This window comes from Neomonachus schauinslandi, chromosome 15 (assembly GCF_002201575.2).
Source record: "Neomonachus schauinslandi chromosome 15, ASM220157v2, whole genome shotgun sequence".
Classification (NCBI taxonomy): domain Eukaryota; kingdom Metazoa; phylum Chordata; class Mammalia; order Carnivora; family Phocidae; genus Neomonachus; species Neomonachus schauinslandi.
Window position 1 is genome coordinate 13,415,254 of NC_058417.1, and position 70,199 is coordinate 13,485,452.

At 51.6% G+C, this 70,199-nt stretch overlaps 2 protein-coding genes across 3 annotated transcripts in view; both read right to left on the reverse strand.

The window, feature by feature from the left end:
* The window catches only part of P2RX1 (purinergic receptor P2X 1), a 14,385-nt gene extending 13,424 nt beyond the window's left edge, over positions 1 to 961 (reverse strand). The window contains exon 1 of the mRNA XM_021704329.1: positions 745 to 961. Coding sequence (XP_021560004.1) covers positions 745 to 881 — 137 coding nt within the window. The 5' untranslated portion in view covers positions 882 to 961. The remainder of the gene's footprint in view (positions 1 to 744) is intronic.
* A 6,155-nt stretch (positions 962 to 7,116) lies between these two features.
* On the reverse strand, positions 7,117 to 42,207 carry ATP2A3 (ATPase sarcoplasmic/endoplasmic reticulum Ca2+ transporting 3). 2 transcript variants are annotated; one of them, XM_021704585.1, is made up of 22 exons: positions 41,960 to 42,207; positions 30,988 to 31,005; positions 30,636 to 30,718; positions 29,058 to 29,162; positions 28,732 to 28,870; positions 28,365 to 28,445; positions 28,188 to 28,273; positions 26,188 to 26,652; positions 24,511 to 24,599; positions 24,258 to 24,360; positions 22,822 to 22,953; positions 22,307 to 22,432; positions 20,908 to 21,126; positions 20,456 to 20,791; positions 18,165 to 18,385; positions 17,056 to 17,258; positions 16,396 to 16,481; positions 12,185 to 12,318; positions 11,600 to 11,717; positions 10,990 to 11,107; positions 10,580 to 10,652; positions 7,117 to 8,131 (listed from the first exon to the last, which is right to left on the reverse strand). In XM_021704585.1, the coding sequence occupies exons 1-22, from the start codon at positions 42,075 to 42,077 to the stop codon at positions 8,068 to 8,070; spliced, it is 3,117 nt and encodes a 1,038-aa protein (XP_021560260.1). In that variant the 5' UTR covers positions 42,078 to 42,207; the 3' UTR covers positions 7,117 to 8,067. The 2 variants fall into 2 exon arrangements, with proteins under 2 accessions (XP_021560260.1, XP_044777849.1); XM_044921914.1 differs by having other exon boundaries at positions 10,580 to 10,667.
* Positions 42,208 to 70,199: the final 27,992 nt, after the last annotated feature.

Genomic DNA, 70,199 nt, shown 5'->3' on the forward strand with positions numbered 1-70,199 from the left:
GTGCACACACACCACATACGCACATGTGTGCTCACACAAGCATATATGTAAGCCACTGCCAGGCCCGTCTTGGCTCCCAGGACGGCAAGACTTCAGGGGAGTACCACCTTACTTCTGCCTCTGCAGTCCTGGGACAGTGGGACAGGTCTCAAGATGCCTAGAAAGGAGCAGTCATCCCTGGGACCTGAACTGACCTCCATGCCACCTGACATGCCATCATTAAGGTCCCAGGTGTTCTGAATTTGAAAGTTTCTTTGCTCTGGGGGTTTCAAATATCTCAGGATGCCTCTAATTTAGGCAGGGCAGGTGGGAACAGGGCCTGTCCCTCTTTGGCTTGTAAAATGGGGCGTGGCCTCTGTCTCTTAGTAGTGGCCTGGCTTGGCTAGGAGGTCGGAAGTAGAAGGACTTTGGTTGTGGTTTGCTGGGGCCCTGGCCTCCATCCAGCACCACTCACCACTTAAGAGACCATTAACAGTGAGTCAGTTCCTTAGAACCCAACATCTTTTCCTCTTGTTCACCTTATAACCCAGGGCAGGACTTCCCCTCTACCTCAATGTCCCCATCTTGACAGTGAGTTAGCAGACTTCCATTCCTTCTGAATAGCACTACAGTTTGTTAGGGAGGGTGACAACCGATGGAGAGAAAGGGGGCTCCTTGGGGTCATGGGGGCATCCCAAAGCCTGGAGGAAAGGCCCAGGTTGGAAGCTGGTGCAAGAGGTTGGCAGGTAGGGGGCCCAGACTCACCCAATGACGTAGACAAGAACCACAAGCTGGATCAGGCGGAAGACGACGCCCACCTTCTTGTTGCGCACGAGCACCATTCGGGGAGTGTCATACTCAAAGAAGAAAGCAGCCAGTTCATCCTGGAGCCGCTGTGCCATGGTGGGCCAGGCTGGGGCCTGAGAACCGAGCCCCTTGCACAGACTTTGCTCTTGAGGGGAGCCAGGTGTCAATGCCCACGTCTACAGTGAAGTTTCTAGGGGCTTCCTGGCCCCTTAGGAAGGGCAGGGCAGGGCAGGGCAGCTGGGGCCAGAGGTCAGGAGTCAGGGGTCAGTTGAAGGCACTTGGGTTGAAAAATAGAGTCCTTGGGTAGTCAGAGCAGCTCTTGGCCCCTGGCAGGCAATGGACTGTGGGCCAGCCGCGCCTGTGGACAAATAAATTCCCAAAGATAGATGGGGGCGGGGCTGGTGGGGCCACCCAGGCCCAGCCCCACAGCTCCTTCTGACTCCGCCTGGGCCCTGCTGAGCCTCCGGAAACAGGAGCTGTTGGCAGGAAACCACAGGCCACCCGTCATAAGGCAAAGATAAAGATTTCAGCTCCCCCATGAACCTAGCGGAACAGAACAGGGCCAGGGCTTGGGTGGAGTGGCCTCAGGCTGAAGCCTTCCCCAAACCAGGGACCCATTCCCATATCCAAACATCCTCCCCACTCTACCTGTGCCCCCAGGTGTGGAGCTCAGTCCCTGCGGGGGTTGTGGCCAGGAGAGCAGAAGAGGAAGCAGGGCCATTTCTGGAAGTGTCAGCTATCTGATACTTCCAGAGCCTGCAGCAGGACCCCCACTTCTGTCCTTATAGACCAGCTTCCATCCACCTGTCCCTCTGAGTCCAAGCCTGGCCTGTGCCCAGTCAACCTTAGCACCAGGCTGGCATCTCTATAGTTCACCTCTCCTCTCCCATCGTTTGTCCTGTCCCAGCCACACCTCCACCTCCCAAAAACAAGCAGAGGGAGGCAAGTGCCCGGAAGATTCAAGGGCCCCATCTGTTGCACACCGCCCCTGGGCTCCTGAGACAAAGCTGGGAAAGCCCGACATCAGACAGCCTCAGTTGATATCCTTGGCTCTGCTACTAGCTGCCTGTGAGGGCTTGGGTAATTTGCCTCACCAGCCTGAGCGTGCATCCTCATCTGTGAAATGGGGATGATAATGGGATTTCCCTCATAGGTAGAGGCCCCAGGGGGATGGGTCCCAACAACACTGAGGACAAAAACCTGAGGCCACTATTGATCTTAAGGTACAGACCCTCTGCAGCCCCTGTCTTCAACCACAACCCAGGGCATGAATGCAAGGGCCCCAGGGGAATGGGGGTGGGGCAGAGGTCTCATGTTTGCTTTTGGGGCCCTAGAGCTGGAGGCCTCCCCTGACCCAATGCCTTGTTTTGCAGATGAAGAAATGAACTCAGAGAGGAGAAATGAATTGCCCAAGCTCACCCTGGGCTATACTGGAGGCCTCAGCTTGAAGCAGGAAGGCCTCCCTGGCTGGCCCTCAACCCAGGCCAGGTGTCCTTGGGGCTTCCCTCTGGAGATGGGAGATGGAGGCTGGGTTTCCCCCCGGGGCGTGGGGAACGCCCCTGCAGTCCAAGGTGCCTCACTCTGAAGGCTGATAGGAGTCTTCTTCCTGGCAGGCCTTTAGCTGGGCAATTGCTCTAGGCAGGGAGCCAGGCTTCAGGGCTGGAAATCCCAGCTGCCTGTCCGAGTAAAGGTGCTTTCTGGGCAGCAAGGGCCCCCACAGAGGGCAGGCCCATGGCCCCTTCCAGCACCCTAGGCCAGTTCCCCCCTCTCAAACAGATCATTCTCACCAATCTCAGCCTCAACTGTCTGTCCAACACCACCTTCCAGAGGGGCAGGTCAGAACCATGTCCTGGGCTTTTCTAAGGAAAAAATCCAGAGATGCTGGGAGCCAGACCTGTGGGTATCATGTCCCCTTGGCCTGGTCTTGATCCCAGACCAAAGGGCCTATTCCCTTCCCAGGTGATCCCATGGTTCTTGGAATAGCAGGTCCCAGGACATGAATTGCTTGCAATCGAGAGTGGGGGTGGATGCTGACACTCTACAGGAGCCATCTTTGTGCCCCACTCCACCCATGATCCCTGGACATTCAGGAGAGTAGCAGGCACCAGGTGAAGTGGGGAGAGAGGAGGAAGGAGAGGGAAAGAAGTCAGGCAGTCTCTAAGCTGCACCTGCCCTTTTCCTACCATCACCATGACCTCCACTACCTCCTCCTTCACTCCCTCTCCCCATCTCCAAGGAGCCAGCCTTGCTGACAGACAGAGGGACTAATGGACAGATGGCGTCCTTTGCCTGGCTAAATTTAGCAGCCAGTGGAGTGCAGAGGGGGCCTATGCCCATCCTGAAGGCCAGCCCAGGTCCTCAAGGGGTTCGGCACAAGGCTCCGATGGGTCTCCTTAGCTACTCAGACACCCTTGCTTGGAGCACACGCCTGTGCTCCTGTTACAGCCTCAGTTCTGACCCTGACACTTAGAAAACAGACTGTCATGGGGGACTATCTCATTTGGGGTTGTCATATCCAAAGCATGCCCAAAATAAAAAGAAATAAAGGCAATTACATTTATCTTCCCAATTACAAATCTTTTTTGCTAATAATTTTGCCAGAGTAAGACAGACAGTTGATAGGACTAATGCCTCTTTCACTGGTTCTAAAATGCATCTTTCCATCTAGGTCTATGCTTTCCCGCCTTGCCCCAACTATAGCATCCCCAGGAACAGACACCTGTGATTGCTCTAGGCATTGTGGAGGGGGGACAGAGATGGGCAGGGCAGGGGTCAGAGTTTACAGGGGACACAGTACTTTCACATTCAGCAGATTTTTTTTTTTTTAATTTTTTTATTGTTACGTTACAGCAGATTTTTTTTAAAACAGCCCCATGAGGTAGGTACTGGAACCCCCATTTTACAGATAGGGAAACTGAGGCTCTAGAAATTGAGTGCCTTGCCCAAGTAGCTCCCATGTCTAGTGGCTGGAGAGGAGGATCCCCAAAGTCTGAGAGACTGGCCCAGAGCCCACCCCAAGACTCCAGCACTTGAGAGCTGCCAGACCTGCCTTATAAGCCCAAAGGCCGAGTGGCCAGCTCCGGTATTGGGCCAGACCTTGTAGGGAGACAAGGCAGTGCTGCCAAGCCCTCAGCCCCAGGACAACCTCCTCTGCCTGGCTAAATTTAGCAGTTCTATGGAGTGTGGAGGGGGCCTGTGTCCATCCTGGAGGCCAGCCCAGGCCCTCAAGGGGGTTGGCACAGACTCCAAGAGGTCTCCTTAGCCATTCAGTGTCCCAAGGTTGCAGGGATGACACCTCTGCTTGCAGAGTTCAGTCCAGTCCCCCACCCTGGGTCTGTCAGTGTCCCAGGGCTCACTCCATGCCACTCAGCCCCTTAGATCCTGGCTAGAATCTGGGCCAGCCTAACAGAGATTGTCAAAGGGAGGTTGTGGGGGCAGGCATCCATAGGGAAGCCACATCAGGGGTCCTCAGGGTTGGTTTCTCCCCTTGCCCAGACCTTGCACTGCTCCTCTGGCCTCTTCTAACCACCCACCCCAATGATGAGCTCTTTCTCCCTAGCATCCGAGGTATCACAACCCCCTGGTTCTCCTCCATCCTTTTGGGACATTTCCTCTTGGTCCCCATCCTCTTCCTGCCCCTGGAATGTGGGACTCCTTGGGGCTGACCTAGGTCCCTGCCCCTCAAACTCTGAGTACCCCTTGGGAGGCTAGTCTCCTTGCCTCCTGATGCTGCTGAAACCTCTACACCCACATGGTAGCCACATGCCCACCCACCTCCTCTGGCTCCTACCTTTCTTTTCTTCTAAATCAAACTGTATTGAGGTATAACTGACATACCATTTTAGGCACACAGTTTGATGAGTTTTGACAAATGCATGCACCCCCCCCCATCATCTGTCACCCTAGAATGTCCCCAACCTGCTCTTTTGCTGGCAACCCTCCCCAACCCTAGCCCCAGGCAATCACTGATCTGTTTTGCCTTTTCTAGAACTTCATGGAGTTGGAATTGCACAATACGAGCTTCTTTTACTCAGCACAAGGGTTTAAGCTTCATCCATGTTGTTGCATATATGAGTAGTCTGCTCCTTTTTATGGCTGGGGAGCATTCTGTTGTATGGACAAACCACAGCCTGTTGTCCGTCCCCTGTTGATGGTTATTTGGGTTGCTTCCAGTTTGAGGCTATGATGAGTAAAGCTGCCATGGACTGTTGGCTTCAGTTCTTTGTGTGGGCATTAGGTCTTCATTTCCTGAGTTTGCCCTTCCATTTCTCCCCGTCTCTCCTACCCCTCTGTGGGGTACAGTGTGGGAGGCCTGGGGAGCACAACCTGGGCCAATGGAGGGGGCAGGGTGAGGCCTTGGGCATTTTGGCAGTGGCCATCCCTGAGCCAGGGAGAAGTGTGCCAGGGCTTGCCCTGGAATTCCCTCTGGGGTGAGTGGCTGTGAGGTAGGAAACCTCTGTTTCCCTTGGCTGCTCCATCTTGACCTGTCAGGCTCCATGCTGTGGGCTGGCAGGGCTGGACTTATGCAGGCCGGGCCATGAGCTCCAGCAGCTGATGGAGCCCTCCATGCCCGTCTGATGGGAGTGCTGAAGCTGGCCTGTCTCCTCGTCAAGCCCTCCATGCCCGTCTTAGCTCCATGTTCTGTCTGTCTGCCATGATGAAGCCAGCTAGACAGTCAGGCTTTCCAAGAGCTTTGGGGTCTTCATCTGTAAAATGGAGCCCTAACCCCTGCCTGGCCCATCTCAAGGAGCCGGTTGGGCACCCAGGGAGCTGAGGCGAACAGAATGGTTTTGGGATCTGAGAGGTCTAACTGATGGACCATGCAGAAGGAAGAATCCTTCTGCCCGTCCTTGGCTCCCACTGTGAACTATGCACCAAATCTTGCCCTTCCCCGAAATAAAACCCGGGAGCTCCTAAGGGTGGGTTGTGTCTCTTCCAGTCATGGCTGGCTTCATGGATGTGTGACCCATGCAGCTGCACAGAACCCCATGCCCAGAAAGGCCCTGCATTTCGTTTTCATACTCTGCTGTCGCTGCTTTGAAACTCCTAATTCTTGGGCGCCTGGGTGGCTCAGTTGGTTAAGCAACTGCCTTCGGCTCAGGTCATGATCCTGGAGTCCCTGGATCGAGTCCCGCATCGGGCTCCCTGCTCGGCAGGGAGTCTGCTTCTCCCTCTGACCCTCCTCCCTCTCATGCTCTCTGTATCTCATTCTCTCTGTCTCAAATAAATAAATAAAATCTTTAAAAAAAAAAAAAAAAAGAAACTCCCAATTCTTAAACAAGGGCTCCACATTTTCATTTTGTACTGAGCCCCACAAATTACATAGTCAGTCCTGTCCCTGGCCCTGTGGGCAGGGCCTGATTTCCCTTCCCAGGGCAGCTGGGCAGAGGATTAGAGACAGAAACTTCTTGAGTGAATCTTCTCTCCAGAGGAAGAAAATGAGGGAGATGGGGACACACAGCTATTCCCTCCACAGAGCCCCTGCTCCGAGAGCAGAGCCACCTGGGTGAGTCAGAAGTTAGTATCAGGCAGCCTCTCAAAGGTCCCTGGACAATGTGAGCTGAGAGAAGCCTTGGGGAGGAGCCCCAGAGCTGGGCTTAGAAGGGCAAGAAGTCGATGGCATCCTGGGGTTCAAGGAGGGGAAGGAAAGAGCGAGAAACCTCAGGGAGAGATGCAGGACCCATGGAATAGTCAGGGCTGGAGGCCCATGGTATTCAGGCTCCAGGCCTCGCCCTGCCTCAGGCCAAGTCATGAACCCCTGCCAGCCTGTTTCCTCAGTGATGACATTGGAATCTTAACATGTGCAAAGGGCTTTGAACACGTACACAAACTATCAAGTGCGGTCCCTGTGAGCAGAGTCATGCATTTGCCATTTGGGAGAGGGTCAGGAAATCAGTGTCTCTCCTGGGTCCTGTCTCAGAGGAAGACAGCAACCCCTGGGGGAACCGCAGACCTTGGCTCAAGGTTCCTGACGTGAGTGGGTGTGGGTGGTGGGAGCCCAGGTGGACACCACATGGGCAGATGGTGGAACCGCTCTCTAGGAAATCAGACAGACCGTCCTCTGTTGCCCCAGGCACTCAACCTTTATTTCTCTACCAACTGCATGTCAACAGATGGGTATAGGGCCCCGCCACCCTCCCCCACCTCCAGGTCTGCCAATCCTCCGGCAGGAAAGAAGCGGAGAATCTCTGTGGGCTGGCGCCCGGGGGAGCCCTGCCCAACTCTGCTTGGGTAAGAGGCCACAGTACCTGGAGCCCTAATTTTTGCCAAAGGGGCAAAAGCGGAGTTAAAAGAACATTTATGTCCATCAAATACTCCTTTCCCATCATCCGACATGATCCAACACACATTCCTCCAGCAAGGAGGGAGGGAGAGGAAGTGCCCTTGGGTAACTAGCCATTCTTATTGACATCCTTTCGGCTCATGGGTATGTGGGGTTGGGGGCAAAGAGTGAGGCCAAGAGTCTAGGGGACTCAGAATCACCGAGCTGCACAGACTGTGGGATGGTGCACACAGGGTTGGGCTGAAAGGGCACAGTGATCGGGTACACAAGGATGTCTGGGGTCTTAGGCCCCAGGGACATGAAGGGCAAATCTGGCCTGAGCTTGGCAGACTGGGCAGCACCGAGAGAGACTTGGCATGTCTCATTTGCTTAGGACAGGGAAATCTGAGTCTGGGGGTACCCAGAGCAAGGCAGGCAAGCCAGCTGTCTCCTGGGAAGGGGATCCTTGCCCAGCCCCCTTCCCCTACTACCATGTCCCTCTCTCTGACCCTTCAACCCCCTGTACCTACAAACAGTAAGAGGCTCAAGCCCTCATGATTCCTCTGTTTTATGGAAACAAAGTGGAGGGGGTTACCTGCCCTTGCTGTGCACAGCTGGGCCCAGATGTTCCCCCCACTTCACCCCCTGTCTGACCAGGCCCCAGACCAGTCACTAAGCAAGAGTTCCTCCATGAATGTAGAGGCACCAGTCACCAAGTAAATGCCCAGCCTCCAAGCAAGGGGGGTGCCTGCTCCAGAATGTGCTCATGGATTTGGGGGGGTAGAGGGCTCTGCATGTCTGGATGTGCTGCCAGCTCCCTGGCTTCTGGGCAGATCCCTCCCAGGCTGCAGCTCCTGGGGTAGAGCTTCATAGCTGAACTTCCCAGGAGAGTCCCCGAGACATGAATTAGAGAGCCCCCATGTGTACAGAAGCAGGGACAGAGACTCTTGGCAGGGCCCAGTGACCAAGCGATGAGTGTGATGGCGGTGTGGAGAGTCGGGGTGAAGGCCTGGGCATCATCAGTCTGAGGTACACACTGGAGACTCCACCCTGTTCCCGGCATTCACTTCTGGTCCTTCTCTTCTGGAAGAAAAACCCAAGAGTACGTCAAGAGGTGTATGTGTGACAGTGTACATCCACACTGGTTCCTTCTAGCTCCTTCCATCCTCCGTTTCTCCTGGGACAGCTGCATTCTGCCACAGCATTCATCAGGGGATCCCCAGTTCCACTGTGTCTCCTGATGCAGCCCCACATATCCAGCTGCTGCCAGACACAGTTCTCAGATGCCCCCTGGGCCTCTTTCACTCCCCATGTTCTATCAACAACACCAGCCCAGCCCAGGGCATATTTTGCTCTTGATTTTCAGTTTGGGAAACAACTACCCAGTATGATGAGATCCAGAAACTGGTGGCATCAACTCTTCCTGTCATCCCCTTGGGTGGCTCTCCATTGCCTTCAGCATAAAGGCAAGCCCACCTCGTATCCCGGACTCTCCCAGATCTGTCCCCACTCAGTTTCTCCAAGCCTCCTCTCCCCTCGGTCTGGCCCGCTGGCCTCTCTGCCTGACAGCTGCTCAGCCATACCTGGGTACAGCCAGGAGATGGGGCAAGAGGACCCCCACCCCCACCCCCTCGCCTACCCCCTGGGGCTGACCGGGCATCTGCAATTCTCCCCAGGACACATTCCCTCATAAATCACAGGGAAGCTACGAGCATCAAGCCTCAGCAAAACTTCCCTAAAAGGCCACCAGGCTGGCTTGGGAATGTAGCAGGGTCCCCTCTCTCACCCCCGCCCCATCCGGCTTTAGGAGGCCCGAGGGACTACAGCCACACAGGGCAGAGCTGTTTGGCTTGCAGCGGGCACACACCACTCCACCTCTCCCATGTGGCCACAGATGCCCAGCCCAAGTCTTTCCTGTGGGCCCCACAGCCACTCCCTACAGCAGGGCACCACCCTTTCAAGCCAAGCCTCACCAGGACCATAGTCAACATCTCAGGTTCCTGGTGGAGGTGGAGGTGTTGCCCAGAACCAGCTCACCCTGGGCTGGACTCAGTGTCTCCCCTCAGACCAGCTCAACACAGCTCATCAGCCTCTCCGCCTTGCCCCTCCCATCTGTCCTCCATGGTTACCCCAGTCCCTTCCATGCTTCCACCCTTCTCTGGCTCCCACTGCCATGAGGATAATGTCCAGGGTCCTTAACTTGGCATTCGAGGCCCTTTCCGCACTCTAGCCGTACCTCTCTCCCCTGCACTCTGAGCCCCAGCCCCACGAGACAGCAAACCATGCTAGCCTAGCTCTCTCTCCACCAAGTTCCATCCTTCCCTTTCAAACCTCTGCTCAGACCTTGCCTCTTCTAGAATTCACCTCCAACCCTGGCCCAGCAGGGATTGCTCCCTCCCTAGCCCTTCCAACCTGTCCCATCCTGTTAGGGGCACCATCCAGCAGCCAGGACTGAACAGTGCCCGAGACACAGGCTTTTCCCCGTTGGCTAAGAAATTTTCTAAGTTTTCTCAAGAAAATTTGCCGAGCCCCTTGGCTGTTGTGGCTGCTAGGGAAGGCTCTCAAGGAAGACAGAGAAGCTGCCCGCGCTGCCAACGAGGCCTGACCTCGCAGGTGCGTTAGTGTGATCAAGGTTGGCCAGTGGATTTCCTCGTAGACCACCCCTGTGCTTCAGCCAGAAATGGGGAGGCCCTGGGCTCCCGAGGATGGAATTTTAGATCTATTTCACCTTCTTCAGCTCCCTAGGAGTAAGCACAGTGGGTGGGTCGGAAGGAACCATACAGGGGGCAGAAGGCCTTGTCTTGCTCCCTGCTACCTCACCCACACGCTCCAACAAGGCCTTGCTGTGGCCGAGCACCTAGCCCCGCCCTCAGGTGAGCCCCTCTGTGTGTGTCCAGTATGGACAGACCCGTGGTGGGCCAGCTTCTTCAGGGGGAGGAGGCCAACTTGTTTTGGCCTCTTTAATAAGACAAAATGTTTGCAGTGCCCAGGAGGACTGGCCAGCGTGGGAGATAGGAGCCAATTGATTGCCTTGGCCCCTACGGAATGACAAGCACGTGATCTATTTATAGCCCCCCCAACTCCAGGCTCCCTCCCCTGAGGCTGGGACACATTCCTGCCAGAGATGGCCCTCAAGGACCCAGCTGCTCCCGTGCAGGCTTTGGCCATTGCTGGGCCTAATCCAGACCCTCCACAGCAGCCCAGCCATGGGGCTACTGCCTTGGCTCACACTCCCGGGAACAGGGAGTTTTTTGCCCCCACTTCTTCCCTCTCTAAGCAGCTCTGACAGGGAGAAGAGGCAGCCTCCCTCGCCCTCGGGAGGTTTAGAATCCCCCACACTCTGAGGCTCCTCCAGCAGCAGAGGCCGGCAGATGGATGCTATGCCCCAGCCCACTCCTCTACACGCTGCCCTCAACCCTGCCTCTGCCATTGTCCCTCCTTTCCTGGATTAAGGCAGACCCAGAGCTGTGAGCTCAGAAACTGAGAATCCCCTCTTCCACCCTCCTACTAGGTGACACCAAAGAGGCCAACCCAGTGTGGTCTAGGGTCCCGGAGGTGGTCAGTAGCTGCCCACTCCACGCCCGGGAGACTGTCCTGCGCACGCCTGCATAAAGACAGGCTGGGTTCAGAGAAGTCCGAGGCCAAGGCCCAAAGGAGGGTACAGTGGGCCTGGCCATGCAGGGTTGGTGGCGAGTGAGGAGAGGGAGGGAACATGGCTCTGAGCAGTGCTCTTGGCCCTGCAGCATAAGGCCCTGCAGGTACCACAGGCCACAGCCACCAGAACAGAGCCCCTTCTCGTCCTCCACTTGGAGATCCAAGAATACTGCTTTTTCTGTACAGACAGGGAGGCTGCAGCCTGGGAAGAGAGGCAGGCAGGGAGGTGGGCAGGGACCAAGGCTAGAGGCAAGCAGGGTGGGGAGGGTCTGGAGCTCCCCACTCACCATCCATGTGGTTCCGGGACAGGTACTTGAGGGCTTCATCAAGCAGGATGACAGGCAGAGATATCTGGAGCACCACCACCCACTGGCGCCCGCTCAGTGGGGTCACCTGGAAAATAAGCTGGGGAGCGGGGAGCTGTGGTTAAAGCTGTGCCCCCACCATCTAGCTGCTTCATACACCTGGGCTACCACGGACTCTTCGTGAGCAAGGTCCCACCTCCAGATCTTTGTCTACCCTGGTTCCTCTGCCAGAAGAGCCCGCCCTCCCCTGCCCTCCCCTGCCCTCCCACAATGACCAAATCATCTTGGTCCCGTTTGAGAAATGGGAGGGATTCTGTACTGGGGAGGAACATAGTCTCCTCCTTGCCCTGGCCTTGGGAGATTCCCCACAGCAAGAGGCCTTATCTGCACCTCTTCAGTCCCCTAAGTCTGAGGGTTCCCAAAGCACAAGCTGTTTGTACCAAGCACTTTCAGATCTCCCCACTCCCAGGCTGCCAGGCAGTTTCCACAGCAAAAGGGCCCAGAGAGGCCCAGTGCCCAACCCAGGGCCAGACCGTTGCAGGAGGGTTTGGACCCCGTCACAGAAGAGGACTGGGGCAGGGCAGAAACTCACGGGCAGGGGTGGTACCAACAGTATGAGGAAGTGCAGGGCCATGGACATGGCCACAGCGGCCAGCAGCCAAGGGTTCAGCCAGGGTGGCATCCGCAGCAGCGACTGGTTCTCCGACACGCTGCCAAGGGCACAGAGTACTCAGCACAGGCCCTGCTGTGGGCACCTCCACCCGTGTGGCCTGGGCCTCAGCATTTCCCTAATTGGGCCGACAGGCTGGAGCGCTCTGGGAGGCCAGTGGAGCCAGGAGGGGCGTGTCACAGTTACTTGCTCAGCCCTAGTGGCCTGTCCTAGGGCTTGGACGCCCCTTCTCTGTCCCTCAGACCCACTCTTGGCCCCTCTATTTATTCAGGCCCCAGTCGTGGCCCTCTTTGTTCCCTAGATCTCAATTCTGGCCCCACTTCCTCTCAAAACCCACTTTGGGACCCCTCTGACACTTAGGCCCTAATCCCAAACCCCCTGGTCCTCAGACCACAATCCTGGGTATCTCTGACCCCAAATCTGGGCCCTGACTGACTCTCAGCTGCCACACTTAGGCCTCCTCCCCCATCTCTCAACCCCAGCTCCAGGACCCTCTGCCCAGCCCACCTGTTGAGGGCATTGCACATTTCAATGGTCACCAGCACAGACAAGGCCATGGTTGTGGGAAAGCGTGACTCGAAGACCTCACAGTCGATGTCAGCAAAGAGTGGGTTGTCCTTGGAGCACTTCAGGAAGTTCCTCTGAGGGTACCAAGGTTGGGTGGGGTAGGGTGGGAGAGAACAGTGGTCAGGGGAGGGGCCGGTGTGTGGGAAGAGGGAAGCCTCACTCCGTCCTCAGCCCACATCTGAGGACATAACACAACCGCTGGGCAAAGTGCTGCCATGCGGTGGGCCCAAGGAGGGGCACCCACCCAGGATGGGGTCAGAGGGGCGACGCTGTGCTGGAGGAAAAGGCAGGCCATCCTGGGGCAGAGCTATGGAGGGACAGAGCGAGAGCAGCTAGCATTGGGGTGGGGAGGACAGAAGAGCGCCCTGGGGTCAGAGGGAGGATGCGGGCTTTACCCTGAGTGTGCATGGGTGCCCTGAATATCGGAGCTGCCAGAGTGGGGGCGGTGATTTACTGAGACCACAGAATAAGTAAATGCTGATGAAAACCGATCAGCCAAATTGTTTGAACAGAATTCGCCTTCGGTGGGCAAAGGCTGCATGTACCCTAATCACTGCTATTAAATAAGATTCCAGGGGCGCCTGGGTGGCTCAGTCGTTAAGCGTCTGCTTTTGGCTCAGGTCATGATCCCAGGGTCCTGGGATCGAGCCCCGCATCGGGCTCCCTGCTCCGCGGGAAGCCTGCTTCTTCTCCCACTCTCCCTGCTTGTGTTCCCTCTCTCGCTGTGTCTCTCTCTCTGTCAAATAAATAAATAAAATCTTTAAAAATAAATAAATAAATAAGATTCCATTCATATCTCCCTCCATTTCTGCCACTGAAACTGAGCTCTACCAGCTCGCGTTTTGCTTACAACATGGATTAATGAATTGCTAGGTGTGGGCTTACTACATGGCTTCCTCATAATTAAGGAAAAGATCTCAGGGCTCTCTATAGGGGATGCGGCTGTTGGCCCTGTAGTCCCAGGGGAGAGTTTGCTTCCTGTTCACAGACTTTGCTTACAGATTCTGCTGAGATAAGAGGCTGAGCTGAGGACATGCATGAGAACTTCTACCCTGTTCTCTTCCACAACACTGGGATGAGTGTGAACGTTCATCACAGTTAGACAGCTTCCTTCTCCAATAACATAAATTTGTTCTCTGGAATATCATCTGACCACAGAGATCTTTTAAGCTCAAGTTGTTTAAAAGCCGGATCCACATGATGTAAAAATAACCCTCAAAGAAAAATCTATAAAATGACAGGCTGAGCTGAGCTCCTGTCCCGTAAATAGATCCGTTTTCCCACACTGCATAAATACGGGCAAGGTGACTGTCAGCCAGAAGGGGCCGCTAGCACTTTCCTCTTCTCTCTCAGGCAGGATGAAAAATTCTGAAAGACTATGGCTTGGCTAGATTTCTTATTTCAACAAAGAGGTGAAGATTCTTATCTCATTTAAATCAACAGTGGGATTTTCTCCAAAGATCAAGCACCAGTATTTGGGACAAGTGCATGTTTTTATTTGGCAACGTCCTAAAATTTTATTCCACCCGGAGAACAAGAGAACCAAGTGCCTCTTCCTGTTGTACCACTATGGTCAGGCCCCGCTTTTCCAGATCTTAATGACCTATGCATCCATGTGCATACAAATGTAGTGTACACACCTCCTACTCAAGCATGTGCAAGCCTAGAGCCTTATGCATGTGCAGAGGGGAAAATAGACAAACAGGGTCACATCCCGATGTTTCAATAGATAAATGCCCTGCCCAATTCAGACCTTCTGGGTTTTACCAGTGTGCATCTGCCACACGCGTGCATTATGCCCCAGGTCGTGAGTCATAGTGTGGCCTCGTGAATCGTTTCTTAGAAGGTACTCAGGGCTGGAACTTCTGTCTCATAGGTTCATTGTGAGCCTTGTTGGGGTGGGGGCTTGTTTTCTCTGGGTGATGCCACTGCTCTGCCTACTCCTTCCCTTTGCCTCCCTGGCTATTTCCTCTTTACCTTATCCTGCAAGGCCTCCTCTGTGTTTCACTAATTTAATTAATACTTACACAACTCTTACTATGTGCCAGATGTTGGTCTAAGCGCTTTACAAGAATTGACTCCAAGTTAATCCTCCTGACTGCCTTATGAGGGCTGAGGCAGGGACAATTATTACCCATTTTATAGATGAGGACACTAATAGAGAGGCTAAGTAGCCTGTCCAAAGTTACACAGCCAGCGTGTGGCCAGAACTAGGGTGTGGACCCAGGTAGCCTGGGTCCAGGCTCCATGCTCTGTGCTCTTAACCACTCTGCTGCCTTTTGACAGCTTCCTTCAGGAACCAAGGGCGGTTCTAGGCAGCTCTGCTGAAATTCCAACAACCAAAGCTGAAAGCTCTACCTTAGGTCTAACCCTAGACCACCTCCAAGTCCCACAGCCACCTGTATTTTTTCTGCTGAAGCTTCTCACCTTAAAATGTGACTGCCCACTTCCGTGTTCTTCCCAGGTCTTCGCAGAGCCTTTGCCTGCTTGGTGACTGGCACACAGTCGATGCTTAATAGTCATTTTTTGACCAGATGGATAAATGAGAAATGGAATGACCTGAAGACAGCTGGGAAGGGGGCACCAATGGGACTGGGGACTAACCAGTAGTGGGCATGGGGTACGTGTCTACCATGACCCGCACGGGTCTGGCATGGGTGACCAGGTCAGCTGTAGAACTGAGATGGGGATGAAGGAAAGGGATGATTTGGGGAGAGGTGATAGATTTTATTTTGGTAAGTGCAGTGGGCCTGTGGGACATCCCAGAGGAGATATCCGGCTGGATATATGGGACTGGGCTCAGAAGAAAGATCGGGCTGGGGGTGGGGTATCCTGGGAGATTTGAGATCTGTAGATAAAGGAGGGTAACAGAGACAGTGCTGAAGAAGGCAGAGGCAGGATGGTTAGCACGCCCTTGTGCTGCACCTTGCTGCTCCCATAGGAGCTAACTGAGCAGAGGTGCCTGAGGCTGGCCTGAACTTTCTGCCAAGGGCTGGGGGGCACCAGCCTTTGGGATGAGAGCCTGGGCCTGTGCTCTGCACTGCTGTCAGAAAGGAGAGCCCACGTGCTGGAGGGCTGGTGGGTACCAGGAAAGTGTCCCTGAGCTGACTGTACCTAGATGTGAATACTGTGATAAGGCCCGAAATCACAGAGCCTCCCAGGGAGGACAGCCAGTGACAGGGCAAAGGGTCAGGTCCCTCCTTCGAGCTCTTCTATCCACAAGAAGGTAACGAAGGCAGGTACACTCAGAGGAAGAAGATCCTAAATCCCTGCAGCTCTCAGCTTTAAATGAAAAATCCACAACTGGCTTTGCTAGATTCGCTGCAAAGGTTCTTTGAAGCAAAAGAGATACCCAGACAGGGGCGCCTGGGTGGCACAGTCAGTTAAGCATCCAACTCAGTTTTGGCTCAGGTTGTGATCTCAGCGTTGTGAGATCGAGCCCCACATCGGCCTCTGTGCTCAGTGTGGAGTCTGTTTGGATTCTCTCTCCCTTTCCCTCTGCCTCTCTGCCCCACGCTTATTCTCTCTCTCTCTCTAATAAATAAATCTTTAAAAATAATAATAAAAAAAAAGGAAATGCCCAGACAGAAGGACAGACTGACAGATAGCAGCTGAGGGGTCTCTTTGCTTGCTTCTAGAGCTATGCTGAGCCAAGCTAGCCCTGTGGTGGGCACCTGCTAGGCAGGTGACTTCAAGAGGTCAGTGGATCCCTTTCTAGAGAAGCATGTTGTTATGGAGGTGGAGGGGGAGCCTGGCAGATTCCTTCCCTCCACTGTCAATCTCCTTACTTGGACCCCCTGCCTGAAGTTCTACTTTTTAGGGGTTCATATCTCTGAGCCCTCAATTTTTGGGGGGTTCCATGATAAAGGTAAGATACTTCTGCACAGTTATGCCCCTAAATTGCAAGCCTAAATGATTGGGAGAAGGAGTAACCACTTCTCTGGCTCAGGAGCTGGGCTGCTATCTCTAGGTTTTCAGTGGCTTCTGAGCTTGCCTCCTTTGATGGTGGATGTCTGTGTACGTGTATGGGGGTAAGGAGGGACAGCTGTAGGTCAACCATGGGGTTCCAGGCCCCTTTCCCCTGGAACTCCAACAACTACTTGGGCTGTGAGTTCCACCTCAGAAATAACCCCAACAGGCTCCTTGCTTACCAGTTGGTAGAAGGTGACGCGAGGTCCCTCGGGATCATAAAGGAACCACCAAGTGGCAGCAGCCACCGTGGCCAGGCCCACGTACACTGCAAGGAGGAGAGGAGGAGACAGGCTATAGTGGGTAGCTGTGGTTTTCTGGCATCCACTTCTCCTTCCTAACAATCCCCTGAATTTCTGTCAAAGAACCACCCTCTCCCTCTCTGAGCCATGTGGTTTGCAAGCACCTGTCCTTAGTAACAGTGGTGGGCCCTGACCGGCAATCAGCACCCGCCACACCCCTGGCCACGGTGATTGGTAGGAGATAAGCAGGTGACCCAGTCTGGGCCAAGAACAGGTCTGAGACTTTTGTCATATTACTGAGGGATCACTCTCTGTTCTGTTGAATTTGGGGTTGTGATGGAGTAAACATGAGGCTACAGCTGCAGCAGCCATCCCCCCTCCAGGGGATGCCTGAGAATGGAGCTGAGGCAGAGCCAAAATATGCCGGTGATCCTGAGGCCTGGATCCAGCCATACCTGAAGCATGCGCTAGTCTTTTCCATGAGACGAGCCCAGTTTCTTTTGGCATGAGCCAGGCCCAGGCATACTGTCTGTAGTTTGCAAGCCTAAGTCAGAGAAGCTCTCAAGAAGCCCCTGAAACCCCACTGAGGGCCCCACTCACCTCCAATAGCCAGATATCGAAAAAAGAGCCAGCCGCTGATGAGGGCCTCATGAGGGTTCCTCGGCAGCTTCTCCATGATGTCCAGGTCTGGTGGGTTAAAGCCCAGGGCTGTGGCAGGTAGCCCATCTGTCACCAGGTTCACCCAGAGCAGCTGCACAGGGATCAGGGCTTCCGGGAGGCCCAGAATTGCCGTGAGGAAGATGCTGGAACCAGAGTCACAGGCTCTAGTCCCCAGCAACTGGAGGGTCCTACTCCTACTCCCAAGGCTGGGAAGCTCACCTACTGTCTGCATAGGAGCCCCATCTCACTTTGCCAGTTCTTACGTGTGTGCGTGGCTCTGCCCCACACTGGGTCACTCCTGCCCTCAATCTCAGCTCTGGAACCTGGACAAATCTGGCCTTTAGGCCTCTCCTGTTTAGGCCACAACTCCTCTAGGGCATGTGCACACGTGGACAACACACACCTGAGTACATACACATTTTTTTTTTTTGACAGACAGGAGCAAACCTTAGCACAGGCCACACAATCACACAAACATAAGCACCTACAACGCTTGTCCCCACATGCAGAGACGGCGGGATTCACATGTGTCCAGGCAAACTTGTGCTCACCATTCCCCACAGGCCTCTCTCACATGTGAGCCTGAGTGTGTACAAATTATATACTGGCACAAACCCTCTGTGCTCATACTTATGCCCAAAGATGCACAAGAGAACACATGCACATGTGTACACATACCTTTCATTTGAGTTCACACACCATGCTCACACACAACTGTGTGCACACATTCACATACACACGTGAGCACAATTACTGCCCCAAAGTGGGGCTAGTTCTCCCATCTTGCCAACTCTAAACGTGGGAGTTATGGCTGAGGGATGATAGGGTACTTTTTAGGCCCCTCGTTGGGGGCTGGGGTTCACCGAGGCCTCTGGAGGAATGATGAGGTGCTCCTGCCCCTGCCCTCCTTGAGGTGAGACCCTAGAAGGCCCCAGCCAGGGCAGGACATGTGCCCCTCCACCCTTATAGCCCCATCCCAGGAACAGGCATCTCCCTTAGTGACCTAGAGCTGGTCAAGAGGGCTGGGAAGAGGAAATACAGGGCCTCACCAGACCACCTCGCCCACGTTGGAGGAGATGAGGTAGCGGATGAACTGCTTCATGTTGTTGTAGATGGCACGTCCCTCCTCCACCGCGGCCACGATCGAGGCAAAGTTGTCATCTGACAGCACCATCTCCGCTGCTGACTTGGCCACAGCTGTGCCAGAGCCCATGGCAATGCCAATCTCTGCTTTCTTCAGAGCCGGAGCATCATTCACCCCGTCTCCGGTCTGGGGGCAAAGTTAGGTAGGATCATGCCTAAGAAACTTCACCTCTCCTTCCTTGACTCCCCTCAACTAAGTCTATCCCCAAGCTCAAGGGACATCCCCAAGGAAGCAGACAGCTGAATAGAGCAAATGGTGAGGTTGAAAAGGAACTTAGAGACTGGGCTGGGGATGAGGCGGTTGCAGACCAGGACAATTTTGAAGAGAAGATCAATTTGAAGGTCCTCATCTTCTTGATGAGGTGGACTTGGGGAAGAGGGTGGGTCACTGAGGATGGTGGAGATGAAATTCAGGTTGGCTGTGGTGTAGAAGATGAAACTGAGATTAGGGGCAAAATTAAGGTTAAGTCAGGGATGAGGTCAAGGTTGTGGCCCAGGAAAAGAACCAGGTAGGTGTTATAGCTAAAGGTTGGAGCCAAGGTGAAGGTCTGGGTCAACACTGGACTCAGGTAAAGGTCAAGTCAAAGTCAGAGGCCAAATCAAGGTTATGGTCCACATCAGGAGTGATGTCACAGTCAAGGTTGGAGATGCAGTCAAGGTCAAGATTAGAGACCATATAAAGTTGAGGACTACATAAAGTATTGGTTTTTAGGGGTCAAGGTCAATGTCAAGGATCAGGTCAGGGTGCAGGTCAAGACTGCAGCCCCTACACGTTCTGCATGGAGCACTGGGTGTTATGCACAAACAATGAATCATGGAACACTACATCTAAAACTAATGATGTAATGTATGGGGATTAACATAACAATAAAAAAATTTTAAAAAAAAAGACTGCAGCCCCTAACAAGGTTGAGCTCAAAGTAAAAATCAGATTAAGATGGTCAAGTTCAAGGTCAGGAACCAAGTGAACATGAGAGTCAAAAATAAAGTTAAGAACCAGATTACAACTGTAGTCAAGATTGGTGACCAGCTCAGTATCAAGGTCAAGGCTGGGTCACAGGTTAGCATTAAAGTCAAGGTAAAGGACTGGGGGTGGAGGTCAACAGAGGCCAGGTCAGGGGTGAGATTGGGGTCAAGAATCAGATCAGTGTTGAGAATAGGTCTGTAATCAAGAATGAGACAAAAAAAAAAAAAACTGGGCCCAAACAAAAGGTCTATCCAAAGGTGATAACGGATAAATAAACTGTGGTTATATTCACATGGTGGAAGGCTACTTAATGATATAAAAAACAATCATCTACTGATACCCAAACAACGTGGATAAATTTCAAAAGAAAGAAGCCAGACACAAGAGTACACACTGTGTGATCCCATTCATATGAAAATCTAGGACAGGCAATCGATGGTGGAAAAATGGCCTGTTGTGAGAGAGGGGCCTGATGGGGAAGGTACGTGAGGGAACTTCATGCGTCCATAGTGATGTTCCTTATCTTGATAAGGGTTCAGATGACACGCAAAGGTGTGTCTGCACTTATCAAAACACATCAAATGAATGATATGCTTAAGACTTGTGCATTTCGGGCGCCTGGGTGGCTCAGTCGTTAAGCGTCTGCCTTCGGCTCAGGTCATGATCCCAGAGTCCTGGGATCAAGCCCCGCATCAGGCTCCCTGCTCGGCCGGGAGCCTGCTTCTCCCCTCCCACTTCCCCTGCTTGTGTTCCTGCTCTCGCTCTCTCTCTCTCTCTCTGTCAAATAAAACAATAAAATTAAAAAAAAAAAAAAGACTTGTGCATTTCATTGCATGTAAGTTTTGCCTCAAAAAGGAAAAAAATAGAACCACAAAGAACTGCTGCTCTCTAGAGTATGCATTCTAAATTATGTGAGGGTGAAGTGTACTGATGTCTGCAACTTACTTTGAAATTTATTTAAGAAAAGATGGATGAAGGATGGATAGATGGATAGGTATTTGCAAAGCAAACAGAATATTACTTGTAGAATCTAGATCATAGATATTACAGGTGTTTACTATGAAACTATTTTAATTTCTTTTTGCGTTTGAGATTTTTTGTAATAAACCGTTGGAAAAAACAAGAATGAAGCAGAAGCAGAGGTGGTATGGGTTGCTCTTTCCAAGCTCTATGGCCAGTGTCCCCCTCACTCCTCCCCACCTCAGCTCGGCTCCCATCTTGTGGCCTCACCATGGCGGTGATCTCATTAAAGGACTGTAGGTTCTCTACGATTTGGGACTTGTGCGCAGGTTCCACACGGGCAAAACAGCAAGCCGTGCGGCAGGCGTGGCGCTGCTCCTCGGGGCTGAGGTCATCGAACTCACGGCCTGTGTAGGCCTTCCCCACCACGTCCTCTGTGTCCCTGAAGATGCCAAGCCGGCGGCAGATGGCCACAGCTGTGCCTTTGTTGTCCCCTGTGATCATGACCACACGGATGCCGGCCTGGTGGCAGCGTGCGATGCAAGCAGCCACCTCAGGCCTTGGAGGGTCCAGCATGCCCACGCAGCCCACAAAAGTCAGGTCCATCTGTAGGGAGGGGGCAGATGCAAGTGGAGCCTGGGCCCATGCTCAACCTCCTACCTGCCCAGCCTTTGCAGGGAGATGCACAGCCCCCAGCCTTGGGGCTCTGCCCTGGCGCCCACCTCGTACTGCACAAACTTGCTGCAGTCGTCCAGCTGCATGTCCTCCTTCCTGGGGGGTGCATCCCGAGTGGCCAGCGCCAGGCAGCGCAACATGTCTGAGCCTGAGCCCCAATCCCGAATCTTGGCCAGGATCTGCTCCCTGCAGGTGGCAGTCAGGGGTACTGTGTGGCCCCCCACTCGGACTGAGCTGCAGCGCTCGATCACACTCTCAGGAGCCCCCTGTATCGTGGGTGAGGGGAGAGGCAACTCTGTCAGTCAGGACCCCTTCCTTCCCCTCTTGCCCAACTGAGGAAGTTGAGGCCCAGAAATGGGAAAAGGCCATCCAAGGGGACACAAAGCAAGATATGGACCAGATTCCATTCTTTGAAAGTTCAGAGTGAGAACCAAGGGGGCCTCACTGTGAGAAAACCCAAAAGGAATGGGGGGGGTTGTGGCTGCCCATTGGGTGGCACCCTCCCCACCTACCAACCCAAAGCTGGGAAGGTCTGCTGCAGCATTTGGGGAGGGGGGAGAGGACGGGCAGCCCTCCTACAGGTCCTGCCTCCCTGCCAATCTGGTGCGGCTGGGATCGCAATTCTGTAGGGGGCTCAGCAATGGGAGGCAAGCTGAGCCCTGCCTGGGGACCAGAAATAGAACCATGCTGAGGGTGTGGCTCTGGGAAGGTGTTCTTGGGGGTGACAGGTTCCTCACTAGCCTTGGGGTCTCACCTTGGGTCTTGCCCCTATTCTCACCTTGGGAATAGCTTCTGAACCCTCCATCAACGCCTTCTCCCTCTCCCCAAAGGGCACTCCAAATGCTAAGTTTTCAAGGTGGCCCGAGATCCCAATACAGAAGCCTTTTCATTTCAAAAGGGGTTAAAACCTCCATTCCAGTGTGAAGTTAGGACTGCTATTCCTACTTCAGGTTGAAAAGCAGTGACAGGCAGTGTGATGGGCAGAAGTCTGGATGGGAGACTTCCTTCCCTAGGACTCAGTTTCCAGAACGTGAAGCACCAAAGATGGGCACCAACCACTGCAACACCCCCATCAGAGGTGAAAGGCCTTTGAGATCTTCCAGCTTGACCTTGCCATTCAGATGGGGAGACTGAGGCCCATGGAGGAGCATAGGTGACCCCAAGGTCATGTGACAAGGCAGTGCCTCTCAGCCCAGAGTTGGGACCATGGTGAGCGGCAAGCCTTGGTGCCTGGCCCTGGCTTTATCTCCACTAAGGCTGGATCCTGCTCCCAGTTCCCCATGGAAGGCTGACCACCCTCATTCTAGATTCACTGCTTCGACAATGGGCCTCACACCTCCCTCAGTCTCCCACAGTGGCAGTCACTAGCTCTTCAGAGGACTGAAGATCAGATCTCCCAGGGACTCCACATGTGCAGAAGCCCCAGGCCAATTAGGCAGGCCCCACCTTCACAAACATCTTGCTGCCCTGGGCTGCCAGGCCAGGGCTAGTAGGCGTGCAGTACACTGACATGGACTTCCGGTCTCGGGAGAACTCCAGAGTAAACTCCTTGCGCATCAGCTGCTTGATGACCTATGGGGCTCAGAAGGGTCAGGATGTGAGGGGCGGAGCCAGAAACTCTCACTGCTTTCTTTCCAGCAGCTTGATCCCACGAAGAGCCTCTTGCTCCCTGTGGGATGATGTCTATCCGCCTCTGATCCTGACATTTGAAGCCCCCATCTCCCTCCCTCCCTCCCTCCCAAAAGGTTGTCACTTCCTGACCATGCTGTGCACTTCCCAACTCTGGGTCCTTGCCCACACTCAGTCTTCTCCTCTCTTTTCTCTCTAGCCAAGTCTTACCAGGGTCTGAGGTCCCTCCTCCTCCCAGAGGCCTCCCAAGACCTTGTCCTCCTCCCTTTCTTCTCTAGATGCCCAGACGCCCCAGCTATGAGGCCTGTGGCCAGAGCCCTCACTGTGCTCACCGCATTGCAGGCACTGGCTCGCTCCACCCGGGATAGGGCCTGTAGGTTGGTGTCAAACACATTCATTTTCTCCACCAAGCAAGTCAGAGCCGTCTCCGTGGCCTCTCCTACCTTCTCATACACGCCCTTAGCCTGGTGGGGCCCAGAGTACAGGGGGTGAAGAGCAGGGCAGCCTCCAGTGGACCCCCATCCTTACCTCCCACATCCTTACCTTACCTCCTGGCCCCTGGAGCTCTCGTTACCAGAGTTACCTTTAACCTCCTTTGCAGCAGACCAGTGGGGCCCTTCCCAGTCCAGCTGACATGGGGTCTGGATAGTGTCTGGCACTGAGGCTTCCCTTCCCTTCTGACACCCCCTCCGCCCCATCCCCACCCCCACCTCCGCCCCCAGGCATCAGTGAACGTGTATCCTCCCTGCTATCCACCTCACTCTCTGCAGGTTCCTTCTCAGCCTCCTTCCCCAGATTCCCCAGATTCCTCTTTCTAAACTCTGCTGTCCAGACCCTGCTCCTTCCCTCCCACCTTCTCTCCCTGAGGCCTCATATACCCCCTGCTTCCCCCACCTGTCATGTGCTTGACTTCCAGTGCCCAGCCTGGCAGTGACATTTCCCCTGAGCTCCAAGCCCACATATCTAATTGCTGCCTGTTGGACTTGGTTCCTTAGTGACCCTCAGGCCACCTCCCCTTATCCCTATATTTGCCACTCCAGTGGACAGTCCCAGCCAGGACAACAACCAGGAGGTACCCTCCGTCTCTTTCACCTAACCAGTCACCAAGTCCCACCCTAAATCTCCAACCCACGCTTTCTTCCCTTTCCCTGGAGCCCCAGCCAGCAACTCTCTGACCTGGGGGAACACACAGGGGCTCCCTGAATCCACTCTTGTCCTCTCTGTTCCATCCTCCACACAGAAGCCTAGGCGATCTTTTGTAAATGCAAATCTGACCATATATATCATTCCTCTGCTCAAAACCCCTTGGTGGCTGTCTACCGCCTTCAGCTCATTATGGGACCCGACTTGATCTGGTCAAGTCCTTCCCTCAGGCAGGAGTATCTTCATGCACTTTCCATTCCACTGCTCCAGCAGCAGGTAAGGGCATTCAATGCCTGCATCCCACCAGCTTGTTATGACCTGTGGGCCTTTTCTGGGCTGTGCCTTCTACCGTAAACACCCTCCCTAGTCCTACTGCCCAAATCTCTTCCTCGACACCGTGGCACTACAGTCCCTTACATTACCGTCTTCCACAGCCCGAGAGCCCTGGGGCACAGTCTCAAAGCCAGTGTGAGAAAGCAGTGGCGGTGGGGGTCTGCAGAGGTGGCAGTGTTCCCGGGGTGTGGCACTCCAAAGAGGCAGGGACTGCCAATCCTGGGAGTTTTGAGACTCTGGGAGAAGGGTCACCTGGATACTAGAGAGGTCACGGAAGAGCGCTGGGTCTCACCTCGTTGTAGTCCAGCGCAGAGTCGTTGCAGAGGGCACAGATCGTCGCCAGCTCCACCAACCCATCGAACTGCCCACAGTGCACAGGCTGCTCCGCCCGCCTCCTGTGGGGCGGGGCCTTGGTACCAGGGCATTTGGCCGCGTCCCTGGGAGGTGCATGGCCTCCTGATCCCGCCCACAGAGCTCAGAGCTGTCCGGTGTGGCCCAGCTCACCGGGGAACCCCGCCCACCACACCCCCTTGCCCAGCACTCACACTTCGCCCTCCGGGGCATAAGTGGTGCCTGAGACGGTGAACTCGTGCAGACGGCAGGAGCCTGCTTCGGCCTCGGCTACCACGAACATCTGGGGAGGACAGAGGCATGCTTAGGCAAGCCCTCACCTCTCTCCTCTTTGGGCAGCCAGTCTGAATAAAGCCTGACCCAAAGGTGGGATCCTCTGGGCCCCTGGAGAAGCTGCTGGCCTTCTCTCCTGCCAAGCTCTGGGAGGTGCAGTGTGAGAGTAGGGTTCCAGCTGAGGCAGGGCCTCCTCTCTGGACCCCCTGAGGGGTATAAGGCAGATTTCTCAATGTTCTGGATGGAGCCCTGGGTCCTTGCCCATTTTGTTAATGCGACTCCCGGCTGAGCACCTGAGCATTAGTTTCTCCACTGGTAAGAGGAGAAGAGAGTGGGATCAGAGTACAGCTGCCCCTCTTCTCCCCATGAAGGGATGGGTTCCTGGCCTCTAAGGGTAGAAACCCACACTCTGCTCTGAGGCACAGACTCTCCTGCCCAAAGGTGTTCGCAGACAGTGAGCTCTTGCCTACAGGGCCTGCTGGGTCACCCAGCCCCTACCTGTGCACCCCAGGGTCAGGCGGTTTACCCCTCCCAGGGCAGCCCATTTCCTGGCCTGTCAGCCAGCTTCACCCAGGAGGTAGTTCTTGCTTTCCAGAAATTACCTTGCTGCACATTTCCAAGTCAATGACCAGCTCAGCACCCAGTAGGTGCTCAACAAATGTCCCTTCTTTTGTGCTCCCCTCCCTATTCCTGGGGGCAGCCCTCCAGCCAGCATAGCTCTTGAGAAGTGAAGTTTCTCAGCCCCTCTTCCAGCAAGTAAGGCCTCTACAACTTCCCTATAGTGTGTTTTCCAAATCTTTATTACAGTTAAGGAACACTCTGTTCAAATGAAGTCCTACTAGAGATTTTAGAGGTTAGGGGCCACAGAATGTAAAGCTTGCAGGTGCCCCTTCCCCTGTGGCGGCCCCTAATGGGCTTCAGGGTTTTGGATACAGAGCCTGAGTTTCCCAGTGGGCAGATTACGGGAGCAGAGGTGGGAGAAGGGTGATGGGGGGAATCTGGGAGGGGTGGGAAACCCACAGCCTTCACCATTACCCCACCCACCCCTCTGCCCCATGGGCCTGCTGGAGTTTCAGCCAGAATCCCTGGAGCATGCAGGCAGCAGGCCCAGGATCTGGGGTGGAGTGCCAGGACATGAACAGTTCCTGACCCGGCCCTTCCCGGGTCACTGGAGCTGGCCTATCTGGTGACAGGCATAGGCTGCGGAGTCATGGTGGAGCAGGACAGAACCTGGTTGGGTCCAGGCCCAGCTTGGCTCAGATGCCAAGGCTCTACTTGACCCTCTGCTCTGTCCTTTATGGCTGTCTATCAAAACTTGCATACCCAAATTTCAGTTGGAGAAACTGAGGTTCGTAGACAGGCAATGACCTGCCAGGGCCCTACAGTGACATCTGGGTCCTAGTGACACATGTCTAGCCAGACTTTGCTGCTCTGCCCCATGAAAGCCTGGAGCTGCTCCCCACCATGGCGCAGCCCACAGGTTCTGTCCTCCGTCCCCTGCCAGAGAGGAGTCAGGGGGCAGCCCAAGGAGGGAGCTCAGCCTGCTGAGCATCACACGGCAGCACCAGCAGGACCCCAAGCCGACTGCAGCTTCTCACCCGGCAGACGGACATCTGGTTGGTGGTGAGTGTGCCGGTCTTGTCGGAGCAGATGACTGAGGTGCAGCCCAGGGTCTCCACGGAGGGCAGGCTCCGCACAATGGCATTCTTGCGTGCCATGCGCCGTGTGCCCAGAGCCAGGCAGGTAGTGATAACGGCCGGGAGGCCCTCAGGGATGGCAGCCACAGCCAGGGCCACAGCAATCTTGAAGTAGTAGACAGCGCCATGGAGCCAGGAGCCACCATGGGCCGGGTCAGCAAAGTGGCTGATGTTGATGACCCACACGGCCACACAGATCACAGAGATGGCTCGGGACAGCTGCCGCCCGAACTCATCCAGCTTGCGCTGCAGCGGCGTCCGCTCCGGCTCCACCGCAGCCATCTGGCTCCGGATCTTGCCCAGCTCCGTGCGCAGGCCTGTGGCCACCGCCACACCCAGGGCCTTGCCCGATGCGATATTGGTGCCCTGGCCGGGGGACAGACGAGAAGGGCTGCTTAGCATCCCGGCGGGGGCCCAGGACCCCAACCCCTCCAGGCTAGGGCAACGTTCTTATCCCCTACTGGGCTTCCTTCATCTCCGTGTGGCTCAGCGCTCCCAGCCTCACGCAGCTATCCAGTACCGAGCTGTGGCAGTCGCCCCCATGACAGTGCTAACTCCGCCTAGGCCAGGACTCGCCGCAGCGCCGTACCCCCAGTGCCTGGCACGGGGCCTGGCACGGGAAGCACTGCATCGATACTGACAGTGTGATCAGCTAGCACAGCACACTACCAACCTTGAAAAATGCCATTCATAAGAAGCCAACGTGGCCACACCAGAGTGCCAGGCTGACTGTGATCCTAGGTAAATAATCTGTAAATATTTACCGAAGAATCCAGAGAACTTGAGTTTACGTCCATCCACTCCCAAGGCCCTGGTAAAATCCCTAAGTCCTGGTATAAAGGCCAGCTAGCCTGGAGTGTCTGTGTCCACGTCTATAAAATGGTTCAACAAAGCTGCTGCTCTGAGGAGGCTAATAAGCTGGTACCCCTTCAGACAGGTGCCCTGTGCTGAGGCTGGAGACAAGGTAGGTGTCACCGGCAACCTCAGCTTCTCTTCTTTCGTCCGCCCCCCCATGCCCCCACCCCCTTGCAGGCCCTTCAGCTAAGGAAATGACCCGCTGTTAGCCGGAGCATCTCCCTTAGAGAGCTACGTCATGACAGCTGCTGATGCTTGAGCATGCCCTGTACAGCATCCCCCCAACTTCAAAGCAGCTGGTCCAAGGCTTCCATGCATCTAGGCAGGGTGCTCTCCTTAAGAACTCTGGGCGAATATTGCTTTCTCCATTTCTGTTCACTTCTGGGGAGGCTTTCTAGCCTTATAACTTGGTGCCATGGGCCACAGCCGAATGGCCTGACCCATCCTCATGGCTCCCATGTTCAGCTTCAGGCTGTTTCTGGGCAGCCTGTAAGTCCCTCTGAGGCCACAGGGGCATATCATTCCCACCAGCGTTGAGCCCACCACTCGCCCTGAAAAGAGCCATTGGGCCTGGCATCTTGCCTTAGGGGGTTGGTTTTCCCATCTGAGAAATGGACTGTTTCTGCCCTCCTCCACCACTTTGACAACGCTTATCTCTAGAGGATTCTCCATTGAATGATTATAGGCTAGCTCTGTCCCTCTCCAGGTTAAAGCAGGATAAGCCTAGCAGGCAAGAGGAAAAGCTCTGGAGTCAGAATGTCTGAGTTCACATCCCAGCACTACCATTCACTGGCTGTGTGACCTGGAAAATGCAAATAACAAGAGTACTTACTTTAAAAGCACCGTGAGGCTTAAATACACGTAAAGGGCTTAGAACAGTGCCAGGCACACAGCCTTCAGTAAACACAAGTTATTACCAGTACTATAAATTGGTATGTATTGTCAATAATCGAGGAGGTTCTTTCTGGTAGGGCTTTAACTGATTAAATGTTAAAGTTGTTATTATCAGTGTCCAGACAAAGGCCCCAGCCATCCCAGGGACTTACAGAGAAGAGCATGTTCTTCTTGTCCTGGTTCACAGCTCTGGGATCCAGGATGGCATCTGTGTGCTTGGTCACAGACACGGATTCACCTGGTCATGGAATCAGAAATGAGAAGCCCCACATGAAGACACCCCCATCCTTGGACCTATCCCCTGCTCAGCCCTAGCCTCCGGGCCTCACCTGTCAGGATGGACTGGTCCACTCTCAGTGTGGTGGACTTGATCTCGATGAGGCGGAGGTCAGCGGGTACTTTGTCCCCCACTGTGGAGAGAGAGTGGCTGAGTGTGGCTTTGGGCACCACCCCTTGGCAGAGTCAGGAGGACAGCCAGGAGCCAAGGCTAGGGCTGAGAGGCAGGGGCCTGGGCTGTGATCCCTGAGATAGATGCTGCTCCCTCCTACAGTCTCCTTATCTGTCCAACAAGGTTCTGGCCGAAGCACTTTGGAAGGATCCGACAGCTACCTGCTCTGTGTGTGAGCCAGAAAGATGGGGGCACAGAGAGGGATTGGCTCACCAGCAACACATAATGAAAAGAGGCCCCCAGTGTACCTGCCACCTCCACAATGTCTCCAGGGACGATGTCCCGGGCACGGACCCTCTGCACACCTTTGCGGTCTGAGCGGATCACCTTGCCCATCTCAGGCTCGTACTCCTTCAAGGCCTCAATGGCGCTCTCAGCATTGCGTTCCTGTAGAACATGAGGCAGGTAGGTGGTCATCCCCACTGGCCCTTGCAGGCTGACCCCTTGTAATGACACCCCTGGGGCCTGGGATGGAGCTAGAAGCAGAAGGACCTGCAGGACTCTAACACCAAGTGGCGGTCACATGGAGCAGTCGGGAGACCCGAAGGCCCAGGCCCGGCTCTGTGCCTCCCACCTGCCATACGCCCACGATAGCATTGGCCACGAGGATCAGCATGATGACCAGGGGCTCCACGAAGGCTGTTGCTGTCTCTTCACCCTCCTCAAAGCAGGCCAGGACCTATGGAGTCAGAGCTGGTGAGTTGGGGTGATGTTGTGGGCCAGGGTCTGCTCACCGTTTCCTTCATACCCTGGGTCTGCTGTCTCCTGCTTTGGGAGAGATACCCCTGGGGAGCGCTGGGCTTGGAGAGGGCTGCTCTGAGGCCTTGGCTCATCTGCAGGTAGTGACTGCCACCGTCCACGTCCCACCCAGCCAACTTTCAGGATATGGGGCCATTGTACAGCTAGAGGTCTCACTGTCTGCCTGGCTGTGGTTTTCCAAGTGTGAAGCCAGACTGGCAACCGCAGCATCACCGGGGAACTTGTTAGAAATGCAGTTTTCAGGGTCTATCCCGGTGCTCCCGTGTCGGGAACTTTGGGGTGAGGCCCAGCAGTCTATGTGTTAACAAACCCAGGTGATCCCGTTACAGGCTTGAGCTTGAAGTCCATTGGCCAGAGAAGCATAATTCCAGCCAGAGCCCAGGCCTGGAGGCAGAATACCTGGTTAAAGTCCTGTTCCCACCTCTTGGCCCAGGTGGGTACTGTCACTCCCTTCCACAGGTCTCAGTGGGACCCCTGGAACTGTGGAGGGCACCAGCACCATTTTGGCTCGGCTGTGGTAAGGCCCGTGCACCGACAGGCCTTTTTTGCTCTGTAAGAGTCATCAGTTTCCACAAGAACGGTTGCTAGGAAGGCCAGACACAGCCGGCTGGGCCCCTGCTTCCCTGCGCTCCATGTCACCAACCTGAGGTCTCCTCCCCAGGCCCTGCTGGGCACAGGGCCAAGAGCAGGAACTGTGGCCACCCTCAGGGTGGCCACAGTTCCTGCATTACCCTTGGGTTTCTGCTGCTCAGCCATCAGTGAGAGCTACTGTCCCCCTCCCCACAGCCCCACGCTGGCCCCGTGGCCCTGCAGGTCCAGGAGGCATTCAGGCAGTAAGAATGGGGGAGAGCAGCGCAGACAAGCTGTAAGAGGTTAAGGCCCAAATTCTTCTGTGGGGCACTGGCAGCCATGGAAGGGGCTCTCCACGAGGGACAATTTGGCAACATCTGGAGACTTTTGATCATCATAACTGGGGAGTACCACTGGCATTAGTGGGTGGAGGTCACAGATGCTGCTAAATCTTCTCCAGCTCATAGGATAGCCTCCATACAAATAATTATCTGGTCTAAAATGTCAATAGTGCTGTGGTTGAGAAACCTGGCCCTAAGGCAGGGAGGGGTGGGGATCAGACCTGTGCTTCTGAAAGCTCACTCTGACAGTCAGAGTGGAAGGGGACAGATGGGAGCCAGGAGTCCAGTGTGTAGGGGGCAGGCTTCGAGGTTTCAGGCAAGGGAAGCTGAAGTCTGAGCAAGACAGGGGGTGGGTAGAGGCCCGGGGATGTCCCCAGCTGAGAGGACAGACCTGCGGTTCAGAGCCTGGGCCTCTGAGCACTGGCCCAACCTGGCTCTCCCTTCCAGGCTTTCTGATGCTGGGTGATGGGGGCCTTACTTACGAAGGAGACCAGGGCAGCCAACAGCAGGATGCGCACCAGGAGGTCCTCAAACTGCTCCAGCACCAGCTCCCACAGGGACTTCCCTGAGAACCGGAGCACCATGTGAAGCTTGGGTCCCTTACTGACTGACCTGCCCCCATTCAGAGCTGGGACCACGTCGGAGACCACCTGGCCCACTCCCTCCCTACCATTCAAAGAGCAAGAGCCTGAGGCCCTAGAGGCACAGGTGGGTGATAGTGGGAGGCTCAGGCAAGCCTCACTCTGTTGGGGAGAGGGAAGGACACAACCTGAAAGTGAACAGCCCAAGGATGTTGCCTGGTGGTCTTGCAGCCCGCCCTGGCCCAAGCCTCACCTTCCTCAGTCGGGAGCTCTGCAGGATCCAGGCAGCCACAGGAGCCACGAGGAGACAAGAGATAAATAAGTTATGCAGTGGGACTGTGGAGGTGTCTCAGCAGTCCCTCCCAACTGTGCCTATCCAGGCCACCATGAAGGTCTAGACATGTCCCCACAGCTCTCTGAGGTCACAGAATGGATGGTCTGAGCCCAGAGGCTTCCACTCCTCCACTCACTTCACCCCACCCTGGTTAAGGAGGGTCTGGTATGGCCTGGCTCACCTCGGTTCAAGATCAGAGCCAGGAGGGCCCTTCTAGAACCTCCTCTCCCCCCACATACAGAGGAGAAATGGAGCACACTGGAGAAGAGACGGGACCCCTGAGGTCACCAGGGAGTTGATAGCTCCCGGGCACTGCTCTTCCTCAGATGGCTGCACAATCCTGTTCAATGTCCCCCACGGCCACGGCAAGGGAGGCCCTCCCTCAAATTGAGCATTTGGCTCGGTCTCCCTCTGACATACCTGCTCCTCTGGGAGCACTTGACATAAGGTCTGCAGCACGGCCAGCCCGCTGAGCCCCACCCTACCTAGGGGTTCCCTTGGGCGCCACCTCAGCAACCAGCGTCCCAGGCAGCGTAACCTGCCATGGTTCAGTTCCTAGGGGTTGAGTCTCAACTTGTTCCCTCCCAGACCCTCTACTCGGGGCAAGACCCATCCCACATGCCCAGTCTGCGACCCACAGAACATTTTGAGGAATGATGCTCCCAAAAACCACCAGGACCTGCTGTCACTTTACAAGCTCTATTTTTATCTCCTACATTTCCTGAAGCACCTTTTATTCCAGGTAGAGCTGGTTGCCTCAGTACCTGAAGTCTTTGAATCTTCCCAACAGCTTAAGGGGTGACAGGGCAGGAATGCTCACCCTGTTTCACAAGTGCAAGAACTGAGATCCAGAGTGGAAAAGTGACTTGAACAAGGTCACACAGCAAGTAGGCAGGTCTATGGGAAGGGGCAGGAGCTGGGCCTCAAAGGGTGGATTCCAATGGGCCTCTCTCTCCATAGCCTGAGCTTAGGCCCTGCTGAGGCCTGTCTGGGGCTCCTCCCAGACTGAGCCTACCTGAGCCCTGCTACTGAGTCCAGTCTCCAGGCCAGCAACACTGGCATCACCTGGGAGCTTGTCAGCAATGCAGACTCTGAGCCTCTACTCTAGGCTGGCTCTCTCTCCCTCTTCCTCCTTCTTGACACAGGTCCTTGTGACTGTCCACCTGCTTTTAGCTCAAGTATCTGCAAACATTTTTCCTGTGGGAGCCCTCTCCCCAGACCACCTGTTTGGAAGATCTGGGGCACCTGGCCGCTGAACCATGGAGAGTATCAAGCAGCCCACTGGACTGCAGGAATCCAGGAGGAAAACATATAACCTAAAAATACATTTTCTAGCATTTTCTCCCTAGTCCTATTTTAGGCAACAGCTGACATTTTCCGTGGAAAATGTAATCTCCAGTGTCCTGCGTTGAGATTAAAATCAAACAGACTTTTTCCTTCTGATCTATTTAGCTGAAGTGAACAGGAAAGGCAGGGGAGGGCCAGGCCTGGTTTTCTGGGCCAATTCTCCAATGGAGCAGGGTCCTTTAGAGGTCACCGAGAACAGTTCCAACCTCATGGCACACATCAGCCTGCTTCTGCCATGCTCTACCCAGGAGAGACTTCTAAACCCTCTACGTCTATGAAGGTCTTCAGTGTTCCTGACCAAAAAAAGGGTTTATCCATAAGGATCACCTGAATCCCTCCTGCTGTCTCCCTCACCCCTCCCGTCTGTCAGGCATGTAGCCCCTAGGCCACTGTATAAGGCCATTTTTTTCTGGGCAGGGTCAAGAGCTGGGGTTGGGAAGCATGTCACAGGGCACACATAGCAGCTCAAGTTCCCCCGCAAGCTGCCCTCTGCCCATCTCGGTGGTCTCTCAAGTTCTCCCCTTCCGCATTCTGACCCAAAATTTGACTCAGGATCCACTCTTTGGTGGTCATTCGTTCCCCAGATACTTCTGATTTTTCCCACCTTGTGGGTACATAGTAGGACTGCATTTCCTGGCCCTTGTGCAAGTTACAAAAAGAAGGATGCATGTTAGTTCTGGGCAGGGGCACTAACGTGGTGGCAGGAGACTCTCGACTTAGAAGGGCACTGTCCAGTAGAACTTTCTGTGGTGATGGAAGTGCCCTCCAGCCGCACGGCCCCATACGGCAGCTACCAACTGCTCGCAGCTCTCAAGCACTGGGAATGCAACTACCGTGACTGAGGAGCTAAATTCTAAATTTTACTTAATTTTCATTCATTTAAATTTAAATAGCTACACAAGGCTAGTGGCTGTGTACTGGACAGTGCAGATCTAGAGCTCTTTGTCCCTCTGGCACAGTAACCAGCAACCTGTGAGATGGTGTCTGCTCTGTGAACCAGAATCACAGAGTACAGGAGACACGGAGCCCCCAGATGACCTGCCGCTGACATAGTTATACAGTGTGAGCAAGAAATGACCTGTATTGTCTTAAGCCATCGAGATACGGGGTTTGTTACTGCAGCATAACCTGGCCGATCCTGACTGGTACCCCCTTCTCCCCAGACCTAGCCTCTACTACAAGGTTCCCCTTTTACCCTTACCCACTTCCCTGGGGAAGGCTCAGCCCGCCACGAGCTCTCAGGAGATGCCCTGCCTATCCCTGCACATGCAGTGCACATGCTTCTAGTCTTGCCTGAGCAGCTGGTTCCCTGTGGGGTCCTGAGCCTCATTTGGAAGATGGGGTACCCAGCCCCACCCCAAGGGGCTGCTGTGAGGATTATCATCTTTATAAATAAGAACCACATTTACTGAGCACCTACTATGTCCCAAGCGCTTTACCTACATTATCTCCAGAGATGAATGGGGAGGTATCGCATGCAAAGCATGTAAGATGGTACTCCACAGCTAGAGTAACGATAGCAGAATTATTAGTGTTGAGTGTGCCAGATGCCATGCACCCTCTAGTGCATTAACTCTCTTGTGATTCTCAGAGAACCTGAGAAGGAAGGTACAATTATTATTCCCATTTTGCAGAGTAGACAGCTGAAGCACAGAGAGGTTGAGTGACTAGTTTATGGTCATACAGCTGGGAAGTGACAGCTTTGAACTCAGGTGGTCTGGCTTTTGGTCCCCTGCTTGGCCCCTCCTGGATTAACTCCTAAGCTGCTCTGCCTTCCCACCCTGTCCCACTGCCTTCCCTGGCCAAAGTCACCTGAGAGAACTTGGCGTCCTACGTTCTGATTGTTAGGCTGGAGGCCCTCATCCCATTGACAAGCTCACCCCTCCATTGTGACCCCAGAGCCACTAGCCAAAATCATCCCTGCCCAAAAAGCCTCCGCTGTCCTCACAGGTGGTTTTTGTGAGGGTTTTCTGGGTGTTACTAGGCTCTGTCTGCTCAGGCCTGGTCTTCTTCAAACTCCAATCCTGCCAAGACCCCAGACGACCCAATCTTCCCTTCACATGACTGGGTCCCAGGGCCATGGAGGAACTAGGAGGGGCTAACAGACTAGCAGCGGCTAGGAGAGCACCCTCCCAGCCTCTCCCCAGGCACCCCTGTTAGACGCTGTTTCCCCCTTGCTATCCTCAGGCTGTGTGTGGGGGGGGGCGGGCTTGAGCCCTCAGCAGTGCCAGATGTCCCATTTGTTAAATGGGGAGAATGGCCCAGCCCTGTCCGCCTCTTGGTGCCATTCGCCAGACTGTGCAGGCAAAGACAGTAGTAGGAAGCGCCACCCCCCCCACATCCCTGCTGGGCCAGCCTGGTGGGAAGTAGCCCCCCACTATTCTTCTGAAATAGTGTACCTCTGGACCTCTCACATGGTGGACTCTGCCAGACAACCCCTGCTCTGGGTCACTGATGCCAGACTGAGCTGGCCTACACCCCCAGATGCCCAACGTGGGGCTGGCCTGGAGGGGGTCTGGAGTTAGTCTGTGGGTCCAGGGGGGGCAAAGAGGAGTATATGATCAGAGAAGCTTCATGGTTTAGGGCAAGGAACCTGGCCCAGAGGGCTAAGTTCATGTCTTGCTCTATCTCTTGATAGTTCTCTGACTATGGACAAGTCACTTAACCCCCTCTGTGCCTCAGTTTCCCCATCTGCAAAATAAGGACAATAATAGCAACTACTCTTAAGTCATTGTGAAGATTAACTGACATGCTATTCATAAGGTGCTTAGAACATGCACAGCACATGGTAAATACTCAATAAACATTAGCTATAATATTAGTTATTAAAATGTAAGCTCCTTGCCAGTAGGACTCTGTTAAGTGCAGTGTCTCCAGCACCTGGAGCAGTGCCTGGCACATAGTAGGTGCTCAATAAAGATTAGTGAGCGACAATATCGCTCGGCATCAGGGAAATCCAAATCAAAACCTCAATGAGATACCACCTCACACCAGTCAGAATGGCTAAAATTAACAAGTCAGGAAATGACAGATGTTGGCGGGGATGCAGAGAAAGGGGAACCCTCCTACACTGTTGGTGGGAATGCAAGCTGGTGCAGCCACTCTGGAAAACTGTATGGAGGTTCCTCAAAAAGTTGAAAATAGAGCTACCATATGATCCAGCAATTGCACTACTGGGTATTTACCCCAAAGATACAAAAGTAGGGATCCGAAGGGGTATGTGCACCCCGATGTTTATAGCAGCAATGTCCACAATAGCCAAACTGTGGAAAGAGCCAAGATGTCCATCGACAGATGAATGGATAAAGAAGATGTGGTATATATATATAATGGAATATTATGCAGCCATCAAAAGGAATGAGATCTTGCCATTTGCAACGACGTGGATGGAACTGGAGGGTATTATGTTGAGTGAAGTAAGTCAAACAGAGAAAGACATGTATCATATGATCTCACTGATATGAGGAATTCTTAATTGCAGGAAACAAACTGAGGGTTGCTGGAGTGGGGGGTGGGGTGGGAAGGATGGGGTGACTGGGTGATAGACACTGGGGAGGGTATGTGCTCTGGTAAGTGCTGTGAATTGTGCAAGACTGTTGAATCTCAGATCTGTACCTCTGAAACAAATAATGCAATATATGTTAAGAAAAAAAAAAAAAGAAGAAGAAGAAGGTAGCGGGAGGGGAAGAATGAAGCGGGGGAAATCGGAGGGGTAGACGAACCATGAGAGACGATGGACTCTGAAAAACAAACAGGGTTCTAGAGGGGAGGGGGGTGGGAGGATGGGTTAGCCTGGTGGTGGGTATTGAGGAGGGCACATTCTGCATGGAGCACTGGGTGTTATGCACAAACAATGAATCATGGAACACTTCATCTAAAACTAATGATGTAATGTATGGGGATTAACATAAGAATAAAAAAAAAAAGATTAGTGAGCGAATGAATGACCCTGCCTCATGAACCATCAGTGGCTCTTCTTGGCCTGCAGAATAAAGACCATCCTTAGCATGGCCATCAGGGCCTTCCTGGATCTGCCTCAACCCAGCCCTCAAGAATCTTCCTATACCTTAGGCATATGTCCATCTGCCAGCCAAGCGAGATGCCTCAGAACTGCCACCACCTTCCCTGGTTTTGCTAGAGCTTTTTCCCCTCCAAGATTTTGCTGGGGCCATTCCCTCTGTGCAGAGTACGCTTCCCTAAGTCCTCATCCAAACCCCAGCCTTTCAGGAAGGCTTCCAGGGAAAGCCCCTCTCCCCCCCCCCACCCCAGCTCTTCTTTACCAATCATCAGTACTGGGGCCACCCCCACCTGACTGGGACGCTTCCAGGGTGGGGAGGGGCTGAGTCATCCCTGCGTCCACAAAGAGCCTCACAGAATTGTTTAGTCAGTTGCCCCATGGTTCAGGTAAAGGCCCTGGGCCCGGAGCCTGGAGCCCAGGAGAAGTGGGGTGCAGGGCCCACCGCTGCCCCAGGCTCCACGCACCACCTGCTCCCCTAATCTACCCTCTTGACTCCTTTCTTTTCATCTCAAAACATTGGAAACTGGTATTTCAACTTCTTTTTTTTTGTTGTTGTTTTTTTTGTTTTTTTTTTTGTTGGGGTATTTCAACTTCTAAATGTTGGTTCCAGCCTGGAGAGGCAAGAGCTCACCGAGGTCTTCCTCGAAGGTAAGTGTACAGAGCAATTAAATCACCACTTGCAGAGTCAGGGAGAGGCCTTCACTGAGCAGACCCCACCGAGCCCACCTGGCCCTGTCTGGGTCTCAAGGACCTACCTAGAGTGGACAACATGGCCCTGCTCTCAAGGGGCCTTGGGAAGCAGCTTTCCCAGTGCAGGGGCCTACAGCCTACCTGGCTGATCTGGCACTAGGAAACCCTGGCAAAGGGTCTGCTTAGCATCTGTGTGCGAGCTGTGCTGTGGACAGACTCAGCCCTGCTTCAGGGAGCTCCTGGTACAAGGGGATGCTGCTCCTGGGAGGGTGCTCTAAGGCTGTCCAAGAGGGCCAGTGGGCATGAAAGCTATGGTGAAGCCTGAAAGACCTGTAGCTTCCCAATGCCTGTGGGCAAACCACACCTCCCTCAGATCCAAGAGTCATTTCACATCCTGAGAGGCCTTTAGGGGATCTCTCTAGGGGTTCCATGTCTGCATTGAGGAGGACACTGAGGCCAAGGAGGGACAAGTCCTCCTGAGGCCACCTAGCGAGTTGGACCAGTCAGACCTCACCCCCTCCTCCTGCCTGGCCCCACTCCCCTTGGCCAAGTTTCCAAGGGCCACACATCTGTATTTCCTGAGTTCCAGCAGCCAACTGGGGTCTGGGCTGAGGGCAGGGGATAAGGTCACAGCCCAGACCCCACTGGCAGTAATCTAAATCTGGCCATCCCTTCCACCTGCAGCTCTGGGGCCGTTGTATCCACTACACAGTTGGGCAGCGTGAGGTCCAGGAAGGCAGGCTCTGGTTCCTGTTAGAGACCTTCCCCCAGCTCCCCAGAACAGGAACAACCCCAGACCTTCTGGGCTCTTGCCTGACTTCCATATCACTAGGCTCTCCAGGGCCATTAGGCATTGGCGCACTTGGGAGGACAAGCCCAACACAGTTTTGCCTCTTGCCTTGGCTCATGTCCAGCAAAGGTGATGGGCGGTCCGTTCAAGGACACAAGGAAATCAAATGGCTCCTAAATATAGGGGGAAATGCCCAACCCGATTTGTAAGCAGTGAAACGTGAAGTAAAACTATGAGAGGACCCTTTTGCATCAGATCGGCACAGATCAGAATGTCCAGTAGCGCACTGCAGTGGGGCAGGGGCGAGGAAACAGGCGTGTCAGCTTTATGAAGAACAACTTCCCAACAGCTGTCCAAATTTACACTACACATGACTTCTGACCCAGCAATTCCACTTCTAGGAATTTAGCCTTTGGCACTATTGACAAGTGTGTGAAGTGATGTGGGGACAAGAATATGCCTTGTAACATGTGTGATAGGAGAGGCTATGAACAATCCAAGCGCCCTCCAAAAGCCAGGCAAACAAAGACTACAACAGCCACAGGAAACTCTGCATAGCCACTAGGAAGACTGCGGATGGCCCACATGGCACCATCTCCACGGAAAACAGGGGCAAAACAGCACTCACTATCATTCCCTTTCACGTAAAGAAGATCATAGATCACAGACGTAGATGTGTATGTACACAGAATATCTTGGGAAGGAGACACAAGACACTGGGAACACTGGGTGGTTGGGGACAGGTCTAGGGAGACTTTACTGTATCTTTTGTACCCTTTGAATGTTGTACTATGTGCACAATTTTATTCAAAAAATAGACTGAAAGGATGTAGAAAGCCTCCGGAGGAAGCTGAGTCCTGGGCACCTCTGGGACCTGCAGGGAAGGGCATGCTCACAAGAGGTGCTGGGCCAGAAGCCTCCCACTCACTGCCCTGTTGGGGTTTCAGAGGACACCTCTATTCACTGGGGTTGAGATAGGCTGTGTTCTGTGTGTATGGGGGACCCCCAGCTGGCATACTCACTGACAGCACTGCTGAGCCCCCATCCCCCAGCTCTGAGGAGGGAGGAGGAAGAGAAGGTGGGAGGGCAGGATCCCCAGTCCCTGCTTTACAGCCTCCCTTCCTCCATCCACCAGCAGAATTTGCAAACTTCAGGACTTAAGCAAATGACTTCCTTGTGGTTTCCAGCACTAACAACCTTGCAGGTGCATAGACTCCTGGGGTGGGGGAGGACACTAGTCCCTGGGGTGTTTCCCTCCACCTGTAGGTTGGGCCCACCCCACCACCCAGCTGGCCTGGAGCCTGGCCCAGACTTGTCTGCTACAAGGAGGGATGGCTTGGTGGCACAAACACTTATAAGCAACCATATGACATGGGTCCTATTGTAGCTTCACTTATGGTGGAGAAATCAAGGCCAGAGAGGAGAAGTGGCTTATTTAGGATTACACAGCTATGAAGGGGTCAGAGCTAAGGTTCGAAACTCTGTCAGCCCTCCCCCAGAGATACGTTTACCACTCCAGGTCACCTAAGAGGGAAAGACCTCCCTAGTGCCTGTAAATATTGCAGTTCAGCCATGCCTCCTCCTCAGCTGGGGCTGGTCAGAGCGAGAGCATGATGCAGGAAGGGGAAGCTGGCTCCCCGCTCCTCACCTGAGGACTTCCAGAGCCCTGAAATGCTTCCCGAGGAAGAAGCCAATCAGTGATCTGAGGGCTCTCTGGGGCCCTGTGGGGTTGGCGGCATGGCTGGGATAGCTACTGCCTGGCTGACCCCCAACCTAGCACAGCCACCAATACCACAGGCCCAGGGCCTGTGGAACCAGTGACTCCCTTGTACAGACGGGAAAAGCGAGGCTGGAGAGGGATAGGTACCCAGCACCAGCTCTACCAAGTACTGTGTAACCTTGGGCAAGCTAACATGCTGGCGACTCAGTTACCTCCTCTGTAAAATGGGAACGACTACAGTTGTTTTCATAGAGTTGTTTTGGGAAATAAATAAGAGATGAAATTTGCTAAGAACAGTGCCTGGCACATAGTAAGTGCTCAGTGAACATTAGCTTTTTATTTTTTAAGATTTTATTTATTTGACAGAGACAGAGAAAACGAGAGAGGGAACACAAGCAGGGGGAGTGGGAGAGGGAGAAGCAGGCTCCCGGCCGAGCAGGGAACCCGATATGGGGCTCGATCCCAGGACCCTGGGACCATGACCTAAGCCGAAGGCAGACGCTTAACAACTGAGCCACTCAGGCGCCCGATCATTAGCTTTTATTATTGCTACTATCAAAGCACAAGGAAACTAGGGGAGCCAATCAATGGCCCCCCAACCTACCTACCTACCACTGCACATCCACCTCTTTGGGGACCTATATACCACACCAACATCCTTATCCATCACCTCACACAGATGCTAGTGGCCCGCTCACCCTCAGATCCCCTTACCTACACAAAACAACATGGGGGAGAACTAGAGGCTCCCTCCTTCTCAGGCAGCCCCTCTGCTGGATCAACGAACAAAGGGGAACCAGAAAGAAGAGGGATGTTGCCCAGGGCCACGCAGGGCCTCTGGAGGCAGAACCAAGGGCTGGGTCTCCAGTTTTCCTTGGGATTCAGGACTCCCAAGCTGGAGGCCACAGCAGCGCAGAAGAGGCTGTGGAACCCCAGACCTGCTGCCTTGATCCCCATCCCCACCCCAGGGTTGGGGGACAGGTCCTGCTGCCTTGCCCTCTTGTAGCAATGACACCCTCCCTGCCAAGTCACTAATGGAGGATATTAAATAATATTTATCTCTCTAGTTCCTCCCACAGCTCAACTAAATATAGCAACTAATTTTTTTGGAAAAGGATTTCTGCTCCAGAAAGATAATATTTATATAAGAGGTGGTTTTCATAAGCCAATACGAATCCCAAAGCTCCCTTTCTGACAGCTCTTGGTAATTTTCAAGCCACCCCTGAGCTCATGGCCAGAGCACTTTCCCCTCTGGCTGGCTGGGATCCCTGAAAGGGTGAGGCCGCAAGTCCCAAAACAAAGTGGGTCCAGGCTGCACTTTGGGGATGGAGGGGACATTTCCATCTGGATCCCTAACATCGTGCCCAGTGCCCTGGGGGTGGATGAAGAGGGTGGCAAGTGACTTGAGGAGGGGACCTCTACATCTTCCACCTTTACAGGGCCTCCAAATGTGCTCAGGGCCACATCCGGAGAGTACTTGGTACTTCTGCCTTCTGGCAGATGGAGAATCCCAAACTCCTTTGAAGACCAGGAAGAAATGATGCCATTTCCACCCAAAGAGCAGTAGCAGGAAGGCTCCCTCCCTGCCCAGAGATGGTCAGGTGCCCCTCCAGGTCAAGAGGAAAAGGCCTTCCCTAGCAACTCCCTGAGTGAGGCCTTGAGTCTGCCCCCGCCCCGCAAAAGTGGGTCTCCTGCCTCAGCAGTTCAAAGCCCCCACCGACTCCCGCCAGCCACATCCGCCTCCTTGGGTTGCAGAAAGAGGAAGACCTGGGGGTGGGGGCGGGGGTGCCAAGGCTGTCAACTGACAAGCTGCACCTTCTGGGTTTTTTACTGTGCCCTCGGAGAGACCCTCAGGGCCAGCTGGGAGGCTGGGTCTCAGAGTCCCTGACTGGTCCCTAGCCAGCTGATCTCAGCGTGTGCGTTTGCATGATGCGGGCAGGTTGCAGTGCGGGGCCAAGACCCAGCGCTGACAGTGGATAGTGGTGGATTCAAGCTTGCGGGAGTGGCTAGGGTCGGGGGTGTATGTGGGAAGCCCGGAAGGACCGCACAGGTCCCTGGGCCTGGGGGAAGGGGAGCTGGGAGGGGGAGCCAGGCGTCAGGTCTCTAAACCCGGAACCCGCCCAACCCCCCGCGAAGGTGGCCGCGCAGCCCGTCCGAGAGCCCCAAGAGCATCTGCAGAAGTTTCCGGAGCTCTCGCTTCCTGCCCGCCCGCGGGGACCGAGGGCTGGAAAGGGGGAGGACCGCTCCCCGGTTTCGGCGTAGGGGAGTAAACGGAGACTGCGGCGCGTGCGGCCCCTAGCTTCCCCGGCCAGGCCCGCGCTCTCACCGTTGGGGCCGTAGCGCTCCCGCGCGCCAGACACCTGCTCCGGCCTCAGGCCGCTCTCGACCCTCACCGAGAAGCGGTTCAGCACGTCGGCGGCCGGGAGCAGGTGCGCCGCCTCCATGCCGCCCGCCTGATTTTCTGCGCGGTCGGCACCGTCGAGTCCGCCTCTTCGCGGGGCTACTGCGCGGGACGCCGGGAGCTTGGGCCCGGGCGAGCGCCGCGCGAGGTCATGTCAGCGCTGGGACCTTCCCCGACGGCAGTGGCGGCAGCGGCGTCGGAGGCCCGCGCCAGGATGCGGCGCCCCCAGCTCCCTCCCCGGGGCGGGGCGGTGCGGAGCCCGCCCCCGCATTCACACCCCTTCCGGCAGCCCTCGCTAGCCTGCCGCCGCCCCGCCCCCGCAGCGCCCGGGGACCGGCTGAGCCGCCCGCCCATTCTGCGGAACAGGGAACTGAGGCAGCCTGCGAGGGGAGGGCTGAGCGTGGCCGGGAGGGGTCTCGGCCCCTATCCGCAGAGCTCCGGGCGCCCCTAGGGGCCGAGAGCTGCGGCAGGCTGCGGAGCACGGGTCTGTGAGCTGCCTTCTTTTGAGCCTTCCTGGGTCCAGGGAGGTGGCAAAATAGAGGTGTCCGCAGAAGGGCTTCCTACCCCCGAATTTGAATTATGCAAAGAGTGACCCTGGATCTAGACAGAACCCGAAAGCCTGTGAATAAGCGCATCTGCTACGGAGCAGATTACTTGATGTTTTCTTCTTTTGAATTTTGTCCTTTCTTTATCCCTTCCAGATTTTCAGCAGTGCACGGTTATTCCTCATGTAACCGAACCTCTAACAGTGAACAGGTATAAGAGAAAGAAAACCAGTCTTGTTCCCTTGGACTCACACCCTCACCCCAGCAGGAAATGTAACTTCAGAGGTGGGCGTGGGGATCCCCAGAGGCCTGAGGGGGTGGGATGGAGGCCTCTGGCCAGGGCCCTCAGGGAGAGTGATCCTGAGCCAGGGATGGGGAGGGACCGAGGAACCCCCATTCCAGCGCTTTGCTTTCTGAGTTCCAGCCGCTCTAGGGGAGACAATAGAAAGGACTGCGGGTCAGGGAAGCAAGCTATGGGAGGGCAGACACCACTCACCCCGCCAAAAAGAGGAGCAGAGAGAGCAATCTACTTCAGGTACCCCTTTCAGCTTAAGACCCAGCCAGTCTCATCCCATGGGCCATCTTACCTCCCACCAAGCTGGCCTCTGCTGTCTTCCCCCTCCGGGGTCCGCCTTGGCGGCACAAGGTCATAGATTCCAGGGTTGAGCCCACCCAGTTAGCTGTTCAAACCCTAGACCCTACAGTGCCTCTGCAGCCAGAAAGCCTTCCCAGATTCTGACTGCAACTGCACACACAAGCCCCAGCTTCCAGCCTGGCCCCTGGTTGCTGACCCCTGCCCAGACCATGTGTACCCCCAGCTCTTGATCTCTTCCTCTCAGGATAGAACTGTGGTCCTCCTCCTCCGTCTCATCTTCACTATGCCCCCTTGAGCAGAGAGGCACTCAGTGGGGCTGGGCTTTATCTGCACTTGGACAAACAGCTAGTGGCCAAAGTGACAGGTCACAGGCATGCTGTCCAAAGGGCGGGTCTATCCTCCCCACCTCCCAGCTGCCATGCACTGAGAACTTCAGTCCTGGCATCTGGTCCTAGCTCCTTCTAACTCCCTCACAGGACAGATGGTTGGCGGAACTTACAGCCTGTCTGGCAGTCGGCATGCCTGCCTCACCTCACCCGAGGGGGCCAAGGTGGAGCATGGTGGAAAGGTAGGTCTTAGAAGGATTTAGACATGTGAAGAAGAGGGTGTTGCAGTCAGAAAAAACAGCCTGTGTTGAAGGTGGGAAACCTCAGCTGTGTGCCAGACACAGTGATTCAGTCCCTCAGCATGGCTGGATCATAAGGAGCATGAACACCAGGATCAGGAAGGTAAGTCAGAGAGACTGGGCTTTGACACTGAGACCCTTCATTGTCTGTATAATGGCCTGGATTTTGTACTGAAGGCTTTTTAAACAATAAGAGATGGAGCTTCCCCCTGAAGCTTTTGAAGGGGGGGAGCAGAGGCTGAAGGGACCCTGCAATCTTCCTGACAAAAAATGAGGCAGTGTGAACCAAGGCAGAGAGGGCTGTGATGGACAGAATCTAGTAATGGATTAGATTTAGTAGTGAGAGATAGTTAGGAGTCACAGCTAACCCCCAAGTTTCTGGCTTCAGTAGCTGGGTGGGTGAGGGGTTTAGCCGACTGATGTGGGAAGAGGAGTCAGGGGCTGCATTTGGGGCCAAGTGGAGTGTGAGGGGCCTGGGGGACTCCAGGTGGAGGTGTGTAAGGGCAGCTGTGTGTTTGGGGCTGACGGAGGATACCTGGGAGGCAGCCTGAGCTGCTCATGTAGCCAGGAGTAGCTCAGCCGTAGGCAGGTGAGCTGAGCCAATCAGACTCCCTCTTGAGAGTTTAAGCGTTGAGCCGAAGATTATATCCAGAATGCCGTAGGTACTTGGACTAGAGTTAAGAGGGCCAGAGTTAACATCATCTGAAGTACAGCAGTGGGAAAGCAGAGGGGAAAACCAAGTCCACGTGAAGCAAGAAATTGAGTCAAGATACCATGTAGTGTCAGAGAGGAGAGAGAGGCAGAGACAGAGACTGCTTAATGGCATCCAAGTTCCTCAGAGCTTCTACCGTACTTCTGCCCATGGCTCCCGAAGATTCCACAGGGTACAGTTGTGCGCTCTTTGCGTAGATCTACCTTTATTTGTCGCAGTTTGAGCAGGTTTTGTCTTTTGCAGCCAAAGGGCTGTGACTAGAGTCAGATAGGCCCAGCTTTGAATTTAATCCTCACAACAACGCTAGAATAAGTACTGCACAGTTATTATCCCCAGGCAGGGCCAGCTGTGTGGGCATACAAACTGTGTGGTCACACAGGGCCTGATGCTTGGTTAATGCTCTGCTATCATTGTCTTGAAATTCTTAATAATTTTATCTCTGAACTTCTGCTTTGTAAGTGAAGTCAGCAGGGCATGCGTGTGAGCAGAGAGGACGTGCCGAATATGTTGTCCCATTCAAATACAGAGTCTGTGATGCTCCATGAGCTCAGAATTCTGGTAGACTCATAGGAGTTCAGTGAGACTCAAACCAAGTATAAAGTAAGTGTGTTATATCTACGACTGAGTAAGTGAGAGTGCTGACCACCCTGAGAGGCCATACTTCCCCTTTGAACCAGAAGTTGCTTCAAAAGCCAAAAGAAGGCAGTAGTGTCCTAAGAAACACTTTCTTACTCATGTTATTCCCCAGCATTCACCAACCACTTACATTAGAAAGGATGTCCTTAGAAGAAAAGGGAAAGAAAGGGCAACCCAGAGTTCCCTTTTCTCTCAGTGCATCCTTATTCATGAGTGAGCCCAAGGGCTAGGATGTGAAACAAGTGAAATAAAAGCAGTAAGTGTTGTGCAGTATTCCCACTGTTCTGGTCCAAACTAAATATATATGCATGCACAACAGAGTTGCGCAATGCAAGTGTGCTGGGCCCACATATGCACACACAGGCTATGAAATACAATTGGTGTCATTTTAGTGATTGCACGTGTGAGTGAAATGCTCTTAATTTTGCGTTTAAAACTGGCATTGCACGCCATCAAAAGGAATGAGATCTTGCCATTTGCAACGACGTGGATGGAACTGGAGGGTATTATGTTGAGCGAAATAAGTCAAACAGAGAAAGACATGTATCCTATGACCTCACTGATATGAGGAATTCTTAATCGCAGGAAACAAACTGAGGGTTGCTGGAGTGGGGGGTGGGTGGGAGGGATGGGGTGACTGGGTGATAGACACTGGGGAGGGTATGTGCTCTGGTAAGCGCTGTGAATTGTGCAAGACTGTTGAATCTCAGATCTGTACCTCTGAAACAAATAATGCAATATATGTTAAGGAAAAAAAAAGAAGAAGAAGGTAGCGGGAGGGGAAGAATGAAGCGGGGGAAATCGGAGGGGTAGACGAACCATGAGAGACGATGGACTCTGAAAAACAAACAGGGTTCTAGAGGGGAGGGGGGTGGGAGGATGGGTTAGCCTGGTGGGGGGTATTGAGGAGGGCACATTCTGCATGGAGCACTGGGTGTTATGCACAAACAATGAATCATGGAACACTTCATCTAAAACTAATGATGTAATATATGGGGATTAACATAAGAATTAAAAAAAAAAAAAAAGAGGGTAAAAAAAAAAAGAAAAAACCCATTGTGACCAGTAAAGCAGAGATGCAGAAGAAAGGAAAAGCTTTATATTTTAGTACCTTCGATGGCATGTTTTTCCCTCTTCTTTTTCAGACAGGGGCTCCACATTTTCATTTTGCACTGGGTCCTAAAATTATGCTGCCAACTCTGTTCTCATTTCATAGATAGAGAGGCTCTGAGAGCCTAGGTGACTTTCCCAGGGGCACTCAGCTGGGATTCAAACCCAGGCTACTCTAACTCCAGAGCCCAAGCTCTTCAGCACCCCACCAGCCTCTCCCAAAGCACGAAGTGAACGGGGCTTTGACTGGTGGAGAAGGGTGTTCTCCTGCCTGCGCCATCCTCCCTACCTCCTGCCTTCTTACCACTGCCGGAACTCAAGCCCCACCTTCTCTCTCGAGCCTCCTCCCTGGCCTCCCTGCCTCCGGACTTAACCTCTGCATAAAGATTGCCTGACTGAACTGGTGGTTTCATTATTTCATCCCGCTGCTCATGAACCTTTTTTTTTTTTTTAAGCTCTGTATTACCTGAAGGGTAAGGTCCAAACTCTTCAACTCAGCAATCACAGACCTTTACCAGTTGGCATAACCCGGTAAACTGGTCTCCTCAAAATTCCCCAAACTGGCCTTGCACGCTCCAGCTCCACTTCTTCATTCATGCTATTCCCCTGGCCTAGACTGTTCTTCTATCTCCTCTCCCTAAAATCTCTCCCTACTTTGGAAATTCATTTTCTTGGCTAGCCCAGCCCTGTGTATTTACTCTCCTCCCTGCACAGTTTTGACTGCCTCTGAATGAGGCCAGAGATCTACCCTCCCTTTCCCCCTCCCTCCCTCCCTTCTAAAATATTTATCAAGGAACCAGCATGTATCAGAGAGAGTGCCAGGCCCTGGATAGATGGTCCTTGTTCTCCCTGAGCTTACTCCCTCAGTCCTTAATTCCAAATAACCATACATAGAAACAGACAGCGGAGTGGCCATTGGAGTCTTGAGAACATGGCAGGGAGAGGGTGCTCCCAGTCAGGGAGCTCAGGGGAGATCTAGAGGAAGTGACACTTCTGCTGAAATCTGAAGGAACAGGGGAGGGAAACAGCCTGTGCAAAGTAGGCTTTGCTGTGAGGTCCGGGAGGTGCCTGCCGTCTCGGGGCCTCAGTCTCCCTGTCTATCACATCAGTGCTGGCTCTGGGAGGAGCCTGAGACAGCGCAGGCGTTAGAGGAGACAGAGAGTCTGGGGTTGCCCTCACTGCCCCACTTTGGTTTGTAAATGGGTTTGACTCAAAATGCAAACATTCCTAGAGACCTGGGAACCTCACTTCCTGTTCACCGGGGTCATCCAGGCCCAGCGGGTAGTTGTTCCAGCTCTCTGAGACCCTGCTGCTGCTGAGCATTGATTCTTTTTTTTTAATTTAATTTAATTTTATTATGTTATGTTAATCCCCATACATTACATCATTAGTTTTTGATGTGGTGTTCCATGATTCACTGTTTGCGTATAACACCCAGTGCTCCATGCAGAACGTGCCCTCTTTAATACCCATCACCAGGCTAACCCATCCCCCCACCCCCCTCCCCTCTAGAACCCTCAGTTTGTTTTTCAGAGTCCATAGTCTCTCATGGTTCGTCTCCCCCTCTGATTCCCCCCCTTCATTTTTCCCTTCCTTCTCCTAATGTCCTCAATGAGCATTGATTCTAAGTCCTCTGTCTTAACCTCGTACCCCCACCCACTTGGACAGCCCTCCTCTGGAGGGGCAGGGAAGACTGGCTCCCAACTGTTCAGACTGGGAGATGCTCCTATCTGCTACCTTCCCTCTGACCCCAAGTTCTTTTATCTGCTCTTTTGGGCTTGGGGACCCCATGTAAGCCCCTGATGCACCCCCGCCAGTCTGCCTGGGCCTCGGGGCCCCACCTGGCCTGGAGCCACTCGTATAATCTGTGCCCTCAGCCTTTCCCTGTTCTCTAAGATGGGGACCTCCGCCCTCTCGGCCCCCTTCAGCCCCGCCCCTCAGAGGGTGTCCAGATTCCTCAGCCCACCATTCATCCTCACTACATCCTACCTCCCTTGGTTGCCACATGGGGGCCGCATCTAGTTCACTGCACACAATAGGAAGTTTCTTGCCTCTGAGTTTTTGCTTACATTGTCCCCTGTGCTTGGAACACCCCTCCATCTTTTAGTGCTCATCCCTATTAGGCCTTAAGGCCTGGAAGCCACTTCTCATTCCTGAGGCCAACAGGGCTCTGGTAGCCTGAATGACCCCATCAAGCTCCCAGCACCCTGGTGTCCATTGTCTGCCCTGCTGCCCTCACTGTATGTTGATACTCTTGAGGGCAGGCATCTGGTCTGACTCACCTTGGTTCCCAGGAGGTGTCAGGATGGGTGTTTGAATGGCAGAAGTGAGGCAGGAAAACGCCAGAACCTTTTCCTGGGACGGAAGCACACCTGATCTTTGAGGGCTCAGGAAGGGCAGAGCTGTCAGCAACAGGACAGAGCAGCACCCAGGACACCTAGAGCATTGCATTTTGGCCTGAGGGGCCTTGCCTACTTCCCCTTGCGTTTACCTCTACAGGAACACCCGGCACAGGATGGGGGTGGGGACTCTGGACCAGGCTGCTCACTCCTCAGCTCCTTAAGGCAACTTCCTGTCCTTGCCATTTTATCTCCCCGGCCAGGCTGAGGAGAGGAAGTTGCCATCTCTCTCTCAGTGGTGGGCAGAGACACCCCAGACCTCAGGAAGTGGGGAGCATATCATGTGAGGGTGTCTGCTCCTTCCAGGCCGGCCTTCTCTTGCTACTTCTACCAGATTTCTCTTCCTAAAGCAGCCATGCTACTACTCTCCTGTTCAAGTGCCTTCCATGGCTTCCTATGGTCTTCCCCCATTAAGATCAACCCCTCTCTGAAAAACAAACTGAGGGTTCTAGAGGGGAGGGGGGTGGGAGGATGGGTTAGCCTGGTGGTGGGTATTGAGGAGGGCACATTCTGCATGGAGCACTGGGTGTTATGCACAAACAATGAATCATGGAACACTTCATCTAAAACTAATGATGTAATGTATGGGGATTAACATAAGAATAAAAAAAAAAAAAGATCAACCCCTCAGCTTGCCAACCTTATCTTGTGCTCCTGCCCCCTCAACACCTTAAACTTACGTCACTTTGACTTATCTTCTCCATCCTTGCTCCAAGAATTCCTCCCTCCCTGCGTTTGCCCATGCTGTTACCTGTTCTGGGAGACTAGTTCGCTTATCTTTATCTGTCTAAAACCCTCCTCACTCTTCAATTGCCTTCTCCAGGGGGTGCCTGGGTGGTGCGTCGGACTCTTGGTTTTGGCTCAGGTGGTGATCGCAGGGTCATGAGATCAAGCCTCATGTTGGGCTCCGCACTCAATGTGGAGTCTGCTTGAGATTCTCTCTCCCTCACCCTCTGCCCCTCCTGCTCATGCTCTTTCTCTCTCTAAAATAAATGAATAAATCTTTTTTTAAAAAATTGCCTTTTCCAAAAATTCCTCCTTGACCCCTTGGGAGCCAGTGACCTGTAACTCCTGAGTGGCCTATTTGTGTACTCCTCCATATTTGCCTGAATTCTTATCTGCAGCATCCAACTGTATCCCTCCAGATTCAGTTGCATCTGAATCATCTCAAGGTCTCTACAGGGTGGCCCAGTCCATAACGGTTGTTATAAAGTTGAGCTCTAGATTGGGAATCTCCTGAGGCCTAAGCTGTGTCTGTAGCACTCATCCTTGCATCTCAGTGCCTAGCACCTGGTCTGGTACCTTAGTAGGTACTGCGTACCAAAGATATTGATTAAATGAACAAGGTTCTAGCAAATGCAGTAAGAGATCAAAGAAATGAGGTACAAACACTGGAAAGTGAAAGAATGAATGAGTATGTTAACATCTATGAACTGTGACATTCTCACCATTGGATGTACCAGAATTAACATTCCCATTATATGGACAGGGGCTTAAGGCCCAGAGGGTCACATAGTGAGCTGGGTTCCCTCCTAGCTCTATGCTTCCTTCTCTACTACAGTGTCTGGCACAAATGCCGAGTCTCTCAGCTAGTCTTTGGCTATGCCTATCAGCACCTTGGTCCATGAGGCAGGAGGACCTGCCCAGCAAGAAAGGGGCTCCACAGTGTCCACAATAGCCAAACTGTGGAAAGAGCCAAGATGTCCATCAACAGATGAATGGATAAAGAAGATGTGGTATATATATTCAATGGAATATTATGCAGCCATCAAAAGGAATGAAATCTTGCCATTGGCAACGACGTGGTTGGAACTGGAGGGTATTGTGCTGAGCGAAGTAAGTCAAACAGAGAAAGACATGTATCATATGACCTCACTGATATGAGGAATTCTTAATCGCAGGAAACAAACTGAGGGTTGCTGGAGTGGGGGGTGGGGTGGGAGGGATGGGGTGACTGGGTGATAGACACTGGGGAGGGTATGTGCTCTGGTAAGCGCTGTGAATTGTGCAAGACTGTTGAATCTCAGATCTGTACCTCTGAAACAAATAATGCAATATATGTTAAGAAAAAAAAAAAAGAAGAAGAAGAAGGTAGCGGGAGGGGAAGAATGAAGCGGGGGAAATCGGAGGGGTAGACGAACCATGAGAGACGATGGACTCTGAAAAACAAACAGGGTTCTAGAGGGGAGGAGGGGGTGGGAGGATGGGTTAGCCTGGTGGTGGGTATTGAGGAGGGCACATTCTGCATGGAACACTGGGTGTTATGCACAAACAATGAATCATGGAACACTACATCTAAAACTAATGATGTAATGTAGGGGATTAACATAAGAATAAAAAAAAAAAGGAATGAGATCTTGCCATTTGCAATGACATGGATGGAACTGGAGGGTGTTATGCTGAGCGAAATAAGTCAATCAGAGAAAGACATGTATCATATGACCTCACTGATATGAGGAGTTCTTAATCTCAGGAAACAAACTGAAAGTTGCTGGAGTGGTGGGGGGTGGGAGGGATGGGGTGGCTGGGTGATAGACATTGCGGAGGGTATGTGGTAAGGTGAGCGCTGTGAATTGTGCAAGACTGTTGACTCACAGACCTGTACCTCTGAAACAAATAATACATTATATGTTTAAAAAAAAAAAGAAGAAGATAACAGGAAGGGAAGAATGAAGGAGGGGAAATCGGAGGGGGAGACAAACCATGAGAGACTATGGACTCTGAGAAACAAACTGAGGATTCTAGAGGGGAGGGGGGTGGGAGGATGGGTTAGCCTGGTGATGGGTATTGAGGAGGGCACGTTCTGCATGGAGCACTGGGTGTTATGCACAAACAATGAATCATGGAACACTTCATCTAAAACTAATGATGTAATGTATGGGGATTAACATAAGAATAAAAAAGAGAGAGAGAGAGAGAGAATGGGAGAATGTTGGAAACCTTAGTTTGAAGAGTCACAGTCAGATACTCAAGGAAACCAGAAGGATCCAGGATCCAGTCCAGTTTTATAGGCAAACAACAAACGTTCAAAGATAATTAGTCTAACACTCACAAAAGTGTGTTATTGAAATGTAATCTTTCTCTCTAAAGTCACCTTCATTCCTGTCAAAGATAGCCAAATGAAGATTAATTTGTTTGTAAAACAAGTCCAGTTTTAACAAACTTGGCCCAACCATCTACGTAGGGACAGCAAGAATAGCAGTTGACCATATATGGGGTCTTTTTTCTCTTTTCTTTTTCCTTTCCTTCTTTTAAATCTGCTTTGATTGAGCTTTTTATAAGGAATTTTAGATTGATCCTTTAAACACTGCCTTTTTAAAGCCGAGAACCAAGCCAAATATTGGCCATCAGATTCGCCTGCAAGACTTGTAGATTTGCGGAGGGGTAGATGAACCATGAGAGATGATGGACTCTGAAAAACAAACTGAGGGTTCTAGAGGGGAGGGGGGTGGGAGGATGGGTTAGCCTGGTGATGGGTATTGAAGAGGGCATGTTCTGCATGGAACACTAGGTGTTATACGCAGACAATGAATTGTGGAGCACTACATCAAAAACTGGTGATGTGATGTATGGTGATTAACATAATAATAATAATAATAAAGAAGGGGGCTCCAGCTGTGCCAGGCCTGACCAGTCTGCCTGCAGGGACTCAGCTGGTAGTGGGTTGTAAGAAGGTAAAACACAAAACCCTTATTTGCCTTGTAAATCATTATACTCCACCAGGTTTGTCAGCCTGAGACACAACTTAGAAAAGAATTTGGGAACCGGGACTTGCTCTCTGGTATGGAGAAAGGGCTTTGGTCCAGGGACACCTGAGGGCAAGGCTTGTCTTGGTCAGTCCCTCAGTCTGGAGGTCCATTCTTGCTACCTGTGTGCAGAGAGCAGGGGCTGCTGGTTTAGCCTTGCTCAGAGGGTGTCCCCAGGCCTGGGGCTGGGCTACAGGGGCTAGTCAAGTCCTCAAGCAAGGCTGGGCCCTCCTGGACATCACCTTGGTCATAGGAGTCTGAGAAAGCCCCTTCCCTTCTGGTCTTTCTGCAGTGGGGGTGAGACAGATGATATCTGGAAGTCACAGAAACCCTGGTGGGAACTTGCTCACACTGCCTACCCAGGACCAAAATCAGGACAAAGTGGCAGGAGACTGGATCTTTCCCTTGGTTCTCAGACTGGAGGCAGAGGAGAAACTCGGGTCTTTTTATCTGTGGGCCCCTCACTGCCTGTAGCTGTGGTTTCAGTGGCAATCCTGGCCTGTTCTTTACCCTCTCAGGGCCCAGCTGTCCCCACTTTCCCTCCTCCACGTGTTTTGGGGCCTCTCATTAGCAGTGCCAGGTGTCCGCCCCAGTGTTCCCTGTGTGGCGACCAGCCCAACTCTCTGGGGATATCCTGTCATTGTGGCCCAGAGCCTAGGCAGTGAATCTTGCCAAGTCAGCCCAAGTACTCTGGGTCACTTCCAGGTCCCCAGGTGGGGCCCACAACCCAGAGGTTAGGGAAATTGGCAAAGGCACCCAGATCCCCAGTGTGGCAGACCCAGGCACTGTGCCCAAGACACCTGACACCTGGGCTGTGGCCAGCCTCTGGGGAGACACATGGGCAAGGCTCGCTGCCCTGCTGCCAGGCCTGCGGGTGACCTTGGCATGTCCTCTACTTCTCCAGGCTCCCTCCCTGAGGCCATGACTTATGGCAGACCCAGCCCAGGCCCAGCAGACCAAGGGAGTCTGTGTGACCGGTGAGTGTGGTTACTCCCAGAGTTGTTGGATATGCTGGGTACACTTGCTGACCTCGGGCTGGCTCTCTGTATGGTGAAAGGGGGACCATGGGAGGGGAGCTTCAGGTGGGTTCCATCTCTTGGCCTCCAACAACCATACACCGTGAAAATGCCCAAATTTGCAAGTTGAGTTCCATTTGCCTTTAGTTCCCTGAAGTCACATCCCCCCTCATTTGTGTACCCAGATTAGTCCAGGCCTTCCTGGGTCTTTCATTCACAAAGCCAGCTGCTGGGTCAGAGGGAAGGGTGGGATTAGGAAGGGGCCTTTGCATTGGGCACCTCACAGCACTATCTGCACTGGGGGATATAAAATAACTACCTAACAAGAACTGGCTCAGTGCCAGGCACTGGGCTGAGGACACTATTTAATCTTTACAAGCAGCCCTTAGAGCAGGTTCTTTATACTCTTCTTTATAGAATTGCATAATTAGTTAAAGGCCACACAATTGGTACCTGGGAGAAGAGGAGTTTGAACCCAGGCCATCAGGCCCCAGATCCAAGCCTTTTAACTGCTGTACTATCGTTTGCCTAGAGTCCCCAGGCAGTGTAAGGCTGAGGTCCTAACCTGGCTTTTTTTTTTTTAAAGATTTTTATTTATTTATTTGACAGAGAGAGAGATAACGAGAGCAGGAACACAAGCAGGGGGAGTGGGAGAGGGAGAAGCAGGCCTCCTGCCGAGCAGGGAACCTGATGCGGGGCTCGATCCCAGGATCCTGGGATCATGACCTGAGCCGAAGGCAGACGCTTAACGACTGAGCCACCCAGGCGCCCCCTAACCTGGCTTTTACTCAAAGTCCCTGCTGGTAATGACTGAGTTATACGGCCTGGTGCCAGGGACCTCCTCGGCCCCCAACACACCCTTAGCACTCTCTTCAGGGTACCTGAGATAGTAGTTACTCTTGACTGGGGAAAGAACTCCACCTGAGGAGTTCATAGGCTTTAGTTTTTAATCTAAGATCCACTGTGCAACCTTGAAAAGACTTCACCTCTCTGAACCCCAGCTTTCTCATCTGTAAAGTGGGAAAGATAGTAGTCCTAATCCCATAGGTCATTATGAGTGCTAAGTGAGCCAGTGTATGTGGAGTGGCCAGCCTAGTCCTACTGGGCTGCAGATGCTTAAGGTCCATCTTTTTCTTGCATTCACTCCCAAGGACCCAGAACCAGACTGGTTCTGCCCTGTTCCCCAAGACACACCCCTCCAATCCAATTGTCTGTGACCTGACCAGGAAGCTAGCCAAAGGCAATACCCACCCAGATCCTGGAGGCAAGAAGCCAAGAGGCGGGAACAAAGAATTTTCCATGGCTCCATAGTTAATGAGGAACTGACCCTCTTTGGGGCTTCAATTAGTCTTTCACCCTCCTCTCCTTCCCCCAAATTTCCATCATTGGTGATATTTACATTGGAATTCTTCCCAGGACTTCAGGAACCCAGCATGGGTAAGTGGAAAACAATACAGAAGAAGAGATAGGTGTATTTTTTCAAAGGTAGCATTGGTAAGTTTGCATTCTTGGTTTTAAAACACATTACAAAGCAACAAGTATCAAAACAAAATGATTTTATACTTAAATCAATTCAATTAAGTTTCTGTCAGCTGTAAGACCCTGCAGAAATACAAAGATGAAGAAGACATGGTCCCTTCCCTCAAGAGGGTCGTGGTTTGGAGTGGTTAAGAGCACACTTCAGGTTTAACCCCCACTAGTTAGCAGTTGTGGGATCTTGGACAAGTTACTAAATGGCTCTGAGTCTCAGTTTCAGCATTTGTAAAATGGGAATAAAAAAAGGCCCTGGGGCACCTGGGTGGCTCAGTCAGGTAAGTGTCTGCCTTCAGCTTGGGTCATGATCTTGGGGTCCTGGGATCTAGCCCCATTTCAGGCTCCCTGCTGGGTGGGGAGTCTGCTTCTCCCTCTGCTGCTCCCCCTGCTTGTGCTCTCTCTCTTTCTCTGTCAAATAAATAAATAAAATAAAATTTTAAAAAAGGTCCCACCACAGTGGACTATTGTGAGTTTCATTGAGAAAATACATGGCATTGTTAGCCACCCCACAAAGGTGCCCCTTTTTGCTAACAGAGCCCTGACTTTGGTCCAGGTAGCAAAGTGCCCCAGTTTAGTGCATGAATCGTGAATGGTTTAAACCAATCACAGTCATGTCCTTCTTCTTTGCCAGATACTGGTTTTCCCAGTGCCCTGGCAGCTGAGGATGGCTATGTGAGCCACTTACGGCCAATGAGGTATAAGGGAGAGCCTGCAGGGGGCTTCCTGAAAAAATACAGAGGATGAAGTCTGCTTTCCCTGCTTCCCACCTGTGAAGAGTTATGATGCTTGGAGCTGCAGCATCCATGGCCATGAGGCATCCTGCTTGAGGACGTGAAGCCCACATATTGATGATGGCTGAGTGGAAGGAGATTGTCAGGGGAGGCATTGGTGAGCTACAGAACAGCCTGAGATTACCTATCCAACTTTCTTGTTTTGAGCGATAATTTTAAAAGCCTTTATTCAAAGCAATTGGGAAATTTGCTGTCTGCTCCTTTCAGCTGAATGCACCCTTTGATACAGGCTCTTAGCATCAAGCTTAGCACATGGTAAGCATTCAATAAATGCTGTCTATAACCTTACAGAGAAATCACAGCATATTCCACATTCATTTACATGTGCTCTGAAGATGGCGAGGGAAAGAGGAAAGAAGCGTATCACTGGTGTCTTACCATTCAATGGGTGAATCTGCTGTCCCCTAAGTAACTCTAAGGACCTCAGGGCATGAAGATGGCCTTGGTTGTGGGATCCACTGGAGAAACCAAGGCTGTTCCAGGCCTGGTAGGAGAGCAGAAGTCTGAAATCACCAATAGGGGATGGCATCTGGCTCCCCACCCCTTCTAGGAGGGTTTCAAGGGTAATTTCACTCATCTTTGGTTTTTGCCTTATGCTCCAACTTTAGAATGGTGGCACTGTGTTTGAATCAGAACTCCTGGAGGTGCCTGTTACTCCAGCTGGATGGAATAGCTGGAGGGAAGTCAGCAGACCTAGGGGCTCACCGTCCCCCTCCCACAAGAGGTTTCTCAGGGAGAACAAAAAAAAAAAAAGGAAAAGAAAGAAAGACAGCACACTTAGAACCTAAGCGATTAATCAGTCTTTTATTTATGTATTTGAGAGAGAGAACACAAGTGAGCACGAGCAGGGGGAGGGGCAGAGGGAGAAGCAGGCTCCACGCTGAGCAGGGAGCCGGATGTGGGGCTTGATCCCAGGACCCTGGGATCATGACCTGAGCCAAAGGCAGACGCTTAACTGACTGAGCCACCCATGCACCCCTAATAACAGTCTTAATTTACGAACAAACACCATACCCTACTATAGGCCCACCTGTGACTTCATGTAACATTGCAGTTTACATAGGCTTTGGAGTGAAACAACTTGACATCTCAAGAGCTGCCCTCCTTTTACAGGAAATGTCAGTGAAGATGGGGAGGGTCTGGGACTTGTGATAAAGGGTGCCCAAGCAAGATAAATCCCATTTGGCATCTTGGCCCTCAAGGCTTTTTGGTTAGCTTCCTGGGTTGTAAATATTACAAATTGGGTTATCATTATTTTTTTTTTAAATAGGAGGTGGTGTGAAAGTTAAAAACACAGACTCTACTCTGTTTTGCTGTCTGAGAAATGGGAATAATGCCAGAAACCACCTCAGCTGGTGTCACATAGCTCTGTGAGGTGAGGCGTCAGCCCTGAGCACAGGGCCCCCCACACAGAACTGCTCCAAATGGCCTACGTGTTGGTGGCGTAGCTCTGCCACCGTGCAGAAAAAGACATTCAGAGCACAGATGAAGAAGGAGGTCCTAGACACCATGCCCTCTCTGCAAGGTATGCTGATGAATTGCTGCCTCAGGGAGCCATGGGGAAGGAGGCTGTGGCTCTGTCTCTCAACCTATAAATGACCAAATTGTACAACCCAGGGTATCTGACCTAGAAAGGGCTTCTGAGTCATCTCTGCCCACCTTCCCCTTGCAGAGCTGGGACATGAAGCCTGGAGAGGCCAGGGTCCCAAGGTGGAACGGTGAGGTCACGCAGAGGGGAAAGGAATCCAACTATTGAAGAAACAGGGAATGTCAGCAAGATAAAAGAGGACAAATGAAAACAATAGACATTTGGGTGATGGCATTTTCTGCCACCAATACCAAAAGAACAGGCACAAGATGGGAACCACATGGGGCGGCAGCCGCCACACACTTTTGTTCACATATGGCAGTGTTAGAACCCGGTACCAGCTCAACCAGCGCCCATGGTGAAGGGACGACCCATACCCTCAGAGGCACGTGCTGCAGGTAGTTTGGGGGGGGAAGTAGAGAATCTCCCTTGCAATAAAAAAATGTAAGTGTGAATGTATTCATGCAGCTTGAGCTGGTGACAGACGCTCCCCTTTTGGACTGGATGCCTGATTGGGCGCAGAGGCTTCTCAAACAGCCAGGGCTCCCAGAGTTCTATGATTGAAGGTTACCCTAGACCGTCCCATGCTGCCCCACCCTCTCAAGGCTGACCAGATCCCTCCAGCTCTGCCCTCTGGGAGAATATGCTTATTTGTGGGGCTTAACAATTGGGATGAGGCAGACACATTTTCCCCCCAACAACCCACTTGAGACCCCTGCCCTGTCCCTACATCACTGGCTCCCCTGAATTGTGCAGCTCAACAATGCATGGTTTGGACGTGGATGGAACTGGAGGGTATTATGTTGAGCGAAATAAGTCAAACAGAGAAAGACATGTATCATATGATCTCACTTATATGAGGAATTCTTAATCGCAGGAAACAAACTGAGGGTTGCTGGAGTGGGGGGTGGGGTGGGAGGGGCGGGGTGACTGGGTGATAGACACTGGGGAGGGTATGTGCTCTGGTAAGCGCTGTGAATTGTGCAAGACTGTTGAATCTCAGATCTGTACCTCTGAAACAAATAATGCAATATATGTTAAGAAAAAAAAAGAAGAAGAAGAAGAAGAAGGTAGCAGGAGGGGAAGAATGAAGGGGGGGAAATCGGAGGGTTGTCACACAAAGGAAACTTTATTTGCAACAAATGAGATGACAGCGAATTTCCAAAGCCATGACTCCCTGAGCAGGGGTGAGTGGGTTTCTTTTATTTAAGTTAGGATGAATACTCAGGGGAGTTTTGTCATAACATGTAGAGGTGCACATAAGATCACACATGCATTTTAAAGAAACATGCCTGTACATACACTGTACATTATGTTAATGAGGTTTGTGCTCCTTCCTGGGCAGAGATTTTTTTTTTTTTAAGATTATTTATTTATTTATTTGACAGAGAGAGACACGGCGAGTGAGGGAACACAAGCAGTGGGAGTGGGAGAGGGAGAAGCAGGCTTCCTGCGGAGCAGGGAGCCCGATGCGGGGCTCCATCCCAGGACCCTGGGATCTGACCTGCACAGACTGCAGGTGCATCATCTGCACCTTGTCAGTCCACATTTCTCTACCTCTTTCTTCTGGGAGAATATGTGCCTTTGTGTAGGTTTAGACTCAAATTAGGATGATAACCTGTATCCCCAAGTGCCCACTGCTGTGACCCTGCCTCTCCCCACAGTTGCCCTAATTTAGGTGCCTGGGTCCCCTGGCCTACTAGCCAGGGCACTCCAGACCTGTGGAGCTTGGGCTGATACCCAACCACCTGCATAACTCTCAGGTTAGAAGGAGCCTTCTGACATGGCAGCTTTAAACTTGTGACTGTCACTCACTGTTTAGACAGGTTGCCCGATGGGGTGGCAAGCTTCTCCAGAACTCAAGGCTCCCAGGCGCCTCCTTTGGTTGGCTAACCAGATCAGTGGTCAGGCCCTGACATGGCAGGGCAGTCGAAGCCCTCCAGCTCTGCCCTAAGGGGGAATAGGCCCAATCGTGCAGGGTAAGTCTTGGAAAAATTTAGATGTCAGGTACCTCCAATAGTTTCCTCCTGTTACCCAGTCTCTTCCCTATTCCAGGTCCCTGGCTACTCTGACCTGTGCAGCTTATGCATATGAAGTCTGTACCCTATAAGCTGGCCGTGGGCCACAGGGGACACTCTAGGGCTCTGGACTAGGGCCAATCTCCAACCACCCGCATGGCCTCCTGGTAGAAGAAAGCCCACACTCTGAGTATCTTTCTGTGGGCTATTTTACGCTAAGGTCTGTCAGTCCCATTTGGACTGGTTGTCTCTATGGGGTCCAGGGCTTCTCCCTCAATCAAGGCTGCCTAGGTATCTCTTTTTGGAGGTTATCTCTGACTGTCCCATGGGGCTCCACCCTACCAAGGCAATCCAGATTTCTCTAACTCTGCCTTCAGGGAAAATATGCACATTTGTGTAGGTTAAGTCTTGGAATTAGGCATATGTTGTCTGCACCCAGTTACCTGCTACCGTGGCTTGGCCTCTCCCTACAGCTGCCCTGTTCTAGGTCCCTGGTTCCCCTGACCCATTCTGCCCATGCATGTGCGACTGCACTGTGTCAGCCAACACATGGCTGCCAGGGTCTCCCAGTATTAAAGGCTCTGAGGTGTTTCTTTTATAACCTTCTACTCTGACTGTTCCTCTTCAGTCACTTGTCCTTTTTCATATCCATAGTTACCCTGACTTGGGGTACCCACGTATGTGCAGCTAGCACCCCATTAGTTGGCCTTGGGCTGCAGGGTACACTCCAAATCTGTGGAGTGTCAGCTTGACCCCAACCACCTGAATGGACTCAGGGTGCTGGGTGCCCACATGCTGAATATCTTTCTGAGGCTACATTTTAAAATGAGTGTCTTTTATTGGATAAAATAAGTCTTGGAATTAGGCATATGCCCGGTACTTTATATAGTTTGCTACTGTGACCCACCTTCTCTCTACAACTACCCTGTAGGGCCAGGCCAGGCTGCCCAGTGATAGCTGACAATGTGCATGTGTGCACATGTTGTCTTCTTAAGTTAGGAAGTCTAACTCAGGCCAGTCCCCGACCCTTGCACAGCCTCTATAGTAGGGAAAGCCCAACCCCAGAAAAACCTGAGGTTTTGTTTTAAACAGGGGACCATTGGTCCCCATTCAGACAGCTGCCTGATGGGGTCGCAAGGGTGGGAACCTGGGAATCTGGAGCAGGGCAGCTGAAAGGAGAGGCCAGGTCCCAGTAACAAGCTCTCTGGAATGACTGGCATCTACCTAATTCCAAGTCTCAGCCTACATGAATCAGCATTTCCCCCATGAAGGCAGAGTTGGAGGAATCTGGACTGTCTTGCCACCGTGGGGGCAGGAACGATGGCCTGGGTAGCCTCCACTAAAAGACACTTAGGGAGACTTCTTTGTTGGGGAAGTCTGAGACCCCTTTGGGCAGCTAGTCCAAAAAGGGACTAACAGTCCTGTTTCACTTTTTTTTTTAATTTAAATTCAATTAGCCAACATAGAGTACATCATTAGTTCCAGAAGTAGAGTTCAGTAATTCATCAGTTGCGTATAACACCCAGTGCTCATCACATCACGTGTCCTCCTTAATGCCCATCACCCAGTTACCCCATCCCCCACCCACCTCCCCTCCAGCAGCCCTTAGTTTGTTTCCTGTAGTTAAGAGTCTCTCAAGGTTTGTCTCCCTCTCTGATGACTTCCCATTCAGTTTTCCCTCCCTTCCCCTATGATCTTCTGTGCTGTTTCTTATATTCCATGTATGAGTGAAACCATATGATAATTTTCTTTCTCTGATTGACTTATTTCACTCAGCATAATACCCTCCAGTTCCATCCATGTCAGTGTAAATGGTAAGATTTCATCCTTTCTGATGGCTACGTAATATTCCAGTGCATATATATATATATATATTATATATATATATATGCATATATATATATGATATATATATATATCACAACTTCTTTATCCATTCATCTGTTGATGGACATCTGGACTCTTTCCATAGTTTGGCTATTATGGACATTGCTGCTATAAACATTGGGGTGCAGGTGCCCCTTCGGATCCCTACATTTGTATCTTTGGGGTAAATACCTAGTAGTGCCAATTGCTGGGTCGTAGGGTAGCTCTGTTTTTTAACTTCTTAGGGAACCCCCATACTAACAGTCCCATTTCAAATGCAGGCTCAGAAAGATGTCCTGGGAATGAACTCTTTCCATTTTGGAGGCTCTGCAGGAGATTGGGGACTGGCCTGAGCCCCACAAGTCTGGAGGGCCCCTGCCAGCCAAGCCCATCTGACAGAGTATACAGGTCCATGCAGGTCATGGAATCCAGGTTTCATGAGCAGGCTCTTTGGGACCATGGAATGTGCCTAATCCCAAGCCTTAACCTATGCACATATTTACTGTGATGGTAGAGGTGGAGGAATCTGTACTGTCTTGATAGGTGGGGCCAGGCATGCTGATAGGATATCTTTCACTAAAAGGCACCTGAAGGCCTTGATAACCAGTAAGCCCAGGACCCCATCATAAAGCCAGTCCAGATGGGGGCTGACTTTACACCAGTTTGAAGCTGAAGCCTCAGAAAAATTTTGTGTGGTGGAATCTATCCACACAGGAGACTGTGTTGGTGTCTGGGGACAGGCCAAAGCTCCACAGGCCTTGAGGGCCACAAATGCCCAAGGCTGGCTTCAGTGTGTGGGCTGCCCATGCCCAGGCCCTTCAGGTCAGGGCATCTGGGGACCTGCAACAGAGCAGCTGTAGGGGAGAGGTTGACATCCAGAGCAAGCTGTGTGGGGTACCTGGCACCTGCCTCATTGCAACTTATCCTATGCCATAAGAGGTCCCCAGTTTCAAATGCAACCCTTAAAGATGTTTGGGGGGCGGGCTCACTGTGCCCTGGAGGCTCTACAAACTTTGAGGACCAGTTTATGGTCCACAGGATTGGAGGACCCAGGCAGCCAAAGGCCAGCTGATAGAGTACAGATTTACCCATGTGTGTGAGACTCAGGTCTGGGAAGCCAGGGATCTGGAACAGGGCAGTTGTAGTAAGAGGCTGGGTCACAGGAGCAGGCTATTTGGGGGTACCTGACAACTGCTTCATCTGAAGCCTTAGTTTATACAAATGCACATATTCTCCCTGCAGGCCAATCTAGAGACAGCCACACTGCCTTGTCAGCACTGGGTAGGGAAACTGACCTGGAACCGGGCAAGTGTCCTGAAAAGATGGGTCTTGGGAGTGGCCTGTTGAGGGTACAAGGAACCCACCTATTCCAAGCCCACTACACGAAAGTGCATATGCTCTCTGAAGTTACAGGTGGAGGAGTCTGGACTGCCTTGCCAGGGTGCAGTTTGTTGAGCTATAGGCTACAACAGTACCCTTAACTGAGAGACACCTAGGAGGCTTGATTATTGGTAAGCCCTGGACTCATCAGGTGGCCATTCCTAAAGGGGACTGAGCTTGTCCAGTTGAAAGGTGCCAGCTCAGGAAGATTTTGGGGCAGTGAGCTCCGTCTGGCCTGGAGGCTGGTCTGGGACCAATCTAAGCTCCACACGCTTGGAGGGCCTCCCAGCTACCTTCAGCTGATGGGGTGCTTACTGCCCATGCGTGAGCCGTGTAGCTAGGGGCCTGGATACAGGGCAATGTTGGATGAGGTCCGGTCACAGTAGCAGACTCTCGGGGGGTACCCAACATGTGCCTAAATCCAAGCCCTTACCTACACAAATGTACATATTTTTTTCTGAAATCTGCTTGGTTTGGGGGGACACATAATGCTCAGACTGATTTTGTCATTGCCACAGTGAATTTAACACTGCTTAAAACACTGTGGGGGGCGCCTGGGTGGCTCAGTCATTAAGCGTCTGCCTTCGGCTCAGGTCATGATTCCAGGTCCTGGGATCGAGCCCCGCATCGGGCTCCCTGCTCCACGGGAAGCCTGCCTCTCCTTCTCCCACTTCCCCTGCTTGCGTTCCCTCTTTCGCTGTGTCTCTCTCTGTCAAATAAATAAATAAAATCTTTAAAAAAAAAAAAAAAACCACTGTGGGAATTACTCCAAATGTAACTTAACTTATAGTTATAGGTAGAGACTATACCAGGTGGGGTTGTCACACAAAGGAAACTTTATTTGCAACAAATGAGATGACAGCGAATTTCCAAAGCCATGACTCCCTGAGCAGGGGTGAGTGGGTTTCTTTTATTTAAGTTAGGATGAATACTCAGGGGAGTTTTGTCATAACATGTAGAGGTGCACATAAGATCACACATGCATTTTAAAGAAACATGCCTGTACATACACTGTACATTATGTTAATGAGGTTTGTGCTCCTTCCTGGGCAGAGATTTTTTTTTTTTTAAGATTATTTATTTATTTATTTGACAGAGAGAGACACGGCGAGTGAGGGAACACAAGCAGTGGGAGTGGGAGAGGGAGAAGCAGGCTTCCTGCGGAGCAGGGAGCCCGATGCGGGGCTCCATCCCAGGACCCTGGGATCATGACCCGAGCGGAAGGCAGCCACCCAACGACTGAGCCACCAGGGCGCCCCCTGGGCAGAGATTTTAACATTATAATGAGGAAGCGGTAACTCTATAGACCATCTGTGCAGGGGTGAGTTGGTGGTCGAGCTCAAACTGTTCTAGGCTTGCCAGAGCTCTTCCTGCTGTTTGCCTCTAAAATATGAGGTTTATATTCCTGTGAACATGGGGAGTATGTGGGGGTCTTCCTGGTGACAATTTAAACTTCATTAACCCCATGGGGCATGGCTTCAATCCTACAAAAAGAACTCAAGAATGTGCCTTAAGTCAATCTTTACTTTTGAAGCAGCACTGGGAGTTTTTTTTTTAATTGTAATTTTTATTAGTTCATGTCCGTTTTGTGTTTTATTTAACTTTTTTTAGTTTACAATATTTCTTCTCTTCTGATGTCCTTTTCTGTTTATTTTTTCATTTTTAAATTTAATTTTAAAAGTTTTTTAAAATTCCAGTTAGTTTTTATTTAAATTCCAGTTAACATGCAGTGTAATATTAGCTTCAGGTGTACAATATAGTGAATCAGCACTCCATATAATACCCTGTGCTCATCACAAGCGCACTCCTTAATCCCCATCACCTATTTTCTTCATCCCCCCAACTCCCTTCTGCTAACCATTGGTTTGTTCTCTAAAGTTAAGAATCTCTTTGTGGGGGGCGCCTGGATGGCTCAGTCGTTAAGCATCTGTCTTCGGCTCAGGTCATGATCCCAGGGTCCTGGGATCGAGCCCCGCATGGGGCTCCCTGCTCAGCGGGAAGCCTGCTTGTCCCTCTCCCACTCCCCCTGCTTATGTTCCCTCTCTCTCTGTGTCTCTCTCTGTCAAATAAATAAATAAAATCTTAAAAAAAAAAAAAGAATCTCTTTGTGGTTTGCCTCTCTCTCTTTCCCCTTTGCCCCTCTGTTTTGTTTCTTAAATTCCACATATGAGTGAAATCATATGGTATTTGAATTTCTCTGACTGACTTATTTCACTTAGCATAATACTCTCTAGCTCCATCCATGTCATTGCAAATGGCAAGATTTCATTTTTTTATGGTTAAGTAATATTCCATTGTATTTATACACCAATTCTTCTGTATCCATTCATCAGTCAATGGACATTTGGGTTCTTACCACAATCTGGCTATTGTTGATAATGCTGCCATAAACATCAGAGTGCATGTATCCCTTTGAATTAGTATTTGTGTATTCCCTTTCTCCAAATCCTTGCCAACACCTATTCTTTCTCGTGTTGTTGATTTTAGCCATTCTGACATGTGTGAGGTGATATCTCCTTGTAATTTTGATTTGCATTTCCCTGATGATGTGTGATGTTGAGCATCTTTTCATGTGCCTGCTGGCCATCTGTGTATCTTCTTTGGAAAAGTGTCTATCCATGTCTTCTGCCCATTTTTTAAAAAGATTTTATTTATTTATTTGACAGAGAGAGACACAGCGAGTGAGGGAACACAAGCAGTGGGAGTGGGAGAGGGAGAAGCAGGCTCCCTGATGAGCAGGGAACCTGATGCGGGGCTCGATCCCAGGACCCTGGGATCATGACCCGAGCAAAAGGCAGGTGCCTACCAACTGAGGCACCCAGGTGCCCCTCTTCTGCCCATTTTTAATAGGATTATTTGTTTTTTGAATGTTGAGTTTTATAAGTTCTTTATGGATTTGGGATATTAACCCTTTATCAGATATGTTATTTGCAAATATCTTCTCCTATTCCATTGGTTGCTGCTTAGTTTTGTTGATCGTTTCTTTTGATGTGCAGGAGCTTTTTATTTTGATGTAGTCCCAATAGTTTATTCTTGCTTTTGTTCCCCCTTGCCTCAGGAGACAGATCTAGAAAGAAGTTGCTTTGGCTGATGTCAAAGATATTACTACCTGTATCCTACTCCAGGATTTTTATGGATTCAGGTCTCACATTTAGGTCTTTAATCCATTTTGAATTATTTTTGTGTATGGTATAAGAAAGTGGTTCGGTTTCATTCTTTTGAATGTTGCTGTCCAGTTTTACCAATACCATTTGTTGAAGAGACTGTCTTTTTTCCATTGGATAGCCTTTCCTGCTTTTTTGAAGATTAGTTGACCTCATGTTGTGGGTCCATTTCTGGGTTTTCTCTTCTGTTCCATTGATCTATGTGTCTGTTTTTGTGCCAGTACCATACTGTCTTAATTACTACAGATTTGCAATATAGCTTGAAGTCCAGAATTGTGATGCCTCCAGCTTTTCTTTTTCAGGATTGCTTTGGCTATTTGGGGTCTTTTGTGGTTCCATACAAATTTTATGATTGCTTGTTCTAGCTCTGTGAAAGATGTTGGTGGTATTTTGATAGTGATTGCTTTAAATGTGTAGATTGCTTTGGGTAGTATAGACATTTATCAATGTTTGTTCCTCTAATCCATGAGCATAGGAATGTCTTTCCACTACTTTGTGTCCTCTTCAATTTCTTTCATAAGTGTTCTATAATTTTCAGACTACAGATCTTTTACCTCTTTGGTTAGGTTTATTCATAGGTATCTTATTGTTTTTGGTGCAATTGTAAATGGGATAAATTCCTTAATTTCTTTTTCTGCTGCTTCATCATTGGTGTATAGAAATGCAACAGATTTTTGTATGTTGACTTTGTATCCCGTGATTTTGTTGAATTCCTGTATCAGTTGTAGCAATTTTTTGGTGGAGTCTTTTGGGCTTTCTACATAGAGTATCATGTCTTCTACAAGTAGTGAAAGTTTGACTTCTTCCTTGCTGATTTGGATGCTTTTTATTTCTTTTTGCTGTCTGATTGCCAAGGTTAGGCCTTACAGTGCTAAGTTGAATAAAAGTGATGAGAATGGACATTCCTGTCATGTACCTGTCCTTGGGGGAAAAGCTCTCAGTTTTTCCCCATTGAGGATGATGTTAGCTGTGGGTCTTTAAATGTACCTTTTGTGATGTTGAGGTATGTTCTCTCTATCCCTACTTTGTTAAGGGTTTTTGTCAAGAATGGATGCTATGTTTTATCAAATGCTTTTTCTGCATCTATTGAGAGGATCATATGGTTCTTGTCCTTTCCTTAACAATGTGGTGTATCATGTTGATTGATTTGTGAATATTGAACCACCCCTACAGCCCAGGAATAAATCCCTTTTGACCATAGTGAATAATTCTTTTAATATACTACTGGATTCAATTTGCTAGTATCTTGTTGAGAATTTTTGCATGTTCATCAGACATGGATATGGCCTGTAAGTCTCCTTTTTACTGGGGTCTTTGTCTGGTTTTAGAATCAAGGTAATGCTGGCCTTGTAGAAGGAGTCTAAAAGTTTTCCTTTCATTTCTATTTTTTGGAACAGTTTGAGAAGAATAGGTATTAAGTTTTCTTTAAATGGCTGGTAGAATTCCCCTGAAAGCCAAGCCATCTGGCCCTGGACTCTTGTTTGTTGGGAGATTTTTGATTGCCGATTCAATTTTTTTTTAATTTTATTATGTTATGTGAATCACAATACATTACATCATTAGTAACCCCCAGGGAGGGGGTTGGGAGGATGGGTTAGCCTGGTGATGGGAATTAAAGAGGGCACATTCTGCATGGAGCATGGGGTGTTATACACAAATAATGAATCATGGAACACTACATCAAAAACTAATGATGTAATGTATGGTGATTAACATAACATAATAAAAAAAAAGAAAGAAAGAAATGGGCAGAAGACATGAACAGACATTTATCCAAAGAAGACATCCAAACGGCCAACAGACACATGAAAAAGTGCTCAACATCACTCGGCATCAGGGAAATCCAAATCAAAACCTCAGTGAGGGCGCCTGGGTGGCTCAGTCATTAAGCGTCTGCCTTCGGCTCAGGTCATGATCCCAGGGTCCTGGGACCGAGCCCCGCATCGGGCTCCCTGCTTGGCGGGAAGCCTGCTTCTCCCTCTCCCACTCCCCCTGCTTGTGTTCCTGCTCTCGCTATGTCTCTCTCTGTCAAAAAAATAAATGAAATCTTTAAAAAAAAAAAAAACCTCAGTGAGCTATCACCTCACACCAGTCAGTTGGCTAAAATTAACAAGTCAGGAGATGAACGATGTTGGCGGGGATGCGGAGAAAGGGGAACCCTCCTACACTGTTGGGGGAATGCAAGCTGGTGCAGCCACTCTGGAAAACAGTATGGAGGTTCCTCAAAAAGTTGAAAATAGAGCTACCATACGACCCAGCAATTGCACTACTGGGTATTTACCACAAAGATACAAATGTAGGGATCCAAAAGGGTACATGCACCCCGATGTTTATAGCAGCAATGTCCACAGTAGCCAAACTGTGGAAAGAGCCAAGATGTCCATCGACAGATGAATGGATAAAGAAGATGTGGTATATATATATACAATGGAATATTATGCAGCCATCAAAAGGAATGAGAGCTTGCCATTGGCAACGACGTGGATGGAACTGGAGGGTATTATGCTGAGCGAAATAAGTCAAACAGAGAAAGACATGTATCATATGACCTCACTGATATGAGGAATTCTTAATCTCAGGAAACAAACTGAGGGTTGCTGGAGTGGGGGGTGGGGTGGGAGGGATGAGGTGACTGGGTGATAGACACTGGGGAGGGTATGTGCTCTGGTAAGCGCTGTGAATTGTGCAAGACTGTTGAATCTCAGATCTCTACCTCTGAAACAAATAACGCAATATATGTTAAAAAAAAAAAAAAGAAGAAGAAGGTAACAGGAGGGAAAGAATGAAGGGGGGGAAATCGGAGGGGTAGACGAACCAGGAGAGACGATGGACTCTGAAAAACAAACTGAGGGTTCTAGAGGGGAGGGGGGTGGGAGGATGGGTTAGCCTGGTGGTGGGTATTGAGGAGGGCACATTCTACATGGAGCACTGGGTGATCTGAACAAACAATGAATCATGGAACACTACATCTAAAATTAATGATGTAATGTATGGGGATTAGCATAACAATAAAAAATTTTTTAAAAAAGAACTCCTCATATCAGTGAGGTCATATGATACATGTCTTTCTCTGTTTGACTTATTTCACTCAGCAAAACACCCTCCAGTTGCATCCACATCACTGCAAATGGCAAGATCTCATTCCTTTTGATGGCTGCATAATATTCCATTGTATATATATATACCACCTCTTCTTTATCCATTCATCTGTCGATGGACATCTTGGCTCTTTCCACCGTTTGGCTATTGTGGACATTGCTGCCATAAACATCGGGGTGCACATACCCCTTCGGATCCCTACATTTGTATCTTTGGGGTAAATACCCAGTAGTGCAATTGTTGGATCATATGGTAGCTCTATTTTCAACATTTTGAGGAACCTCCATACTATTTTCCAGAGTGGTTGCACCAGCTTGCATTCTCACCAACACTGTAGGAGGGTTCCCCTTTTTCTGCATCCCCACCAACATCTGTCGTTTCCTGACTTGTTAATTTTAGCCATTCTGACTGGTGTGAGGTGATATCTCATTAAGGTTTTGATCTGGATTTCCCTGATGCCAAGAGATGTTGAGCACTTTTTCATGTGTCTGTTGGCCATTTGGATGTCTTCTTTGGAAAAATGTCTGTTCATGTCTTCTGCTAATTTCTTGATTGGATCATTTGATCTTTGGGTGTTGAGCTTAAGAAGATCTTTATAGATTTTGGATACTAGCCCTATATCTGATATGTAATTTGCAAATATCTTCTCCCATTCTGTCGGTTGTCTTTTGGTTTTGTTGACTGTTTCCTTTAGTTGCAAAAGCTTTTTATCTTGATGAAGTCCCAATAGTTCATTTTTGCCCTTGCTTCCCTTGCCTTTGGCAATGTTTCTAGGAAGAGGTTGCTGCGGCTGAGGTCAAAGAGGTTGCTGCCTGTGTTCTCCTTTAGGATTTCGATGGACTCCTGTCTCACATTGAGGTCTTTCAACCCTTTGGAGTCTATTTTTGTGTGTGGTGTAAGGAAATGGTCCAGTTTCATTCTTCTGCATGTGGCTGTCCAATTTTCCCAACGTCATTTGTTGAAGAGACTGTCTTTTTTCCATTGGACATTCTTTCCTGCTTTGTCGAAGATAAGTTGACCATAGAGTTGAGGGTCCATTTCTGGGCTCTCTATTCTGTTCCATTGATCTATGTGCCTGTTTTTGTGCCAGTACCCTACTGTCTTGATGATGACAGCTTTGTAATAGAGCTGGAAGTCCAGAATTGTGATGCCGCCAGATTTGCTTTTCTTTTTCAACATTCCTCTGGCTATTCGGCATCTCTTCTGGTTCCATACAAATTTTAGGATGATTTGTTCCATTTCTTTGAAAAAAGTGGATGGTATTTTGATGGGAATTGCACTGAATGTGTAGATTGCTCTAGGTAGCATTGACGTCTTCACAATATTTGTTCTTCCAGTCCAT

What these genes read in the sequence shown, in the direction of transcription:
- ATP2A3 (XM_044921914.1), bottom strand. Translation starts at nt 42,077, where the DNA reads ATGGAGGCGGCGCACCTGCTCCCGGCCGCCGACGTGCTGAACCGCTTC. An exon ending in GGACCAGTCCATCCTGACAG is followed by an intron (nt 28,274 to 28,364) that starts GTGAGGCCCGGA and finishes TTCCATGACCAG; the next exon opens with GTGAATCCGTGTCTGTGACC. An exon ending in GAGCCAGTGCCTGCAATGCG is followed by an intron (nt 22,433 to 22,821) that starts GTGAGCACAGTG and finishes TGAGCCCCATAG; the next exon opens with GTCATCAAGCAGCTGATGCG.